At 40.1% G+C, this 72,089-nt stretch overlaps 1 protein-coding gene, 3 long non-coding RNA genes and 1 pseudogene across 4 annotated transcripts; 3 read left to right on the top strand and 2 right to left on the bottom strand.

Annotated features, from left to right (window-relative positions):
- The first annotated feature begins 13,028 nt into the window (after positions 1-13,028).
- LOC122341213 lies at positions 13,029-13,675 on the top strand. Its single transcript, XR_006250452.1, has 3 exons — positions 13,029-13,136; positions 13,416-13,473; positions 13,585-13,675. It is a non-coding gene; the product is annotated as an uncharacterized LOC122341213 (long non-coding RNA).
- Positions 13,676-28,000: 14,325 nt separating this feature from the next.
- On the top strand, positions 28,001-28,757 carry LOC122341207. Its single transcript, XR_006250449.1, has 3 exons — positions 28,001-28,108; positions 28,398-28,455; positions 28,569-28,757. It is a non-coding gene; the product is annotated as an uncharacterized LOC122341207 (long non-coding RNA).
- Positions 28,758-37,087: 8,330 nt separating this feature from the next.
- On the bottom strand, positions 37,088-38,833 carry LOC122341195 (annotated as a pseudogene).
- Positions 38,834-44,194: 5,361 nt separating this feature from the next.
- On the bottom strand, positions 44,195-45,609 carry LOC122341194 (serine/threonine-protein kinase pim-1-like; the record flags this gene model as incomplete). Its single annotated transcript, XM_043234546.1, has 6 exons — positions 44,195-44,245; positions 44,347-44,435; positions 44,553-44,729; positions 44,815-45,193; positions 45,281-45,331; positions 45,445-45,609. Coding segments are annotated over 6 exons (912 nt in total), but the record flags the coding sequence as incomplete, so codon positions are not given.
- Positions 45,610-50,005: 4,396 nt separating this feature from the next.
- LOC122341200 lies at positions 50,006-50,929 on the top strand. Its single transcript, XR_006250446.1, has 3 exons — positions 50,006-50,113; positions 50,398-50,455; positions 50,570-50,929. It is a non-coding gene; the product is annotated as an uncharacterized LOC122341200 (long non-coding RNA).
- Positions 50,930-72,089: the final 21,160 nt, after the last annotated feature.

The following is a 72,089-nucleotide window of genomic DNA, read 5'->3' as shown; positions in this document are numbered from 1 at the left end:
AACGTAACTGGAAGAGAAGCCACATATAAAAAGCACTCTCATGTTTTTTTTTTTTTCATCTTAAAGAGAGGGGTGGGACCAAAAAAGAAGCCAAACATGTAAGCCATTATAAAGAGCATAAGAGATGGGCACTATAAACCAGATCATGCCCTCAAACAGCTTCCGAATCATTAACTGGGATAGAGTCGCCAAAATCATAAGAGTCCAGCCGAGCATGTAGAACTGCAGGAGACGGCGTCTCTTCACCAGACTGAGAGCGAACATGCAGAACCCAGCAAGGTACAGGGCAAAGGGAATGAAGCCATCTGATTGGCTGAGCAGGCTTATAGGCTCCTTCCTCTGCACCAGAGTGAAGAAGTTGTCCTTGAGCGTTTCCCCAGAGAGGAAGTAGTCCATGTACATCGGGAAGTACCAGCTTAGCGTGGTGAACCATGGCAGGTGTTGCCAGGGATAGCCGATTCTCATCATCTCATGGAAGCCCTTCATCTGGACGAACAGCACAATCGTCATCAGAGCCGTGGGACTGAGGTAAATGCTGCAGAAGAATCCAAAGCTCATAGCCAGGGTGAGGATCCCCTTCACCCAGTCAGTCCTCCATCGCTGGGAAAGGCCTGAGAGGACAGTGTCGAGACCCTCTGGGGTGTCGTCGGGAGGGACAGGAACTTCAGGAACCTCAGAGTCTGATTTAGTCTCAGTGTCCGAGGCTTCATACGTCTCCTCGTCCTCTTGCAGCTCTGATGGAAGGGCATCTGAATAATCCTTTTAGAAAAGAGTCAATTCAAATAATGGTTAGATCATTTCACAAATAAGACTTTAGAGCAGGTCTTGATAATCAGTTGACATTTGCAGTTTGCTAGTCTTTGTTTGTGATTGTTAATAAAAGATGTTTGAAACTGAAAGACAGACAGAGCCAAGGCTACTTACAAGGTATATATACTTGATTTCCGTTTCAGCAGGAATAGACATGGGAACTTGGTCATTCATGCAAATCTCTGAATGAGTGGTTAGCAAGCCTCCATCACTCAGCTCAATGCCGATTTCATCGCTGCAGGAATGCACGCCTGGTAAAAGAAAAAGAAGAGGTGTTACGAAATATGACGCACGATTTATTGGATTTATATATACGTAGATGCTACATGGAATATGTATGCTTTTAGAAATTTTGTCAGTGCTGCGGGATTGTGAAATGTCACAATCCCAATTTAACCGCATACATACGTGCATATTTAAATCAAATCATGTAAAATAAGGAGCACATTTCCATGTTATCTGTCTATTACCTTTACAGAGAGTGCATACTTAAGCCGTTTTAAGGCAGAAACCAACAAACTGCTCATTTCTTTGCCTCGTACAAAACAGATCTTGTATAAAATAGGTGTTTTTCTTGCGTTCCCGTATCTATCTGACCCATAGCTGTTGTCTCATTATCCTCCAGCTGGCAGGACCAGGGTGCTTCGGGAATGTTGACTAAATCGACTTCAGGGTCAACAGTGATAGGGTCCTCTGTAGTCAGGATGTCAACAACCAATTCGCGTATAGCTTGGAGCGAGTCGATGTCATATTTGCACAAGACAGGACCGTGACCATCGACACTCCATTCGGACAAATCCTGGACCGAATCCTGCACCGGCGCCACGTCAGTCTGGTCTTCATGGACTTCAGGGTGACAGGTCACTGGTTCCTCTGCAGCAGAGAGGACTGCAGAGTCAATGCTGACATGCTGAGAAGTCTGACCTATAGAGGTCAATGAAATAAACATAGCTTCATAAGCCATTACTGCCATTGAGCTTGCTGCAAATTCAAAGTTTTTCCTCGCTTTGGCATTTAGTAGTTTGTTTTCAAACAGCTTGAGCACTAAAAGGAGCGACATGTTCTCAAGACATGGACAGTTGATTTACCATCGGGAGGAACATCACTCGGTTCCACGTTTTCGTCTTCACCTGTCTTGACTTTTCTCCTTTCATTCAGCACTAAAGAAATTACTCCGAGTAAAGTAAATAGCATTGTGAATAACTAATTATATTAGACTGCAATAAGAGCAAAGTCACAAACACCAAAGTGAGCAACTAGTCATGTGACAGCGAGTGGGCAAAAGGAGCGCTATAAAGACGAGCGTACAGTGTGACGTACAGTGTGAGTCTAATTAGCATATTCCACCGTTGCTATAGAACCCTTGGTTGGCTGCTACGCGATTGGTCCATAGCCCTAATAGTTTTAGCAGGAGCAGAAATAAAGCTGTTATTTATGAAATTACCAGAACATGCTGTTTGGCGAATAACTGCATTGTCATTGACACAATAAAAGGACCGTTTTTGATTCTACAAAGAACCGTTCTGTCAAAGGTTCTTCAAAAACGTATCTTTCTTTCCATGAAGAACCTTTTGAACGGTTCTTCAGACGTTAATGCTTTTTACGGAACCATTTAGGCGAGATGGTTCTTCTGTGGCATCATGAAGCACCTTTATTTTTAGGAGTGTAATATAGATACGCAATTGCCATTTGACTTTTAGCACTGCTTTTAAAAAAGAAGAAAAACGAAGGGGAAACAACGTGTAACGGGTATATTACTTGGACACGATGTTTTAGAGACTTTTATTTTGAGTTGTTTACTTTCTGCGCGCGTGCCGTGCGTGCAGTAGAAGGGAACCAAGAAGAGCGCGGGTTTGAGTGTGTCGCACACACAAGTGAGTGCAGTGTCGCGATCGAGAAACTCGTTCGATTAAGTTGCTTCAGCGGAATTTTATCGAGGCTTTAGTCGAGTAAAGGACGACAGCACAAAGGGAAAGTGTGGATAGCGACCCGTGTTTTGTACTGAGAAGAGTTTTTAATCTGGTCTCGCGATGTGCGTTAATTGACAGCATGACGCAGTAACATATGTGAGAGAGCACGGACACTGAGTACATTTTAAAGTGTAAACCCCGCTTGATTTTCGTCACCGAGGGACTCTTTTCATTACTTTTTGCACTTGCGTTTTTATTGAAAAGCTAACATTTCTGTGTTACTGTTCAAGTGTTTTCCAGATCCTTTCGTTATCCAAACGTCCAGGGAAGTCGCAATTTATTTCCCCTACGACGACCAGTTAAATACCCTCGTTACAAATGTAGCATTTTAACATGAATTGCAAATACCAAAAAAAAAAAAAAAAAGCAGGACTAAATGACCTAAGCATAAATGAATGACAATAAACAAATGTGCTCACAAACAGCTACTGATTATATATTTATGTATGAAACATGTTTCATACATGATTATATATTTATGTATGAAACATGTTTGTTGAAACATTATACATTACATTTTGTATGATATAAAATATAATCTGTTTTAAATGATTTTAACATCACAAAAACACTTGCATGTCATTATCTCTGTAATTTACGTAATTATATCAATAATTAGTGTTTTCTTAGTGAAGTATAAATATATATATATATATATATATATATATATATATATATATATATATATATATATATATATATATATATATAAAACAGGGAACAAAAGTGTTAGGGACCATGCATTTAAACTCAACCAGACACAAATCAGTGGTAATCATCAGTTTTATTTAAACGTAACTGGAAGAGAAGCCACATATAAAGCACTCTCATGTTTTTTTTTTTTTTTTTTTTTTTAGGAGACATCTTAAAGAGAGGGGTGGGACCAAAAAAGAAGCCAAACATGTGAGCCATTATAAAGAGCATAAGAGATGGGCACTATAAACCAGATCATGCCCTCAAACAGCTTCCGAATCATTAACTGGGATAGAGTCGCCAAAATCATAAGAGTCCAGCCGAGCATGTAGAACTGCAGGAGACGGCGTCTCTTCACCAGACTGAGAGCGAACATGCAGAACCCAGCAAGGTACAGGGCAAAGGGAATGAAGCCATCTGATTGGCTGAGCAGGCTTATAGGCTCCTTCCTCTGCACCAGAGTGAAGAAGTTGTCCTTGAGCGTTTCCCCAGAGAGGAAGTAGTCCATGTACATCGGGAAGTACCAGCTTAGCGTGGTGAACCATGGCAGGTGTTGCCAGGGATAGCCGATTCTCATCATCTCATGGAAGCCCTTCATCTGGACTTCATCCCTCCATCTTTCTGTCCAACGCCTGTTCACTCTACAATAAGATGGACTACATTCGACTTCACCGAGCAACACGGCGTGAGTATTGTTGGGAAAATCTTTGTTGTTTCCCTCCCAGGTTCAGGTCTGTCAATGATAAGATTTACTTTTACATTTACTATCTTAATTAGTTTAATAAAGTCAGAATAATTGAGACTGAGCTCAGGATACAGAACAACAGCATTAAAGGCATGCAGGGCAGTCCTGTATGCTCACACTACATTTCACACAGTATTTATATTCTTGTGCTTGCGTCTTCCTCCCACTCAGGGTGTCCTTCACAGAACCAGGTGCAGTTGTTTCTTCTCGACCAGTAGATGGGCTCAGCAGTCTCCACATCCTGTTTCTGCAGATAAGACATTTTGCACAGCACATACACATAATATCAAGTAGAAAAACTCAGAGCCTTTATGAGGCCTGGGCACAGTGCTTCTATTGAGTAAAACCTGTAAAACATAAATCCTTTAAAACATAAATTCCACAGTATAGGGATTGCTGCGTCTTTGTCCTTACGGAAACGTGGCTCAACGACAGAGTTCCGGACACCGCCATTCAGCTAACCGGGCTAACCGCATTTCGTGCCGACAGGAATGCCGCACTGTGTGGAAAGACTCGCGGTGGTGGCGTGTGCGTTTACATCAACACGGAATGGTGCAAGGACTCTGTGCTTATATCGAACTATTGCTCATCGCTAGTGGAGTTCATTGTTGTCAAATGCAGACCCTTTTATCTACCCCGGGAATTCACCACCGTCTACACCATCAGAGTTTACATTCACCCCGATGGACTGTTTATCATCGCCGGAGATAGTAATTTAAAAATAGTAATTTTTTTTTTCATGTAAATATATTTGTAAAAATATATATAAAATTTCGAAATATTTGGTGAGCAGAAGAGACATCTTCTAAACTAAATTATCTACTGAATGCTAAGTAAAGTTTCTATGTTCTGGTTTTTTTAATATGCAAACACACTGCCTGTAAACTGATTTGCATGAGTTTTGATTGAATGCAACCAAAGAGTGTTCATTTTTTCCAGCGATATAAAAGAGGCTGCGGTTATTCCTAGTTAAGCATTTTGTGTAAATGGCTATCACATAATTTCAGGCATACGCTAAGCAGAAGTTTCAGGACCGTTCAAAGGATTAGGCGTTCTTCTTTCATGTGGTCGCAAATGTGGTAAGTTATTTACTTTGACAGTTTTGCAATATGTAAAGAAAATGTGGGGTAATTGTAATGCTAAATTGCTAAATTAGTCCCAAAAAGGTTGCGCCTCTCATTTACAATAACAAAGTCGATAACATCTGATGTACTTGTTACATCTTAAGAAGCATGGCATCTTTGCTAATATTAGTCTGTTTTCTTCTTATTCCAAAGTCACTGGATCAAGTCTGTATCCGGATCAGATGGTGGAGAGCTGAATGTCAGCAGAGACCATGTCAACTAGATGAGCCCCAAAGACAGATCCCCAGTGAAGACCTCATTAACGATACAGCCATTGACACGAAACCTCAGCAAAGACCACAATGACAAACACCATGTTGGTTCATCTGGACAGGTTTTTCTCCATTCTTGGCTTGCTTAATTTGGGACAATTCATTTTTGGGTGTATTAACGACTTAATTGCCGAGACACTGAAGGGAAGTGAACTGAGCTGGATGATTATGACATCACTGAATCAGCGATGATCTGTATTGTGTGAAGTGAGATATATATATATAAACTAGGGTGAGTTGATTTTGACAATGCTTCATAGAAATGTTTCTTCTGTCTGTTTTGAACAATTTTGTGGTTTTGAGAATTGTATCGTTAGTTCAGTGTGAGAACAATGAGTAAGATTACATCAAATCTATCTCAAGTGAAATGTAATTACAAGTTGTGGTTACTCGAATTTGATCAAGGCAACGGTTTTCCTCAATTTAATGAAGTAGACAGAACTCAGATTAACTTGTTAGTTTTAAGTAGATTCGCACTTTTAATTAATCTCAATTGAATGAATTTAGGTTAGTTCAACTTCAAATAAAAAGTGACCAACACATTTTGATATTTTATTTATGTAACTCAGAATTGTCGTTTTCACTTAACACTTTTCTTTTAATTTTGCATTAGTTTCCTTTTATCTAATAATTTCAAGGTTTGCATGTCATTGTTGGTGGAACGTTCTAAAAACATTTTTAATACCATTCTTCACAACCAAACAATAACGTTAATAAAACTTCTAAAAAAATTACATTTTGAACGTTCTAAGAACAACAGGAACATTACTGTAAACTACTATAAATAACTTAAAGTTATAAATAGAACCCGATTCAGAGTTTTATGTCAGATTTATGTCAATACAAAACATCAAAAAGATAAAAAAAACAAAAAGAGGCAATCAGAAGTATGTCCATTTAATTAATTTACTTAAGTAGACAGAACTTGTTAGTTTTAAGTAGATTTGAACTTATTAATCACAATTTAATGAATTTGAGTTAGTTCAACTTAAAATAAAAAGTGACCACAGCACATTTTTAAATTTTATTAATGAGAACTTTTAAATTCTTTTAATTTTGCACGAGTTTCCTTTATTTAATAATTTCAAGGTTTCCTCAATTTAATTCAACTGATAGCTTTTTACAGTGTATACAAAACATTGTCATTGTATTGTTAATGGAATGTTCTAAAAACATTTTTAATAACATTCTTTATAACCAAGCAATAACGTTAATAAAACTTCTAAAAAATTAACATTTTGAATGTTCTAAGAACAACAGAAACATTACTGGAATGTTTAAAATCTTGAAGGAGAGATGACACGAACAAAGTTAAATATGCAATCTCAAATATAACAATTTATTATTATTATTCAAATAAACCGATATCATACCAATTACAAAAACATTTAGAAGCCAATTCAGAGTTACATTTGTCAATACAAAACATAACATTTTCAAAGATAAACTTGTGAAAAAAACTAAAAGTAGCAACCAAAAGAAGTATGTACACATATATACAATATATACAATATGTACACATCCCTCCGGAAGCAGTACCGCCAGACGCAAATACTGCTTCCTCAAGCCGGGGCGCAAGACGCTACACGAGGCTCGCAAAGGCGAGAGGAGGGATGAAGAGGCGCCAACTGGAGCGGTCCTACAAGAGGGCCTGAAACAAAACGGAAAGAGAACGGGTCGGACCTTTTGGTTCCTTCCCACCAGTAATTAATTCTTTATAGCTGATCTCAGGTTCCCTACCATAAACCAGCTGTGGAACACGATTTGCCCCAAACCAAGTCTCCGGATGGGCTTTTCGTGGAGGAGAGAGCCCCGAGGAGGTCACAGCATTCTGTGCAGGAAGACGGCAAATGCGTTACTTTCTTACCTTAAACTTCACAGCTGTTCTATTTCATCATGTTATTCTAAGCTGTAAGATGTTTCAGTGTATGATTCTGAATTAAGATCTCACCTTTTGACAGGCCAGGTTTGGACCAGCGCTTCTTCTGAAGCAGCAACAGGTCATGGTCGCTAGGGAAGTGTCCACACAACAGTGCGAACATCACGACCCCTAGTGACCAGACCGTCGCTGGCCAGCCGTGGTACTCTCCCCTGCGGTGGTACTCTGGAGGGGAGTACTTTGCTGTGCCTGGACCAGAGTGGAGTTTAAGTTTGCTTTAGCGCAGCATGATTGTTCTTTATCTATCAGAAGAAGGGAATCATATGAAACCTACCGTGGTATGACTTGTAGGGTGAAGTCCCCAGAATGTCCCCGCATCCGAAGTCAATCAGCTTGACTTCGGATGTCTCGATGTTGATCAGTAGGTTCTCCAGTTTGACGTCACGGTGGAAGACTCTGCGGAGGCAGCACTTGTGTGCAGCGTGAGTCGCCTGCCACATGATGTGGCGCTGGCGTTTTCTTCATCGATTCTTCCACCGTGGCGCCTCACGAACTCTACCAGGTTCTCGCAGGAGAGGGACATTCCAGGACCAGGACGAAGTGGTCAGGGTGGTCCGTCCAGTCCAGCAGCCTGATTATCTCCGGCACTCGGTGACCTTTGTTGGCCAGGATGGTGAGGGCGATCTCTTTCGGAAGAGGGTTTGGATGATCGGGCTAGAAGAAGACAAATAGGTACTTGTGCTAATGTTAACGTGAGATGATGTTATATTTTATATTGTTTGTACAGTGCCATGTACTTACGATGAAAATACACTCCGTGTGCTGAGTCTTTGTGACATATTTCACAGCCACCTGATGAACAAAACCAAAAATGAACTTAAGAAACACAAAGAGGGCTGAGAGTAAAGGGTGAGGATGAGACAAACCGTTGCTGGCTAGTTTATGTCTTATTTATATTAACTTACTTTAAGATCGTCATCCAAACGTCTCCTTCATACACCACGCCAAAACCGCCTTTCCCAGCTGATCACCAATGGCGTAGCGGCTGAAGATGTAGTCTGTTAAAAGACAGAATAACGCAATAGGTTTTGGTGTAATGTGTGCCGATGTACATTTGTATATTGTGTTTTATGGTATTTGTTTTTATATGATCAAAGTAGAGCTGTTTAAAAACAAAACGCATTCTCATGGTTGTGCCGTGTACCATCACTACTTCTTCCTGCCCATGCCACCTTCCTCTTCTCTCCCTCATCTTGCTCCTGCTGTTCTCCCTGACCTGAGCTGTGAGCTGGAGGCTGTTTTTTGGCAGCTCTGAAGAAAGAGCGCAGCCTCTGCCACCACTTCTTGCTCTTCCTCTCCTTCTTAACTCTCTCTGCCTCCTTCCTCTCATCCTCCTCTCTCTCCTGCTTTTCCTCCTTCCTCTCCTCCTACTCTCTTCCTTCCTCTCCTACTCCTCCCCTCCTTCCTGTCCTACTCCTTCCCCTCCTTCCTGTCCTCCTCCTCCTCCTCCTCCTCCTCCTACTTCCCTCCTCCTTCTCCTCCTCCTCCTCCTTCCTGTCCTACTCTTTCTCTCCTCCCCTTCTCCTCCTCCTTCCTGTCCTATTCCAGCACCAACAGGGTCTCATCATCGGGAGAGGGGGATGTTGAAGCTCGTGTTGGTGCTGGGTTTTGGGGGTGTACTAAGATGTTGATCGTACACCTCTCCAACAGTCATCGGACTCACTTTCGTATTTCGCTGTCCCATCGCTTTGTGAGGTCACTGATCACTACAACAAATCCACAATGAATGTAAGAATGTCAAGGTTTTTGTAAACCTGTGAGTTCTATTCGAATGCGTGCTATGGCGTCATGAGACATGATGTTTTCTGTTTTTGATTCATTTAATAAAAGTTGTAAATCAAATGTGTCCCTTTTATTATTGCCTGTACAAAAGGCTGCACATTTTTTGTGAAATTAAAATCTACACTATAATAATGTAACAAACAGCTGTCAAGCTGAAGGAGACGTTGATTCAGCCTTAAAGCGTTTCCTTGTTTTTCTCTGTAATCAAAACAGCGCTGCACTTATGAACCTATGCGTTATACAGAGGCAAGATGAAAAGGAAAATATCATCTGCACTTTTCTAAAGACGGTAAGTTCCCGGCTCAGACATACATTCGTATAAACTCCGCCCCCTATTTGAATCCCGATTTGTTTCGCCTCTCAACCGATTTGAACTAAAGCATATTGCATCGATTTAATATAATAATGCCTGGACAATTTTCAGTCTGGTTTCCACAGTCCTCAAAACATTTTATCTTACCACTAAGAGTTCTCCTAGACAGCAGTAAAACAGTTTTCGCTCAAAACCTGTTCACAAAGAAGCTGAGACAAACTTTTACTAAGAAATAAAAGTCTTACCGTAAGAGTATGGGCGGCGTTGGCCTTGTTGCTATGGATGACGTCAGCACGCTTACTCACTATGCGCACGGTGATTGGCTGATAGGAGAGGAGTCTCTGTCAGAGGTTTATTCCTAAAAATATTGCAGATATTACGTTGCTGGCATATGAAAAGCAAATTACATTTACATTGTAGTAATACTTATATTTTTAAATGAGATCGGAGAGCAGGAGATTGTGACAGAGCTTCACGACAGAGAAAGCCAGGGTCCAAAAACATACATCTCTGTTGCCTATATATTTTTCAAGCTTGGGAGAGCTAGGATAAATCTTTAAACAACTCAGACTGTGTTCGTCTGAAAAAGAAAGTGATGACACCGAGGACGGCTTCAGGGTGAGTAAAACCATTTTAATTTTTGGCTGAACTATTCCTTTAACATTCTGTCCGAAACAAATTCGCCATGATGCCGAACTCCTAGCGGAAGAAGAAAGCGTTCGTGTTTTCAACTGTGACGACAAGTGTTTATTAGGATCAACTAAACGCTGGATTTTCACAAGTGTATCACCAAATCTTTCAAATGGGTCCAAGGGGTCCAAAACACGATGTCGAATCAAACGATTTTGATTTGTTGTTATTATATTATATTGTAGCCAGATTGGGCAGGTTTCCGAAGTTTTGAATTTAATTGTGTGGGTAAATACGGAAGGCTGCATCCTCTGGAGGTTGTTTAACCCTGTACTATAAAATACATTAATTCTACTTAAATAAACAGGGTTCAAGAAATTTGACTGAATAGTCTTTTAAAAAACAATCTATAAAAAGTATGTTAATTGTATGTCAAGTAAATTGATTGACATAGCAGTCATCATCCAATCGCGTTAGATTGGATCAGAAGCCCCGCCCATCACGTTAGCCGCTAATGGTAGTCGCCATTTTAGTTTTTCTCCGTGAGATTCACGAAACGAGCAGCAAAATAACAGAAGCAGATATAAGTTAAAAAGTTTATTTCTTTGGATTTTGTTGAGTTCACATTTTCTAATGTGTATGAATGGCTGTGTATGAGCAACCTCCAGTTCCTTATTCTTAAATGTCATATCTCACGAGTTAAGAGAAGCCTGTTGTTTAATAGTAATGCATATGTTAGTTCTAAAAGTTCATATTGTGTAACGATAATTATGATGTGCTTGTGTGAACGTATTGTTGCCTGCATTGACTTGAGATAATTTAATCTCAGAACGGGGTAGGAGAGTTAAATTTTTCTTTTCTTCAAGCGATTGCTCAAAGCAATATATATTTTTTGTGGAGACGGAGCTATTTCTCTACTTTTTGATGTTGAACTGAACCGAACCATTCTTCTGAATTGACTTATTGAACCGAACTATTTGAACTGAATAGTTATAACTGAATCGAATGAATCAAGTTTACCAAACTGAATCTTTGAACCGAAAGGACTATAAGAGTCAAAACAATTTTATAATGATTCTTTTCTAATGAATCTTTCATTCCTGTTGTATTTGAAAGGTTTATTTTTGTATATTATTTGTTATTTGATGGTCTGATGTCCTTGTCACTATTTCATTGTGTGACTTTATTCTAAAACCTGTAGTTACCGGGTGCAACCCCGATTAGCGCATAATATTGTACATGGAATTGAATGTTATTGAATTTCTCTTTTATTGAGAGGTAATATCTAAGTGCTCTTGTGAATTCTGTCAATATTCCTACTTTATTTTTTCTGAAAAACATTCTTCCAAATATATCTTTATTATTTTTCCGCCTCCCGAGTCACTTAACCATTTCTCTTGTGTTTTTTTTTCTTCTTCTCTAGAACAATAACCACCTGAAGACACCCTGTAATGAGAGATCACCCTCACAATGACAAGTTTGACAAGTCGTTCCTTGTTTGTCGTGAAAAGTGAGTTCCCATGTTTGATTACATCACATTTTGATGTAACCTATAGATTGCTCCTGCTGACTGTATCCAGTCTCTTATGAAGACTTCAGATGATGCCAGCCCTTGAGAGGACTTCAGATGAGGCGGACTCTGAATGGACATAGAAAACTGCTAAATTTGCCTTGCATTGTAACGAACTTGATCACATCATGTAACCATACAAAACATACAAGATGTATATCTATCTCAACAGGCTTAAGTTACCTTGGTAAAAGACGTTATATAACAAACATGGAATTTACCATGGTAACCTCAGCCTAAAATATGTTAAAGCAGGTAAGAATACCTCTCTCTCTCTCTCTCTCTCTCTCTCTCTATATATATATATATATATATATATATATATATATATATATATATACACATACATACAGTAATGTGCAAAAGTTTTATGCAGATGCTTTCAGAAATATAAATAAGGATTGTTTGTTTTTGAGTGAACAAAGAAAAATCTACTTCAAATCAATATTTGGTGTTACTACCTTTTTTGCCTTCAAACCAGCATAATTTCTTAGAAGTACACAGTCAGGGATTTTGTAGGTTCTATAAACCTACAAAATTCCTGACTGTGTATAATTGGTTATATTGGGTATAATTGGTTGATCATACACCTGACTATATCAGGTATATGATCAACCAATTATACCAAACAAGTGCTAATGATCATCAATGTCACACAAAGATTGAAACTGAACTGAAGTCATGAACTGAAACAGAAACAGCTTTGTAGGAGGCTTAAAACTGGGTGAGGAACAGCCCAACTCTGCTACCAAGGTTGTGAAAGACAGTTTCAAGTCATGACAAGATTGAGCACAGCAACACGACACAAGGTTTATTTACAAAGTGAATGAAAGGATGAAGTGGGTGCGTCGAGTGGGTGCTCCATCCTTTTCCCTCTGTGTTGCAGTGAATCCGTGGGTGCTCTGTGGGCCGATCGGTCACACGCGGCTATCTGAGACACAATGAGTCGATGCTCATCTTCTGCTATGCCACGTGTGGCTTTATAGCCAGGCCGGGATGAGCTGCAGATGTGACCGATCAGCCGGTGATGGGTGCAGCCAGGTCCACGGCGTTGGTTGCCAGGCGCGACGCCGATTGATCCTCGGGGCGCTTCGTCACAGTAGTTCTACTGCATCAACGAGGTCTCTCCCAGACAAAAATTTCAATGCAGACTGGGGTTTCAACAACTCGACAAAAACACACTCGACACTAACATGTAAAAACATGTAGGATCATGTCATGTTAGGATCATTTTTATGTTGTTTCTAATTTTACAGAAGCATTGTAGTGACATCATTCCACATAGAAGGTCAGTCACTAACGGTGTGTGTGTGTATATGTATGTATGTATGTATGTGTGTGTGTGTGTGTATATATATATATATATATATATATATATATATATATATATATATATATATATTATATATTTGTAATATACGTAAACTTAACTCGTTTAATTTCCTTCACTTCATTTAAAGTGTTCATCTTTTCTCTCTTTTGACATTTAGTTATGCAAGTATACAAAAGGTTGCAAAGTTGTGATTTCATTAAAAACTCAAATCATATGTCATCTTTACTATTTCAGAGACCTCATCATTGTGACTTTCCACATGTCTCCAGTTTGGGGCACTCACTTCATTACAGTAAGTGTTGTTTTATTTAACTAAATATAGTGTGTTCATACACAAAAGTGTACTTGTTCACTTACTTGGTAAAAGTGTTAATGTTCTCACATTCTTTTTTTTTACTTTTAGGTATGTGAGTCTTGGGAATGTGGCGATTGTAAAGTGTGTGGCACAGAAGTATCCAGTAGGTATGAGTTATTGAAACTAATTCTAAGCTCAAACATGGACATTTTGGGGCTAGGTTCAGGCATCCTATGCAGCATACCCTCTGCTGTGAGTAAGACATAAATGCTGAAATGTGAAAACCTGTTGTATGTATAAAAAAGTGTTTAATACCTGATGTATTTGAAGTAAAAGAACTGCTTTTCTTTTTTCTCTTATATTTTATTTCATTGCATTTTCTCTAAGGGTCCTTGTTGTTTCAATTGTTTTAAACAAATATTTAGGAGGAGAAGGACCATTTACATTTGTGTTTTGTGTTATAGATCAGGAGAAAGCACATCATACTATGTAATGATATTACAGTGTTACCTTGAAAATGTGAAATTAATGTTTGATGTTTAAGTATGGTTCCTTGCTGATCCCTGTAACTTGTATGCACAGAAAAATGTAAAGTAAAAAACTAAAAACATAACCATTGGAACACTGTGTTTTGAAGGATTCATAAAACTTTAGAAACCGGTTGGCTTTATTTGTTAAGCACTGCAGTATGTCTTCTATTTTTTGGTCAGATTGTATGTTACTTTTGACTGATGGAGCGATTACAATAAATGTTTGAAAATGCAACTTGTTTTGACTTCATTTAATACAAGTGTAAGGTGACTATATAAACCAAGTAACAATAACTTATTGAAAATAAATAAAGTTTAAGTATTAAACAAGCATAAATCCCAGTTCATCGGTTATCATAAAATTGATTTAATTCATTTACATTAACTGAACATGAACGGGTGAAGCTTAAACAATTGTTAATTTTGCATTAACTTTATGTGATTTAAATGGATGGAAAATTGACATCCAATTGAATTACATAAGTTTTAACTTTTGGGGTTGAATATTTTTTGAGTGCAGCTTGGAGCTTAGTCGATGTCAAATTGAAAATTTTTATTGAAAAGCTAACATTTCTGTGTTACTGTTCAAGTGTTTTCCAGATCCAATTTATTTCCCCTACACGACCAGTTAAATACCCTCGTTACAAATGTAGCATTTTAACATGAATTGCAAATACCAAAAAAAGCAGGACTAAATGACCTAAGCATAAATGAATGACAATAAACAAATGTGCTCACAAACAGCTACTGATTATATATTTATGTATATAATATATAATATAATCCGTTTTAAATGATTTTAACACCACAAAAACACTTGCATGTCATCATCTCTGTAATTTACGTAATTATATCAATAATTAGTGTTTTCTTAGTGAAGTATAAATCCATATATATATATATATATATATATATATATATATATATATATATATATATATATATAAACAGGGAACAAAAAGTGTTAGGGACCATGCATTTAAACTCAACCAGACACAAATCAGTGGTAATCATCAGTTTTATTTAAACGTAACTGGAAGAGAAGCCACATATAAAAAGCACTCTCATGTTTTTTTTTTTTTCATCTTAAAGAGAGGTGGGACCAAAAAGAAGCCAAACATGTAAGCCATTATAAAGAGCATAAGAGATGGGCACTATAAACCAGATCATGCCCTCAAACAGCTTCCGAATCATTAACTGGGATAGAGTCGCCAAAATCATAAGAGTCCAGCCGAGCATGTAGAACTGCAGGAGACGCGGCGTCTCTTCACCAGACTGAGAGCGAACATGCAGAACCCAGCAAGGTACAGGGCAAAGGGAATGAAGCCATCTGATTGGCTGAGCAGGCTTATAGGCTCCTTCCTCTGCACCAGAGTGAAGAAGTTGTCCTTGAGCGTTTCCCCAGAGAGGAAGTAGTCCATGTACATCGGGAAGTACCAGCTTAGCGTGGTGAACCATGGCAGGTGTTGCCAGGGATAGCCGATTCTCATCATCTCATGGAAGCCCTTCATCTGGACGAACAGCACAATCGTCATCAGAGCCGTGGGACTGAGGTAAATGCTGCAGAAGAATCCAAAGCTCATAGCCAGGGTGAGGATCCCCTTCACCCAGCAGTCCCTCCATCGCTGGGAAAGGCCTGAGAGGACAGTGTCGAGACCCTCTGGGGTGTCGTCGGGAGGACAGGAACTTCAGGAACCTCAGAGTCTGATTTAGTCTCAGTGTCCGAGGCTTCATACGCCTCTCCTCGTCCTCTTGCAGCTCTGATGGAAGGGCATCTGAATAATCCTTTTAGAAAAGAGTCAATTCAAATAATGGTTAGATCATTTCACAAATAAGACTTTAGAGCAGGTCTTGATAATCAGTTGACATTTGCAGTTTGCTAGTCTTTGTTTGTGATTGTTAATAAAAGATGTTTGAAACTGAAAGACAGACAGAGCCAAGGCTACTTACAAGGTATATATACTTGATTTCCGTTTCAGCAGGAATAGACATGGGAACTTGGTCATTCATGCAAATCTCTGAATGAGTGGTTAGCAAGCCTCCATCACTCAGCTCAATGCCGATTTCATCGCTGCAGGAATGCACGCCTGGTAAAAGAAAAGAAGAGGTGTTACGAAAATATGACGCACGATTTATTGGATTTATATATACGTAGATGCTACATGGAATATGTATGCTTTTAGAAATTTTGTCAGTGCTGCGGGATTGTGAAATGTCACAATCCCAATTTAACCGCATACATACGTGCATATTTAAATCAAATCATGTAAAATAAGGAGCACATTTCCATGTTATCTGTCTATTACCTTTACAGAGAGTGCATACTTAAGCCGTTTTAAGGCAGAAACCAACAAACTGCTCATTTCTTTGCCTCGTACAAAACAGATCTTGTATAAAATAGGTGTTTTTCTTGCGTTCCCGTATCTATCTGACCCATAGCTGTTGTCTCATTATCCTCCAGCTGGCAGGACCAGGGTGCTTCGGGAATGTTGACTAAATCGACTTCAGGGTCAACAGTGATAGGGTCCTCTGTAGTCAGGATGTCAACAACCAATTCGCGTATAGCTTGGAGCGAGTCGATGTCATATTTGCACAAGACAGGACCGTGACCATCGACACTCCATTCGGACAAATCCTGGACCGAATCCTGCACCGGCGCCACGTCAGTCTGGTCTTCATGGACTTCAGGGTGACAGGTCACTGGTTCCTCTGCAGCAGAGAGGACTGCAGAGTCAATGCTGACATGCTGAGAAGTCTGACCTATAGAGGCCAATGAAATAAACATAGCTTCATAAGCCATTACTGCCATTGAGCTTGCTGCAAATTCAAAGTTTTTCCTCGCTTTGGCATTTAGTAGTTTGTTTTCAAACAGCTTGAGCACTAAAAGGAGCGACATGTTCTCAAGACATGGACAGTTGATTTACCATCGGGAGGAACATCACTCGGTTCCACGTTTTCGTCTTCACCTGTCTTGACTTTTCTCCTTTCATTCAGCACTAAAGAAATTACTCCGAGTAAAGTAAATAGCATTGTGAATAACTAATTATATTAGACTGCAATAAGAGCAAAGTCACAAACACCAAAGTGAGCAACTAGTCATGTGACAGCGAGTGGCAAAAGGAGCGCTATAAAGACGAGCGTACAGTGTGACGTACAGTGTGAGTCTAATTAGCATATTCCACCGTTGCTATAGAACCCTTGGTTGGCTGCTACGCGATTGGTCCATAGCCCTAATAGTTTTAGCAGGAGCAGAAATAAAGCTGTTATTTATGAAATTACCAGAACATGCTGTTTGGCGAATAACTGCATTGTCATTGACACAATAAAAGGACCGTTTTTGATTCTACAAAGAACCGTTCTGTCAAAGGTTCTTCAAAAAACGTATCTTTCTTTCCATGAAGAACCTTTTGAACGGTTCTTCAGACGTTAATGCTTTTTTACGGAACCATTTAGGCGAGATGGTTCTTCTGTGGCATCATGAAGCACCTTTATTTTTAGGAGTGTAATATAGATACGCAATTGCCATTTGACTTTTAGCACTGCTTTTAAAAAAGAAGAAAAACGAAGGGGGAAACAACGTGTAACGGGTATATTACTTGGACACGATGTTTTAGAGACTTTTATTTTGAGTTGTTTACTTTCTGCGCGTGCCGTGCGTGCAGTAGAAGGGAACCAAGAAGAGCGCGGGGTTTGAGTGTGTCGCACACACAAGTGAGTGCAGTGTCGCGATCGAGAAACTCGTTCGATTAAGTTGCTTCAGCGGAATTTTATCGAGGCTTTAGTCGAGTAAAGGACGACAGCACAAAGGGAAAGTGTGGATAGCGACCCGTGTTTTGTACTGAGAAGAGTTTTTAATCTGGTCTCGCGATGTGCGTTAATTGACAGCATGACGCAGTAACATATGTGAGGAGCACGGACACTGAGTACATTTTAAAGTGTAAACCCCGCTTGATTTTCGTCACCGAGGGACTCTTTTCATTACTTTTTGCACTTGCGTTTTTATTGAAAAGCTAACATTTCTGTGTTACTGTTCAAGTGTTTTCCAGATCCTTTCGTTGTCCAAACGTCCAGGGAAGTCGCAATTTATTTCCCCTACACGACCAGTTAAATACCCTCGTTACAAATGTAGCATTTTAACATGAATTGCAAATACCAAAAAAAAAAAGCAGGACTAAATGACCTAAGCATAAATGAATGACAATAAACAAATGTGCTCACAAACAGCTACTGATTATATATTTATGTATGAAACATGTTTCATACATGATTATATATTTATGTATGAAACATGTTTGTTGAAACATTATACATTACATTTTGTATGATATAAAATATAATCTGTTTTAAATGATTTTAACATCACAAAAACACTTGCATGTCATTATCTCTGTAATTTACATAATTATATCAATAATTAGTGTTTTCTTAGTGAAGTATAAATCCATATATATATATATATATATATATATATATATATATATATATATATATATATATATATATAAAACAGGGAACAAAAGTGTTAGGGACCATGCATTTAAACTCAACCAGACACAAATCAGTGGTAATCATCAGTTTTATTTAAACGTAACTGGAAGAGAAGCCACATATAAAGCACTCTCATGTTTTTTTTTTTTGTTTTTTTAGGAGACATCTTAAAGAGAGGGTGGGACCAAAAAGAAGCCAAACATGTGAGCCATTATAAAGAGCATAAGAGATGGGCACTATAAACCAGATCATGCCCTCAAACAGCTTCCGAATCATTAACTGGGATAGAGTCGCCAAAATCATAAGAGTCCAGCCGAGCATGTAGAACTGCAGGAGACGGCGTCTCTTCACCAGACTGAGAGCGAACATGCAGAACCCAGCAAGGTACAGGGCAAAGGGAATGAAGCCATCTGATTGGCTGAGCAGGCTTATAGGCTCCTTCCTCTGCACCAGAGTGAAGAAGTTGTCCTTGAGCGTTTCCCCAGAGAGGAAGTAGTCCATGTACATCGGGAAGTACCAGCTTAGCGTGGTGAACCATGGCAGGTGTTGCCAGGGATAGCCGATTCTCATCATCTCATGGAAGCCCTTCATCTGGACTTCATCCCTCCATCTTTCTGTCCAACGTCTGTTCACTCTACAATAAGATGGACTACATTCGACTTCACCGAGCAACACGGCGTGAGTATTGTTGGGAAAATCTTTGTTGTTTCCCTCCCAGGTTCAGGTCTGTCAATGATAAGATTTACTTTTACATTTACTATCTTAATTAGTTTAATAAAGTCAGAATAATTGAGACTGAGCTCAGGATACAGAACAACAGCATTAAAGGCATGCAGGGCAGTCCTGTATGCTCACACTACATTTCACACAGTATTTATATTCTTGTGCTTGCGTCTTCCTCCCACTCAGGGTGTCCTTCACAGAACCAGGTGCAGTTGTTTCTTCTCTCGACCAGTAGATGGGCTCAGCAGTCTCCACATCCTGTTTCTGCAGATAAGACATTTTGCACAGCACATACACATAATATCAAGTAGAAAAACTCAGAGCCTTTATGAGGCCTGGGCACAGTGCTTCTATTGAGTAAAACCTGTAAAACATAAATCCTTTAAAACATAAATTCCACAGTATAGGGATTGCTGCGTCTTTGTCCTTACGGAAACGTGGCTCAACGACAGAGTTCCGGACACCGCCATTCAGCTAACCGGGCTAACCGCATTTCGTGCGACAGGAATGCCGCACTGTGTGGAAAGACTCGCGGTGGTGGCGTGTGCGCTTACATCAACACGGAATGGTGCAAGGACTCTGTGCTTATATCGAACTATTGCTCATCGCTAGTGGAGTTCATTGTTGTCAAATGCAGACCCTTTATCTACCCCGGAATTCACCACCGTCTACACCATCAGAGTTTACATTCACCCCGATGGACTGTTTATCATCGCCGGAGATAGTAATTTAAAAATAGTAATTTTTTTTCATGTAAATATATTTGTAAAAATATATATAAAATTTCGAAATATTTGGTGAGCAGAAGAGACATCTTCTAAACTAAATTATCTACTGAATGCTAAGTAAAGTTTCTATGTTCTGGGTTTTTTTTAATATGCAAACACACTGCCTGTAAACTGATTTGCATGAGTTTTGATTGAATGCAACCAAAGAGTGTTCATTTTTTCCAGCGATATAAAAGAGGCTGCGGTTATTCCTAGTTAAGCATTTTGTGTAAATGGCTATCACATAATTTCAGGCATACGCTAAGCAGAAGTTTCAGGACCGTTCAAAGGATTAGGCGTTCTTCTTTCATGTGGTTGCAATGTGGTAAGTTATTTACTTTGACAGTTTTGCAATATGTAAAGAAAATGTGGGGTAATTGTAATGCTAAATTGCTAAATTAGTCCCAAAAAGGTTGCGTCTCATTTACAATAACAAAGTCGATAACATCTGATGTACTTGTTACATCTTAAGAAGCATGGCATCTTTGCTAATATTAGTCTGTTTTCTTCTTATTCCAAAGTCACTGGATCAAGTCTGTATCCGGATCAGATGGTGGAGAGCTGAATGTCAGCAGAGACCATGTCAACTAGATGAGCCCCAAAGACAGATCCCCAGTGAAGACCTCATTAACGATACAGCCATTGACACGAAACCTCAGCAAAGACCACAATGACAAACACCATGTTGGTTCATCTGGACAGGTTTTTCTCCATTCTTGGCTTGCTTAATTTGGGACAATTCATTTTTGGGTGTATTAACGACTTAATTGCCGAGACACTGAAGGGAAGTGAACTGAGCTGGATGATTATGACATCACTGAATCAGCGATGATCTGTATTGTGTGAAGTGAGATATATATATATAAACTAGGGTGAGTTGATTTTGACAATGCTTCATAGAAATGTTTCTTCTGTCTGTTTTGAACAATTTTGTGGTTTTGAGAATTGTATCGTTAGTTCAGTGTGAGAACAATGAGTAAGATTACATCAAATCTATCTCAAGTGAAATGTAATTACAAGTTGTGGTTACTCGAATTTGATCAAGGCAACGGTTTTCCTCAATTTAATGAAGTAGACAGAACTCAGATTAACTTGTTAGTTTTAAGTAGATTCGCACTTTTAATTAATCTCAATTGAATGAATTTAGGTTAGTTCAACTTCAAATAAAAAGTGACCAACACATTTTGATATTTTATTTATGTAACTCAGAATTGTCGTTTTCACTTAACACTTTTCTTTTAATTTTGCATTAGTTTCCTTTTATCTAATAATTTCAAGGTTTGCATGTCATTGTTGGTGGAACGTTCTAAAAACATTTTTAATACCATTCTTCACAACCAAACAATAACGTTAATAAAACTTCTAAAAAAAATTACATTTTGAACGTTCTAAGAACAACAGGAACATTACTGTAAACTACTATAAATAACTTAAAGTTATAAATAGAACCCGATTCAGAGTTTTATGTCAGATTTATGTCAATACAAAACATCAAAAAGATAAAAAAAACAAAAAGAGGCAATCAGAAGTATGTCCATTTAATTAATTTACTTAAGTAGACAGAACTTGTTAGTTTTAAGTAGATTTGAACTTATTAATCACAATTTAATGAATTTGAGTTAGTTCAACTTAAAATAAAAAGTGACCACAGCACATTTTTAAATTTTATTAATGAGAACTTTTAAATTCTTTTAATTTTGCACGAGTTTCCTTTATTTAATAATTTCAAGGTTTCCTCAATTTAATTCAACTGATAGCTTTTTACAGTGTATACAAAACATTGTCATTGTATTGTTAATGGAATGTTCTAAAAACATTTTTAATAACATTCTTTATAACCAAGCAATAACGTTAATAAAACTTCTAAAAATTAACATTTTGAATGTTCTAAGAACAACAGAAACATTACTGGAATGTTTAAAATCTTGAAGGAGAGATGACACGAACAAAGTTAAATATGCAATCTCAAATATAACAATTTATTATTATTATTCAAATAAACCGATATCATACCAATTACAAAAACATTTAGAAGCCAATTCAGAGTTACATTTGTCAATACAAAACATAACATTTTCAAAGATAAACTTGTGAAAAAAACTAAAAGTAGCAACCAAAAGAAGTATGTACACATATATACAATATATACAATATGTACACATCCCTCCGGAAGCAGTACCGCCAGACGCAAATACTGCTTCCTCAAGCCGGGCGCAAGACGCTACGAGGCTCTCGCCCAAGCGCAAGAGGAGGAGGGATGAAGAGGCGCCAACTGGAGCGGTCCTACAAGAGGGCCTGAAACAAAACGGAAAGAGAACGGGTCGGACCTTTTGGTTCCTTCCCACCAGTAATTAATTCTTTATAGCTGATCTCAGGTTCCCTACCATAAACCAGCTGTGGAACACGATTTGCCCCAAACCAAGTCTCCGGATGGGCTTTTCGTGGAGGAGAGCCCCGAGGAGGTCACAGCATTCTGTGCAGGAAGACGGCAAATGCGTTACTTTCTTACCTTAAACTTCACAGCTGTTCTATTTCATCATGTTATTCTAAGCTGTAAGATGTTTCGTATGATTCTGAATTAAGATCTCACCTTTGACAGGCCAGGTTTGGACCAGCGCTTCTTCTGAAGCAGCAACAGGTCATGGTCGCTAGGGAAGTGTCCACACAACAGTGCGAACATCACGACCCCTAGTGACCAGACCGTCGCTGGCCAGCCGTGGTACTCTCCCCTGCGGTGGTACTCTGGAGGGGAGTACTTTGCTGTGCCTGGACCAGAGTGGAGTTTAAGTTTGCTTTAGCGCAGCATGATTGTTCTTTATCTATCAGAAGAAGGGAATCATATGAAACCTACCGTGGTATGACTTGTAGGGTGAAGTCCCCAGAATGTCCCCGCATCCGAAGTCAATCAGCTTGACTTCGGATGTCTCGATGTTGATCAGTAGGTTCTCCAGTTTGACGTCACGGTGGAAGACTCTGCGGAGGCAGCACTTGTGTGCAGCGTGAGTCGCCTGCCACATGATGTGGCGCGTCGTTTCTTCATCGATTCTTCCACCGTGGCGCCTCACGAACTCTACCAGGTTCTCGCAGGAGAGGGACATTCCAGGACCAGGACGAAGTGGTCAGGGTGGTCCGTCCAGTCCAGCAGCCTGATTATCTCCGGCACTCGGTGACCTTTGTTGGCCAGGATGGTGAGGGCGATCTCTTTCGGAAGAGGGTTTGGATGATCGGGCTAGAAGAAGACAAATAGGTACTTGTGCTAATGTTAACGTGAGATGATGTTATATTTTATATTGTTTGTACAGTGCCATGTACTTACGATGAAAATACACTCCGTGTGCTGAGTCTTTGTGACATATTTCACAGCCACCTGATGAACAAAACCAAAAATGAACTTAAGAAACACAAAGAGGGCTGAGAGTAAAGGGGTGAGGATGAGACAAACCGTTGCTGGCTAGTTTATGTCTTATTTATATTAACTTACTTTAAGATCGTCATCCAAACGTCTCCTTCATACACCACGCCAAAACCGCCTTTCCCCAGCTGATCACCAATGGCGTAGCGGCTGAAGATGTAGTCTGTTAAAAGACAGAATAACGCAATAGGTTTTGGTGTAATGTGTGCCGATGTACATTTGTATATTGTGTTTTATGGTATTTGTTTTTATATGATCAAAGTAGAGCTGTTTAAAAACAAAACGCATTCTCATGGTTGTGCCGTGTACCATCACTACTTCTTCCTGCCCATGCCACCTTCCTCTTCTCTCCCTCATCTTGCTCCTGCTGTTCTCCCTGACCTGAGCTGTGAGCTGGAGGCTGTTTTTTGGCAGCTCTGAAGAAAGAGCGCAGCCTCTGCCACCACTTCTTGCTCTTCCTCTCCTTCTTAACTCTCTCTGCCTCCTTCCTCTCCTCCTTCTCTCCTGCTTTTCCTCCTTCCTCTCCTCCTACTCTTCCTTCCTCTCCTACTCCTCCCCCTCCTTCCTGTCCTACTCCTTCCCCTCCTTCCTGTCCTCCTCCTCCTCCTACTTCCCCTCCTCCTTCTCCTCCTCCTCCTCCTTCCTGTCCTACTCTTTCTCCTCCTCCTTCTCCTCCTCCTTCCTGTCCTATTCCAGCACCAACAGGGTCTCATCGCGAGAGGGGATGTTGAAGCTTCGTGTTGGTGCTGGGTTTTGGGGGTGTACTAAGATGTTGATCGTACACCTCTCCAACAGTCATCGGACTCACTTTCGTATTTCGCTGTCCCATCGCTTTGTGAGGTCACTGATCACTACAACAAATCCACAATGAATGTAAGAATGTCAAGGTTTTTGTAAACCTGTGAGTTCTATTCGAATGCGTGCTATGGCGTCATGAGACATGATGTTTTCTGTTTTTGATTCATTTAATAAAAGTTGTAAATCAAATGTGTCCCTTTTATTATTGCCTGTACAAAAGGCTGCACATTTTTTTGTGAAATTAAAATCTACACTATAATAATGTAACAAACAGCTGTCAAGCTGAAGGAGACGTTGATTCAGCCTTAAAGCGTTTCCTTGTTTTTCTCTGTAATCAAAACAGCGCTGCACTTATGAACCTATGTCGTTATACAGAGGCAAGATGAAAAGGAAAATATCATCTGCACTTTTCTAAAGACGGTAAGTTCCCGGCTCAGACATACATTCGTATAAACTCCGCCCCCTATTTGAATCCCGATTTGTTTCGCCTCTCAACCGATTTGAACTAAAGCATATTGCATCGATTTAATATAATAATGCCTGGACAATTTTCAGTCTGGTTTCCACAGTCCTCAAAACATTTTATCTTACCACTAAGAGTTCTCCTAGACAGCAGTAAAACAGTTTTCGCTCAAAACCTGTTCACAAAGAAGCTGAGACAAACTTTTACTAAGAAATAAAAAGTCTTACCGTAAGAGTATGGGCGGCGTTGGCCTTGTTGCTATGGATGACGTCAGCACGCTTACTCACTATGCGCACGGTGATTGGCTGATAGGAGAGGAGTCTCTGTCAGAGGTTTATTCCTAAAAATATTGCAGATATTACGTTGCTGGCATATGAAAAGCAAATTACATTTACATTGTAGTAATACTTATATTTTTAAATGAGATCGGAGAGCAGGAGATTGTGACAGAGCTTCACGACAGAGAAGCCAGGGTCCAAAACATACATCTCTGTTGCCTATATATTTTCAAGCTTGGGAGAGCTAGGATAAATCTTTAAACAACTCAGACTGTGTTCGTCTGAAAAAGAAAGTGATGACACGAGAGGACGGCTTCAGGGTGAGTAAAACCATTTTAATTTTTGGCTGAACTATTCCTTTAACATTCTGTCCGAAACAAATTCGCCATGATGCCGAACTCCTAGCGGAAGAAGAAAGCGTTGATGTTTTCAACTGTGACGACAAGTGTTTATTAGGATCAACTAAACGCTGGATTTTCACAAGTGTATCACCAAATCTTTCAAATAGGTCCAAGGGGTCCAAAACACGATGTCGAATCAAACGATTTTGATTTGTTGTTATTATATTATATTGTAGCCAGATTGGGCAGGTTTCCAAGTTTTGAATTTAATTGTGTGGGTAAATACGGAAGGCTGCATCCTCTGGAGGTTGTTTAACCCTGTACTATAAAATACATTAATTCTACTTAAATAAACAAGGTTCAAGAAATTTGACTGAATAGTCTTTTAAAAAACAATCTATAAAAAGTATGTTAATTGTATGTCAAGTAAATTGATTGACATAGCAGTCATCATCCAATCGCGTTAGATTGGATCAGAAGCCCCGCCCATCACGTTAGCCGCTAATGGTAGTCGCCATTTTAGTTTTTCTCCGTGAGATTCACGAAACGAGCAGCAAAATAACAGAAGCAGATATAAGTTAAAAGTTTATTTCTTTGGATTTTGTTGAGTTCACATTTTCTAATGTGTATGAATGGCTGTGTATGAGCAACCTCCAGTTCCTTATTCTTAAATGTCATATCTCACGAGTTAAGAGAAGCCTGTTGTTTAATGCATATGTTAGTTCTAAAAGTTCATATTGTGTAACGATAATTATGATGTGCTTGTGTGAACGTATTGTTGCCTGCATTGACTTGAGATAATTTAATCTCAGAACGGGGTAGGAGAGTTAAATTTTTCTTTTCTTCAAGCGATTGCTCAAAGCAATATATATTTTTTGTGGAGACGGAGCTATTTCTCTACTTTTTGATGTTGAACTGAACCGAACCATTCTTCTGAATTGACTTATTGAACCGAACTATTTGAACTGAATAGTTATAACTGAATCGAATGAATCAAGTTTACCAAACTGAATCTTTGAACCGAAAGGACTATAAGAGTCAAAACAATTTTATAATGATTCTTTTCTAATGAATCTTTCATTCCTGTTGTATTTGAAAGGTTTATTTTTGTATATTATTTGTTATTTGATGGTCTGATGTCCTTGTCACTATTTCATTGTGTGACTTTATTCTAAAACCTGTAGTTACCGGGTGCAACCCCGATTAGCGCATAATATTGTACATGGAATTGAATGTTATTGAATTTCTCTTTTATTGAGAGGTAATATCTAAGTGCTCTTGTGAATTCTGTCAATATTCCTACTTTATTTTTTCTGAAAAACATTCTTCCAAATATATCTTTATTATTTTTCCGCCTCCCGAGTCACTTAACCATTTCTCTTGTGTTTTTTTCTTCTTCTCTAGAACAATAACCACCTGAAGACACCCTGTAATGAGAGATCACCCTCACAATGACAAGTTTGACAAGTCGTTCCTTGTTTGTCGTGAAAAAGTGAGTTCCATGTTTGATTACATCACATTTTGATGTAACCTATAGATTGCTCCTGCTGACTGTATCCAGTCTCTTATGAAGACTTCAGATGATGCCAGCCCTTGAGAGGACTTCAGATGAGGCGGACTCTGAATGGACATAGAAAACTGCTAAATTTGCCTTGCATTGTAACGAAACTTGATCACATCATGTAACCATACAAAACATACAAGATGTATATCTATCTCAACAGGCTTAAGTTACCTTGGTAAAAGACGTTATATAACAAACATGGAATTTACCATGGTAACCTCAGCCTAAAATATGTTAAAGCAGGTAAGAATACCTCTCTCTCTCTCTCTCTCTCTCTCTCTCTATATATATATATATATATATATATATATATATATATATACACATACATACAGTAATGTGCAAAAGTTTTATGCAGATGCTTTCAGAAATATAAATAAGGATTGTTTGTTTTTGAGTGAACAAAGAAAAATCTACTTCAAATCAATATTTGGTGTTACTACCTTTTTGCCTTCAAACCAGCATAATTTCTTAGAAGTACACAGTCAGGGATTTTTGTAGGTTCTATAAACCTACAAAATTCCTGACTGTATATAATTAATTATATTAGGTATAATTGGTTGATCATACACCTGACTATATCAGGTATATGATCAACCAATTATACTAAACAAGTGCTAATGATCATCAATGTCACACAAAGATTGAAACTGAACTGAAGTTATGAACTGAAACAGAAACAGCTTTGTAGGAGGCTTAAAACTGGGTGAGGAACAGCCCAACTCTGCTACCAAGGTTGTGAAAGACAGTTTCAAGTCATGACAAGATTGAGCACAGCAACACGACACAAGGTTTATTTACAAAGTGAATGAAAGGATGAAGTGGGTGCGCTCAGTGGGTGCTCCATCCTTTTCCTCTGTGTTGCAGTGAATCCGTGGGTGCTCTGTGGGCGATCGGTCACATCGCGCGCTATCTGAGACACAATGAGTCGATGCTCATCTTCTGCTATGCCACGTGTGGCTTTATAGCCAGGCCGGGATGAGCTGCAGATGTGACCGATCAGCCGGTGATGGGTGCAGCCAGGTCCACGGCGTTGGTTGCCAGGGCGACGCCGATTGATCCTCGGGACGCTCGTCACAGTAGTTCTACTGCATCAACGAGGTCTCTCCCAGACAAAAATTTCAATGCAGACTGGGGTTTCAACAACTCGACAAAAACACACTCGACACTAACATGTAAAAACATGTAGGATCATGTCATGTTAGGATCATTTTTATGTTGTTTCTAATTTTACAGAAGCATTGTAGTGACATCATTCCACATAGAAGGTCAGTCACTAACGGTGTGTGTGTGTGTGTATATGTATGTATGTATGTGTGTGTGTGTGTGTGTGTATATATATATATATATATATATATATATATATATATATATATATATATATATATATTTGTATATTTGTAATATACGTAAACTTAACTCGTTTAATTTCCTTCACTTCATTTAAAGTGTTCATCTTTTCTCTCTTTGACATTTAGTTATGCAAGTATACAAAAGGTTGCAAAGTTGTGATTTCATTAAAAAAACTCAAATCATATGTCATCTTTACTATTTCAGAGACCTCATCATTGTGACTTTCCACATGTCTCCAGTTTGGGGCACTCACTTCATTACAGTAAGTGTTGTTTTATTTAACTAAATATAGTGTGTTCATACACAAAAGTGTACTTGTTCACTTACTTGGTAAAAGTGTTAATGTTCTCACATTCTTTTTTTTTTTACTTTTAGGTATGTGAGTCTTGGGAATGTGGCGATTGTAAAGTGTGTGGCACAGAAGTATCCAGTAGGTATGAGTTATTGAAACTAATTCTAAGCTCAAACATGGACATTTTGGGGCTAGGTTCAGGCATCCTATGCAGCATACCCCTCTGCTGTGAGTAAGACATAAATGCTGAAATGTGAAAACCTGTTGTATGTATAAAAAAGTGTTTAATACCTGATGTATTTGAAGTAAAAGAACTGCTTTTCTTTTTTCTCTTATATTTTATTTCATTGCATTTTCTAAGGGTCCTTGTTGTTTCAATTGTTTTAAACAAATATTTAGGAGGAGAAGGGACCATTTACATTTGTGTTTTGTGTTATAGATCAGGAGAAAGCACATCATACTATGTAATGATATTACAGTGTTACCTTGAAAATGTGAAATTAATGTTTGATGTTTAAGTATGGTTCCTTGCTGATCCCTGTAACTTGTATGCACAGAAAAATGTAAAGTAAAAAACTAAAAACATAACCATTGGAACACTGTGTTTTGAAGGATTCATAAAACTTTAGAAACCGGTTGGCTTTATTTGTTAAGCACTGCAGTATGTCTTCTATTTTTTGGTCAGATTGTATGTTACTTTTGACTGATGGAGCGATTACAATAAATGTTTGAAAATGCAACTTGTTTTGACTTCATTTAATACAAGTGTAAGGTGACTATATAAACCAAGTAACAATAACTTATTGAAAATAAATAAAGTTTAAGTATTAAACAAGCATAAATCCCAGTTCATCGGTTATCATAAAATTGATTTAATTCATTTACATTAACTGAACATGAACGGGTGAAGCTTAAACAATTGTTAATTTTTGCATTAACTTTATGTGATTTAAATGGATGGAAAATTGACATCCAATTGAATTACATAAGTTTTAACTTTTGGGGTTGAATATTTTTTTGAGTGCAGCTTGGAGCGAGTCGATGTCAAATTGAAAATTTTTATTGAAAAGCTAACATTTCTGTGTTACTGTTCAAGTGTTTTCCAGATCAATTTATTTCCCCTACACGACCAGTTAAATACCCTCGTTATACAAATGTAGCATTTTAACATGAATTGCAAATACCAAAAAAGCAGGACTAAATGACCTAAGCATAAATGAATGACAATAAACAAATGTGCTCACAAACAGCTACTGATTATATATTTATGTATATAATATATAATATAATCCGTTTTAAATGATTTTAACACCACAAAAAACACTTGCATGTCATCATCTCTGTAATTTACGTAATTATATCAATAATTAGTGTTTTCTTAGTGAAGTATAAATCCATATATATATATATATATATATATATATACAGGAACAAAAGTGTTAGGGACCATGCATTTAAACTCAACCAGACACAAATCAGTGGTAATCATCAGTTTTATTTAAACGTAACTGGAAGAGAAGCCACATATAAAAAGCACTCTCATGTTTTTTTTCATCTTAAAGAGAGGGTGGGACCAAAAAGAAGCCAAACATGTAAGCCATTATAAAGAGCATAAGAGATGGGCACTATAAACCAGATCATGCCCTCAAACAGCTTCCGATCATTAACTGGGATAGAGTCGCCAAAATCATAAGAGTCCAGCCGAGCATGTAGAACTGCAGGAGGCGGCGTCTCTTCACCAGACTGAGAGCGAACATGCAGAACCCAGCAAGGTACAGGGCAAAGGGAATGAAGCCATCTGATTGGCTGAGCAGGCTTATAGGCTCCTTCCTCTGCACCAGAGTGAAGAAGTTGTCCTTGAGCGTTTCCCCAGAGAGGAAGTAGTCCATGTACATCGGGAAGTACCAGCTTAGCGTGGTGAACCATGGCAGGTGTTGCCAGGGATAGCCGATTCTCATCATCTCATGGAAGCCCTTCATCTGGACGAACAGCACAATCGTCATCAGAGCCGTGGGACTGAGGTAAATGCTGCAGAAGAATCCAAAGCTCATAGCCAGGGTGAGGATCCCCTTCACCCAGCAGTCCCTCCATCGCTGGGAAAGGCCTGAGAGGACAGTGTCGAGACCCTCTGGGGTGTCGTCGCCGGGAGGACAGGAACTTCAGGAACCTCAGAGTCTGATTTAGTCTCAGTGTCCGAGGCTTCATGCGTCTCCTCGTCCTCTTGCAGCTCTGATGGAAGGGCATCTGAATAATCCTTTTAGAAAAGAGAGTCAATTCAAATAATGGTTAGATCATTTCACAAATAAGACTTTAGAGCAGGTCTTGATAATCAGTTGACATTTGCAGTTTGCTAGTCTTTGTTTGTGATTGTTAATAAAAGATGTTTGAAACTGAAAGACAGACAGAGCCAAGGCTACTTACAAGGTATATATACTTGATTTCCGTTTCAGCAGGAATAGACATGGGAACTTGGTCATTCATGCAAATCTCTGAATGAGTGGTTAGCAAGCCTCCATCACTCAGCTCAATGCGATTTCATCGCTGCAGGAATGCACGCCTGGTAAAAGAAAAAGAAGAGGTGTTACGAAATATGACGCACGATTTATTGGATTTATATATACGTAGATGCTACATGGAATATGTATGCTTTTAGAAATTTTGTCAGTGCTGCGGGATTGTGAAATGTCACAATCCCAATTTAACCGCATACATACATACGTGCATATTTAAATCAAATCATGTAAAATAAGGAGCACATTTCCATGTTATCTGTCTATTACCTTTACAGAGAGTGCATACTTAAGCCGTTTTAAAGGCAGAAACCAACAAACTGCTCATTTCTTTGCCTGCGTACAAAACAGATCTTGTATAAAATAGGTGTTTTTCTTGCGTTCCGTATCTATCTGACCCATAGCTGTTGTCTCATTATCCTCCAGCTGGCAGGACCAGGGTGCTTCGGGAATGTTGACTAAATCGACTTCAGGGTCAACAGTGATAGGGTCCTCTGTAGTCAGGATGTCAACAACCAATTCGCGTATAGCTTGGGCGAGTCGATGTCATATTTGCACAAGACAGGACCGTGACCATCGACACTCCATTCGGACAAATCCTGGACCGAATCCTGCACGGCGCCACGTCAGTCTGGTCTTCATGGACTTCAGGGTGACAGGTCACTGGTTCCTCTGCAGCAGAGAGGACTGCAGAGTCAATGCTGACATGCTGAGAAGTCTGACCTATAGAGGCCAATGAAATAAACATAGCTTCATAAGCCATTACTGCCATTGAGCTTGCTGCAAATTCAAAGTTTTTCCTCGCTTTGGCATTTAGTAGTTTGTTTTCAAACAGCTTGAGCACTAAAAGGAGCGACATGTTCTCAAGACATGGACAGTTGATTTACCATCGGGAGGAACATCACTCGGTTCCACGTTTTTAAATCTTCACCTGTCTTGACTTTTCTCCTTTCATTCAGCACTAAAGAAATTACTCCGAGTAAAGTAAATAGCATTGTGAATAACTAATTATATTAGACTGCAATAAGAGCAAAGTCACAAACACCAAAGTGAGCAACTAGTCATGTGACAGCGAGTGGCAAAAGGAGCGCTATAAAGACGAGCGTACAGTGTGACGTACAGTGTGAGTCTAATTAGCATATTCCACCGTTGCTATAGAACCCTTGGTTGGCTGCTCGCGATTGGTCCATAGCCCTAATAGTTTTAGCAGGAGCAGAAATAAAGCTGTTATTTATGAAATTACCAGAACATGCTGTTTGGCGAATAACTGCATTGTCATTGACACAATAAAAGGACCGTTTTGATTCTACAAAGAACCGTTCTGTCAAAGGTTCTTCAAAAACGTATCTTTCTTTCCATGAAGAACCTTTTGAACGGTTCTTCAGACGTTATATTTTTTTTACGGAACCATTTAGGCGAGATGGTTCTTCTGTGGCATCATGAAGCACCTTTATTTTTAGGAGTGTAATATAGATACGCAATTGCCATTTGACTTTTAGCACTGCTTTTAAAAAAAAGAAAAAAAAACGAAGGGGGAAACAACGTGTAACAGGTATATTACTTGGACACGATGTTTTAGAGACTTTTATTTTGAGTTGTTTACTTTCTGCGCGTGCCGTGCGTGCAGTAGAAGGAACCAAGAAGAGCGCGGGGTTTGAGTGTGTCGCACACACAAGTGAGTGCAGTGTCGCGATCGAGAAACTCGTTCGATTAAGTTGCTTCAGCGGAATTTTATCGAGGCTTTAGTCGAGTAAAGGGCGACGACAGCACAAAGGGAAAGTGTGGATAGCGACCCGTGTTTTGTACTGAGAAGAGTTTTTAATCTGGTCTCGCGATGTGCGTTAATTGACAGCATGACGCAGTAACATATGTGAGAGCACGGACACTGAGTACATTTTAAAGTGTAAACCCGGCTTGATTTTTCGTCACGAGGACTCTTTTCATTACTTTTTGCACTTGCGTTTTTATTGAAAAGCTAACATTTCTGTGTTACTGTTCAAGTGTTTTCCAGATCCTTTCGTTGTCCAAGCGTCCAGGAAGTCGCAATTTATTTCCCTACCACGACCAGTTAAATACCCTCGTTACAAATGTAGCATTTTAACATGAATTGCAAATACCAAAAAAAAAAAAAAAGCAGGACTAAATGACCTAAGCATAAATGAATGACAATAAACAAATGTGCTCACAAACAGCTACTGATTATATATTTATGTATGAAACATGTTTCATACATGATTATATATTTATGTATGAAACATGTTTGTTGAAACATTATACATTACATTTTGTATGATATAAAATATAATCTGTTTTAAATGATTTTAACATCACAAAAACACTTGCATGTCATTATCTCTGTAATTTACGTAATTATATCAATAATTAGTGTTTTCTTAGTGAAGTATAAATCCATATATATATATATATATATATATATATATATATATATATATATATATATATATATATATATAAAACAGGGAACAAAAGTGTTAGGGACCATGCATTTAAACTCAACCAGACACAAATCAGTGGTAATCATCAGTTTTATTTAAACGTAACTGGAAGAGAAGCCACATGTAAAAAGCACTCTCATGTTTTTTTTTTTTTTTAGGAGACATCTTAAAGAGAGGGTGGGACCAAAAAGAAGCCAAACATGTAAGCCATTATAAAGAGCATAAGAGATGGGCACTATAAACCAGATCATGCCCTCAAACAGCTTCGAATCATTAACTGGGATAGAGTCGCCAAAATCATAAGAGTCCAGCCGAGCATGTAGAACTGCAGGAGGCGGCGTCTCTTCACCAGACTGAGAGCGAACATGCAGAACCCAGCAAGGTACAGGGCAAAGGGAATGAAGCCATCTGATTGGCTGAGCAGGCTTATAGGCTCCTTCCTCTGCACCAGAGTGAAGAAGTTGTCCTTGAGCGTTTCCCCAGAGAGGAAGTAGTCCATGTACATCGGGAAGTACCAGCTTAGCGTGGTGAACCATGGCAGGTGTTGCCAGGGATAGCCGATTCTCATCATCTCATGGAAGCCCTTCATCTGGACGAACAGCACAATCGTCATCAGAGCCGTGGGACTGAGGTAAATGCTGCAGAAGAATCCAAAGCTCATAGCCAGGGTGAGGATCCCCTTCACCCAGCAGTCCCTCCATCGCTGGGAAAGGCCTGAGAGGACAGTGTCGAGACCCTCTGGGGTGTCGTCGGGAGGACAGGAACTTCAGGAACCTCAGAGTCTGATTTAGTCTCAGTGTCCGAGGCTTCATCACGCGTCTCCTCGTCCTCTTGCAGCTCTGATGGAAGGGCATCTGAATAATCCTTTTAGAAAAAGTCAATTCAAATAATGGTTAGATCATTTCACAAATAAGACTTTAGAGCAGGTCTTGATAATCAGTTGACATTTGCAGTTTGCTAGTCTTTGTTTGTGATTGTTAATAAAAGATGTTTGAAACTGAAAGACAGACAGAGCCAAGGCTACTTACAAGGTATATATACTTGATTTCCGTTTCAGCAGGAATAGACATGGGAACTTGGTCATTCATGCAAATCTCTGAATGAGTGGTTAGCAAGCCTCCATCACTCAGCTCAATGCCGATTTCATCGCTGCAGGAATGCACGCCTGGTAAAAGAAAAAGAAGAGGTGTTCTGAAATATGACGCACGATTTATTGGATTTATATATACGTAGATGCTACATGGAATATGTATGCTTTTAGAAATTTTGTCAGTGCTGCGGATTGTGAAATGTCACAATCCCAATTTAACTAACATATACACATCGTGCATATTTAAATCAAATCATGTAAAATAAGGAGCACATTTCCATGTTATCTGTCTATTACCTTTACAGAGAGTGCATACTTAAGCCGTTTTAAGGCAGAAACCAACAAACTGCTCATTTCTTTGCCTCGTACAAAACAGATCTTGTATAAAATAGGTGTTTTTCTTGCGTTCCCGTATCTATCTGACCCATAGCTGTTGTCTCATTATCCTCCAGCTGGCAGGACCAGGGTGCTTCGGGAATGTTGACTAAATCGACTTCAGGGTCAACAGTGATAGGGTCCTCTGTAGTCAGGATGTCAACAACCAATTCGGCGTATAGCTTGGAGCGAGTCGATGTCATATTTGCACAAGACAGGACCGTGACCATCGACACTCCATTCGGACAAATCCTGGACCGAATCCTGCACGGCGCCACGTCAGTCTGGTCTTCATGGACTTCAGGGTGACAGGTCACTGGTTCCTCTGCAGCAGAGAGGACTGCAGAGTCAATGCTGACATGCTGAGAAGTCTGACCTATAGAGGCCAATGAAATAAACATAGCTTCATAAGCCATTACTGCCATTGAGCTTGCTGCAAATTCAAAGTTTTTCCTCGCTTTGGCATTTAGTAGTTTGTTTTCAAACAGCTTGAGCACTAAAAGGAGCGACATGTTCTCAAGACATGGACAGTTGATTTACCATCGGGAGGAACATCACTCGGTTCCACGTTTTCGTCTTCACCTGTCTTGACTTTTCTCCTTTCATTCAGCACTAAAGAAATTACTCCGAGTAAAGTAAATAGCATTGTGAATAACTAATTATATTAGACTGCAATAAGAGCAAAGTCACAAACACCAAAGTGAGCAACTAGTCATGTGACAGCGAGTGGCAAAGGAGCGCTATAAAGGCGAGCGTACAGTGTGACGTACAGTGTGAGTCTAATTAGCATATTCCACCGTTGCTATAGAACCCTTGGTTGGCTGCTCACGCGATTGGTCCATAGCCCTAATAGTTTTAGCAGGAGCAGAAATAAAGCTGTTATTTATGAAATTACCAGAACATGCTGTTTGGCGAATAACTGCATTGTCATTGACACAATAAAAGGACCGTTTTGATTCTACAAAGAACCGTTCTGTCAAAGGTTCTTCAAAAAACGTATCTTTCTTTCCATGAAGAACCTTTTTGAACGGTTCTTCAGACGTTAATCTTTTACGGAACCATTTAGGCGAGATGGTTCTTCTGTGGCATCATGAAGCACCTTTATTTTTAGGAGTGTAATATAGATACGCAATTGCCATTTGACTTTTAGCACTGCTTTTAAAAAAGAAGAAAAACGAAGGGGAAACAACGTGTAACAGGTATATTACTTGGACACGATGTTTTAGAGACTTTTATTTTGAGTTGTTTACTTTCTGCGCGTGCGTGCGTGCAGTAGAAGGAACCAAGAAGAGCGCGGGGTTTGAGTGTGTCGCACACACAAGTGAGTGCAGTGTCGCGATCGAGAAACTCGTTCGATTAAGTTGCTTCAGCGGAATTTTATCGAGGCTTTAGTCGAGTAAAGGACGACAGCACAAAGGGAAAGTGTGGATAGCGACCCGTGTTTTGTACTGAGAAGAGTTTTTAATCTGGTCTCGCGATGTGCGTTAATTGACAGCATGGCGCAGTAACATATGTGAGAGCACGGACACTGAGTACATTTTAAAGTGTAAACCCCGCTTGATTTTCGTCACCGAGGGACTCTTTTCATTACTTTTTGCACTTGCGTTTTTATTGAAAAGCTAACATTTCTGTGTTACTGTTCAAGTGTTTTCCAGATCCTTTCGTTATCAAACGTCCAGGAAGTCGCAATTTATTTCCCCTACACGACCAGTTAAATACCCTCGTTACAAATGTAGCATTTTAACATGAATTGCAAATACCAAAAAAAAAAGGACTAAATGACCTAAGCATAAATGAATGACAATAAACAAATGTGCTCACAAACAGCTACTGATTATATATTTATGTATGAAACATGTTTCATACATGATTATATATTTATGTATGAAACATGTTTGTTGAAACATTATACATTACATTTTGTATGATATAAAATATAATCTGTTTTAAATGATTTTAACATCACAAAAACACTTGCATGTCATTATCTCTGTAATTTACGTAATTATATCAATAATTAGTGTTTTCTTAGTGAAGTATAAATCCATATATATAAAACAGGGAACAAAAGTGTTAGGGACCATGCATTTAAACTCAACCAGACACAAATCAGTGGTAATCATCAGTTTTATTTAAACATAACTGGAAGAGAAGCCACATATAAAGCACTCTCATGTTTTTTTTTTTGTTTTTTTAGGAGACATCTTAAAGAGAGGGGTGGGACCAAAAAAGAAGCCAAACATGTGAGCCATTATAAAGAGCATAAGAGATGGGCACTATAAACCAGATCATGCCCTCAAACAGCTTCCGAATCATTAACTGGGATAGAGTCGCCAAAATCATAAGAGTCCAGCCGAGCATGTAGAACTGCAGGAGACGGCGTCTCTTCACCAGACTGAGAGCGAACATGCAGAACCCAGCAAGGTACAGGGCAAAGGGAATGAAGCCATCTGATTGGCTGAGCAGGCTTATAGGCTCCTTCCTCTGCACCAGAGTGAAGAAGTTGTCCTTGAGCGTTTCCCCAGAGAGAAGTAGTCCATGTACATCGGGAAGTACCAGCTTAGCGTGGTGAACCATGGCAGGTGTTGCCAGGGATAGCCGATTCTCATCATCTCATGGAAGCCCTTCATCTGGACGAACAGCACAATCGTCATCAGAGCCGTGGGACTGAGGTAAATGCTGCAGAAGAATCCAAAGCTCATAGCCAGGGTGAGGATCCCCTTCACCCAGCAGTCCCTCCATCGCTGGGAAAGGCCTGAGAGGACAGTGTCGAGACCCTCTGGGGTGTCGTCGGGAGGACAGGAACTTCAGGAACCTCAGAGTCTGATTTAGTCTCAGTGTCCGAGGCTTCATACGTCTCCTCGTCCTCTTGCAGCTCTGATGGAAGGGCATCTGAATAATCCTTTTAGAAAAAGAGTCAATTCAAATAATGGTTAGATCATTTCACAAATAAGACTTTAGAGCAGGTCTTGATAATCAGTTGACATTTGCAGTTTGCTAGTCTTTGTTTGTGATTGTTAATAAAAGATGTTTGAAACTGAAAGACAGACAGAGCCAAGGCTACTTACAAGGTATATATACTTGATTTCCGTTTCAGCAGGAATAGACATGGGAACTTGGTCATTCATGCAAATCTCTGAATGAGTGGTTAGCAAGCCTCCATCACTCAGCTCAATGCCGATTTCATCGCTGCAGGAATGCACGCCTGGTAAAAGAAAAAGAAGAGGTGTTACGAAATATGACGCACGATTTATTGGATTTATATATACGTAGATGCTACATGGAATATGTATGCTTTTAGAAATTTTGTCAGTGCTGCGGGATTGTGAAATGTCACAATCCCAATTTAACCACATACATACGTGCATATTTAAATCAAATCATGTAAAATAAGGAGCACATTTCCATGTTATCTGTCTATTACCTTTACAGAGAGTGCATATTAAGCCGTTTTAAGGCAGAAACCAACAAACTGCTCATTTCTTTGCCTCGTACAAAACAGATCTTGTATAAAATAGGTGTTTTTCTTGCGTTCCCAATATCTATCTGACCCATAGCTGTTGTCTCATTATCCTCCAGCTGGCAGGACCAGGGTGCTTGGGAATGTTGACTAAATCGACTTCAGGGTCAACAGTGATAGGGTCCTCTGTAGTCAGGATGTCAACAACCAATTCGCGTATAGCTTGGAGCGAGTCGATGTCATATTTGCACAAGACAGGACCGTGACCATCGACACTCCATTCGGACAAATCCTGGACCAGATCCTGCACCGGCGCCACGTCAGTCTGGTCTTCATGGACTTCAGGGTGACAGGTCACTGGTTCCTCTGCAGCAGAGAGGACTGCAGAGTCAATGCTGACATGCTGAGAAGTCTGACCTATAGAGGCCAATGAAATAAACATAGCTTCATAAGCCATTACTGCCATTGAGCTTGCTGCAAATTCAAAGTTTTCCTCGCTTTGGCATTTAGTAGTTTGTTTTCAAACAGCTTGAGCACTAAAAGGAAGCGACATGTTCTCAAGACATGGACAGTTGATTTACCATCGGGAGGAACATCACTCGGTTCCACGTTTTTCGTCTTCACCTGTCTTGACTTTTCTCCTTTCATTCAGCACTAAAGAAATTACTCCGAGTAAAGTAAATAGCATTGTGAATAACTAATTATATTAGACTGCAATAAGAGCAAAGTCACAAACACCAAAGTGAGCAACTAGTCATGTGACAGCGAGTGGCAAAAGGAGCGCTATAAAGACGAGCGTACAGTGTGACGTACAGTGTGAGTCTAATTAGCATATTCCACCGTTGCTATAGAACCCTTGGTTGGCTGCTACGCGATTGGTCCATAGCCTAATAGTTTTAGCAGGAGCAGAAATAAAGCTGTTATTTATGAAATTACCAGAACATGCTGTTTGGCGAATAACTGCATTGTCATTGACACAATAAAAGGACCGTTTTTGATTCTACAAAGAACCGTTCTGTCAAAGGTTCTTCAAAAAACGTATCTTTCTTTCCATGAAGAACCTTTTGAACGGTTCTTCAGACGCGTTGCTTTTTACGGAACCATTTAGGCGAGATGGTTCTTCTGTGGCATCATGAAGCACCTTTATTTTTAGGAGTGTAATATAGATACGCAATTGCCATTTGACTTTTAGCACTGCTTTTAAAAAGAAGAAAAAAACGAAGGGGAAACAACGTGTAACGGGTATATTACTTGGACACGATGTTTTAGAGACTTTTATTTTGAGTTGTTTACTTTCTGCGCATTACCGTGCGTGCAGTAGAAGGGAACCAAGAAGAGCGCGAGGTTTGAGTGTGTCGCACACACAAGTGAGTGCAGTGTCGCGATCGAGAAACTCGTTCGATTAAGTTGCTTCAGCGGAATTTTATCGAGGCTTTAGTCGAGTAAAGGACGACAGCACAAAGGGAAAGTGTGGATAGCGACCCGTGTTTTGTACTGAGAAGAGTTTTTAATCTGGTCTCGCGATGTGCGTTAATTGACAGCATGACGCAGTAACATATGTGAGGAGCACGGACACTGAGTACATTTTAAAGTGTAAACCCCGCTTGATTTTCGTCACGAGGACTTTTCATTACTTTTTGCACTTGCGTTTTTATTGAAAAGCTAACATTTCTGTGTTACTGTTCAAGTGTTTTCCAGATCCTTTCGTTATCCAAACGTCCAGGGAAGTCGCAATTTATTTCCCCTACACGACCAGTTAAATACCCTCGTTACAAATGTAGCATTTTAACATGAATTGCAAATACCAAAAAAAAAAAGCAGGACTAAATGACCTAAGCATAAATGAATGACAATAAACAAATGTGCTCTACAAACAGCTACTGATTATATATTTATATATGAAACATGTTTCATACATGATTATATATTTATGTATGAAACATGTTTGTTGAAACATTATACATTACATTTTGTATGATATAAAATATAATCTGTTTTAAATGATTTTAACATCACAAAAACACTTGCATGTCATTATCTCTGTAATTTACGTAATTATATCAATAATTAGTGTTTTCTTAGTGAAGTATAAATCCATATATATAAAACAGGGAACAAAAGTGTTAGGGACCATGCATTTAAACTCAACCAGACACAAATCAGTGGTAATCATCAGTTTTATTTAAACGTAACTGGAAGAGAAGCCACATATAAAGCACTCTCATGTTTTTTTTTTTTTTTTTTTTTTAGAGACATCTTAAAGAGAGGGTGGGACCAAAAAGAAGCCAAACATGTGAGCCATTATAAAGAGCATAAGAGATGGGCACTATAAACCAGATCATGCCCTCAAACAGCTTCGAATCATTAACTGGGATAGAGTCGCCAAAATCATAAAGTCCAGCCGAGCATGTAGAACTGCAGGAGACGGCGTCTCTTCACCAGACTGAGCGCGAACATGCAGAACCCAGCAAGGTACAGGGCAAAGGGAATGAAGCCATCTGATTGGCTGAGCAGGCTTATAGGCTCCTTCCTCTGCACCAGAGTGAAGAAGTTGTCCTTGAGCGTTTCCCCAGAGAGGAAGTAGTCCATGTACATCGGGAAGTACCAGCTTAGCGTGGTGAACCATGGCAGGTGTTGCCAGGGATAGCCGATTCTCATCATCTCATGGAAGCCCTTCATCTGGACTTCATCCTCCATCTTTCTGTCCAACGTCTGTTCACTCTACAATAAGATGGACTACATTCGACTTCACCGAGCAACACGGCGTGAGTATTGTTGGGAAAATCTTTGTTGTTTCCCTCCCAGGTTCAGGTCTGTCAATGATAAGATTTACTTTTACATTTACTATCTTAATTAGTTTAATAAAGTCAGAATAATTGAGACTGAGCTCAGGATACAGAACAACAGCATTAAAGGCATGCAGGGCAGTCCTGTATGCTCACACTACATTTCACACAGTATTTATATTCTTGTGCTTGCGTCTTCCTCCCACTCAGGGTGTCCTTCACAGAACCAGGTGCAGTTGTTTCTTCTCGACCAGTAGATGGGCTCAGCAGTCTCCACATCCTGTTTCTGCAGATAAGACATTTTGCACAGCACATACACATAATATCAAGTAGAAAAACTCAGAGCCTTTATGAGGCCTGGGCACAGTGCTTCTATTGAGTAAAACCTGTAAAACATAAATCCTTTAAAACATAAATTCCACAGTATAGGGATTGCTGCGTCTTTGTCCTTACGGAAACGTGGCTCAACGACAGAGTTCCGGACACCGCCATTCAGCTAACCGGGCTAACCGCATTTCGTGCGACAGGAATGCCGCACTGTGTGGAAAGACTCGCGGTGGTGGCGTGTGCGTTTACATCAACACGGAATGGTGCAAGGACTCTGTGCTTATATCGAACTATTGCTCATCGCTAGTGGAGTTCATTGTTGTCAAATGCAGACCCTTTTATCTACCCCGAATTCACCACCGTCTACACCATCAGAGTTTACATTCACCCCGATGGACTGTTTATCATCGCCGGAGATAGTAATTTAAAAATAGTAATTTTTTTTTTTCATGTAAATATATTTGTAAAAATATATATAAAATTTCGAAATATTTGGTAGAGCAGAAGAGACATCTTCTAAACTAAATTATCTACTGAATGCTAAGTAAAGTTTCTATGTTCTGGGTTTTTTTAATATGCAAACACACTGCCTGTAAACTGATTTGCATGAGTTTTGATTGAATACAACCAAAGAGTGTTCATTTTTTCCAGCGATATAAAAGAGGCTGCGGTTATTCCTAGTTAAGCATTTTGTGTAAATGGCTATCACATAATTTCAGGCATACGCTAAGCAGAAGTTTCAGGACCGTTCAAAGGATTAGGCGTTCTTCTTTCATGTAATCGCAATGTGGTAAGTTATTTACTTTGACAGTTTTGCAATATGTAAAGAAAATGTGGGGTAATTGTAATGCTAAATTGCTAAATTAGTCCCAAAAGGTTAAATCTCATTTACAATAACAAAGTCGATAACATCTGATGTACTTGTTACATCTTAAGAAGCATGGCATCTTTGCTAATATTAGTCTGTTTTCTTCTTATTCCAAAGTCACTGGATCAAGTCTGTATCCGGATCAGATGGTGGAGAGCTGAATGTCAGCAGAGACCATGTCAACTAGATGAGCCCCAAAGACAGATCCCCAGTGAAGACCTCATTAACGATACAGCCATTGACACGAAACCTCAGCAAAGACCACAATGACAAACACCATGTTGGTTCATCTGGACAGGTTTTTCTCCATTCTTGGCTTGCTTAATTTGGGACAATTCATTTTTGGGTGTATTAACGACTTAATTGCCGAGACACTGAAGGGAAGTGAACTGAGCTGGATGATTATGACATCACTGAATCAGCGATGATCTGTATTGTGTGAAGTGAGATATATATATATAAACTAGGGTGAGTTGATTTTGACAATGCTTCATAGAAATGTTTCTTCTGTCTGTTTTGAACAATTTTGTGGTTTTGAGAATTGTATCGTTAGTTCAGTGTGAGAACAATGAGTAAGATTACATCAAATCTATCTCAAGTGAAATGTAATTACAAGTTGTGGTTACTCGAATTTGATCAAGGCAACGGTTTTCCTCAATTTAATGAAGTAGACAGAACTCAGATTAACTTGTTAGTTTTAAGTAGATTCGCACTTTTAATTAATCTCAATTGAATGAATTTAGGTTAGTTCAACTTCAAATAAAAAGTGACCAACACATTTTGATATTTTATTTATGTAACTCAGAATTGTCGTTTTCACTTAACACTTTTCTTTTAATTTTGCATTAGTTTCCTTTTATCTAATAATTTCAAGGTTTGCATGTCATTGTTGGTGGAACGTTCTAAAAACATTTTTAATACCATTCTTCACAACCAAACAATAACGTTAATAAAACTTCTAAAAAAATTACATTTTGAACGTTCTAAGAACAACAGGAACATTACTGTAAACTACTATAAATAACTTAAAGTTATAAATAGAACCCGATTCAGAGTTTTATGTCAGATTTATGTCAATACAAAACATCAAAAGATATAAAAAAAAAAAAAGAGGCAATCAGAAGTATGTCCATTTAATTAATTTACTTAAGTAGACAGAACTTGTTAGTTTTAAGTAGATTTGAACTTATTAATCACAATTTAATGAATTTGAGTTAGTTCAACTTAAAATAAAAAGTGACCACAGCACATTTTAAATTTTATTAATGAGAACTTTTAAATTCTTTTAATTTTGCACGAGTTTCCTTTATTTAATAATTTCAAGGTTTCCTCAATTTAATTCAACTGATAGCTTTTTACAGTGTATACAAAACATTGTCATTGTATTGTTAATGGAATGTTCTAAAAACATTTTTAATAACATTCTTTATAACCAAGCAATAACGTTAATAAAACTTCTAAAAATTAACATTTTGAATGTTCTAAGAACAACAGAAACATTACTGGAATGTTTAAAATCTTGAAGGAGAGATGACACGAACAAAGTTAAATATGCAATCTCAAATATAACAATTTATTATTATTATTCAAATAAACCGATATCATACCAATTACAAAAACATTTAGAAGCCAATTCAGAGTTACATTTGTCAATACAAAACATAACATTTTCAAAGATAAACTTGTGAAAAAACTAAAAGTAGCAACCAAAAGAAGTATGTACACATATATACAATATATACAATATGTACACATCCCTCCGGAAGCAGTACCGCCAGACGCAAATACTGCTTCCTCAAGCCGGGGCGCAAGACGCTACACGAGGCTTGCTCGCCCCTCAAGACGCAAAGGCGAGAGGAGGGATGAAGAGGCGCCAACTGGAGCGGTCCTACAAGAGGGCCTGAAACAAAACGGAAAGAGAACGGGTCGGACCTTTTGGTTCCTTCCCACCAGTAATTAATTCTTTATAGCTGATCTCAGGTTCCCTACCATAAACCAGCTGTGGAACACGATTTGCCCCAAACCAAGTCTCCGGATGGGCTTTTCGTGGAGGAGAGCCCCGAGGAGGTCACAGCATTCTGTGCAGGAAGACGGCAAATGCGTTACTTTCTTACCTTAAACTTCACAGCTGTTCTATTTCATCATGTTATTCTAAGCTGTAAGATGTTTCGTATGATTCTGAATTAAGATCTCACCTTTTGACAGGCCAGGTTTGGACCAGCGCTTCTTCTGAAGCAGCAACAGGTCATGGTCGCTAGGGAAGTGTCCACACAACAGTGCGAACATCACGACCCCTAGTGACCAGACCGTCGCTGGCCAGCCGTGGTACTCTCCCCTGCGGTGGTACTCTGGAGGGGAGTACTTTGCTGTGCCTGGACCAGAGTGGAGTTTAAGTTTGCTTTAGCGCAGCATGATTGTTCTTTATCTATCAGAAGAAGGGAATCATATGAAACCTACCGTGGTATGACTTGTAGGGTGAAGTCCCCAGAATGTCCCCGCATCCGAAGTCAATCAGCTTGACTTCGGATGTCTCGATGTTGATCAGTAGGTTCTCCAGTTTGACGTCACGGTGGAAGACTCTGCGGAGGCAGCACTTGTGTGCAGCGTGAGTCGCCTGCCACATGATGTGGCGCGTCGTTTCTTCATCGATTCTTCCACCGTGGCGCCTCACGAACTCTACCAGGTTCTCGCAGGGAGAGGGACATTCCAGGACCAGGACGAAGTGGTCAGGGTGGTCCGTCCAGTCCAGCAGCCTGATTATCTCCGGCACTCGGTGACCTTTGTTGGCCAGGATGGTGAGGGCGATCTCTTTCGGAAGAGGGTTTGGATGATCGGGCTAGAAGAAGACAAATAGGTACTTGTGCTAATGTTAACGTGAGATGATGTTATATTTTATATTGTTTGTACAGTGCCATGTACTTACGATGAAAATACACTCCGTGTGCTGAGTCTTTGTGACATATTTCACAGCCACCTGATGAACAAAACCAAAAATGAACTTAAGAAACACAAAGAGGGCTGAGAGTAAAGGGTGAGGATGAGACAAACCGTTGCTGGCTAGTTTATGTCTTATTTATATTAACTTACTTTAAGATCGTCATCCAAACGTCTCCCTTCATACACCACGCCAAAACCGCCTTTCCCCAGCTGATCACCAATGGCGTAGCGGCTGAAGATGTAGTCTGTTAAAAGACAGAATAACGCAATAGGTTTTGGTGTAATGTGTGCCGATGTACATTTGTATATTGTGTTTTATGGTATTTGTTTTTATATGATCAAAGTAGAGCTGTTTAAAAACAAAACGCATTCTCATGGTTGTGCCGTGTACCATCACTACTTCTTCCTGCCCATGCCACCTTCCTCTTCTCTCCCTCATCTTGCTCCTGCTGTTCTCCCTGACCTGAGCTGTGAGCTGGAGGCTGTTTTTTGGCAGCTCTGAAGAAAGAGCGCAGCCTCTGCCACCACTTCTTGCTCTTCCTCTCCTTCTTAACTCTCTCTGCCTCCTTCCTCTCCTCCTTCTCTCCTGCTTTTCCTCCTTCCTCCTCTCTCCTACTCTTCCTTCCTCTCCTACTCCTCCCCTCCTTCCTGTCCTACTCCTTCCCCTCCTTCCTGTCCTCCTCCTCCTCCTTCCTCTCCTCCTACTTCCTCCTCCTCCTCCTCCTCCTCCTCCTCCTGTCCTACTCTCTTTCTCCTCCTCCTTCTCCTCCTCCTTCCTGTCCTATTCCAGCACCAACAGGGTCTCATCGCGGAGAGGGGATGTTGAAGCTTCGTGTTGGTGCTGGGTTTTGGGGGTGTACTAAGATGTTGATCGTACACCTCTCCAACAGTCATCGGACTCACTTTCGTATTTCGCTGTCCCATCGCTTTGTGAGGTCACTGATCACTACAACAAATCCACAATGAATGTAAGAATGTCAAGGTTTTTGTAAACCTGTGAGTTCTATTCGAATGCGTGCTATGGCGTCATGAGACATGATGTTTTCTGTTTTGATTCATTTAATAAAAGTTGTAAATCAAATGTGTCCCTTTTATTATTGCCTGTACAAAAGGCTGCACATTTTTTGTGAAATTAAAATCTACACTATAATAATGTAACAAACAGCTGTCAAGCTGAAGGAGACGTTGATTCAGCCTTAAAGCGTTTCCTTGTTTTTCTCTGTAATCAAAACAGCGCTGCACTTATGAACCTATGCGTTATACAGAGGCAAGATGAAAAGGAAAATATCATCTGCACTTTTCTAAAGACGGTAAGTTCCCGGCTCAGACATACATTCGTATAAACTCCGCCCCCTATTTGAATCCCGATTTGTTTCGCCTCTCAACCGATTTGAACTAAAGCATATTGCATCGATTTAATATAATAATGCCTGGACAATTTTCAGTCTGGTTTCCACAGTCCTCAAAACATTTTATCTTACCACTAAGAGTTCTCCTAGACAGCAGTAAAACAGTTTTCGCTCAAAACCTGTTCACAAAGAAGCTGAGACAAACTTTTACTAAGAAATAAAAGTCTTACCGTAAGAGTATGGGCGGCGTTGGCCTTGTTGCTATGGATGACGTCAGCACGCTTTACTCACTATGCGCACGGTGATTGGCTGATAGGAGAGGAGTCTCTGTCAGAGGTTTATTCCTAAAAATATTGCAGATATTACGTTGCTGGCATATGAAAAGCAAATTACATTTACATTGTAGTAATACTTATATTTTTTAAATGAGATCGAGAGCAGGAGATTGTGACAGAGCTTCACGACAGAGAAAGCCAGGGTCCAAAAACATACATCTCTGTTGCCTATATATTTTTCAAGCTTGGGAGAGCTAGGATAAATCTTTAAACAACTCAGACTGTGTTCGTCTGAAAAAGAAAGTGATGACACCGAGGACGGCTTCAGGGTGAGTAAAACCATTTTAATTTTTGGCTGAACTATTCCTTTAACATTCTGTCCGAAACAAATTCGCCATGATGCGAACTCCTAGCGGAAGAAGAAAGCGTTCGTGTTTTCAACTGTGACGACAAGTGTTTATTAGGATCAACTAAACGCTGGATTTTCACAAGTGTATCACCAAATCTTTCAAATAGGTCCAAGGGTCCAAAACACGATGTCGAATCAAACGATTTTGATTTGTTGTTATTATATTATATTGTAGCCAGATTGGGCAGGTTTCCGGAAGTTTTGAATTTAATTGTGTGGGTAAATACGGAAGGCTGCATCCTCTGGAGGTTGTTTAACCCTGTACTATAAAATACATTAATTCTACTTAAATAAACAGGGTTCAAGAAATTTGACTGAATAGTCTTTTAAAAAACAATCTATAAAAAGTATGTTAATTGTATGTCAAGTAAATTGATTGACATAGCAGTCATCATCCAATCGCGTTAGATTGGATCAGAAAGCCCCGCCCATCACGTTAGCCGCTAATGGTAGTCGCCATTTTAGTTTTTCTCCGTGAGATTCACGAAACGAGCAGCAAAATAACAGAAGCAGATATAAGTTAAAAAGTTTATTTCTTTGGATTTTGTTGAGTTCACATTTTCTAATGTGTATGAATGGCTGTGTATGAGCAACCTCCAGTTCCTTATTCTTAAATGTCATATCTCACGAGTTAAGAGAAGCCTGTTGTTTAATAGTAATGCATATGTTAGTTCTAAAAGTTCATATTGTGTAACGATAATTATGATGTGCTTGTGTGAACGTATTGTTGCCTGCATTGACTTGAGATAATTTAATCTCAGAACGGGTAGGAGAGTTAAATTTTTCTTTTCTTCAAGCGATTGCTCAAAGCAATATATATTTTTTGTGGAGACGGAGCTATTTCTCTACTTTTTGATGTTGAACTGAACCGAACCATTCTTCTGAATTGACTTATTGAACCGAACTATTTGAACTGAATAGTTATAACTGAATCGAATGAATCAAGTTTACCAAACTGAATCTTTGAACCGAAAGGACTATAAGAGTCAAAACAATTTTATAATGATTCTTTTCTAATGAATCTTTCATTCCTGTTGTATTTGAAAGGTTTATTTTTGTATATTATTTGTTATTTGATGGTCTGATGTCCTTGTCACTATTTCATTGTGTGACTTTATTCTAAAACCTGTAGTTACCGGGTGCAACCCCGATTAGCGCATAATATTGTACATGGAATTGAATGTTATTGAATTTCTCTTTTTTATTGAGAGGTAATATCTAAGTGCTCTTGTGAATTCTGTCAATATTCCTACTTTATTTTTCTGAAAAACATTCTTCCAAATATATCTTTATTATTTTTCCGCCTCCCGAGTCACTTAACCATTTCTCTTGTGTTTTTTTTCTTCTTCTAGAACAATAACCACCTGAAGACACCCTGTAATGAGAGATCACCCTCACAATGACAAGTTTGACAAGTCGTTCCTTGTTTGTCGTGAAAAGTGAGTTCCCATGTTTGATTACATCACATTTTGATGTAACCTATAGATTGCTCCTGCTGACTGTATCCAGTCTCTTATGAAGACTTCAGATGATGCCAGCCCTTGAGAGGACTTCAGATGAGGCGGACTCTGAATGGACATAGAAAACTGCTAAATTTGCCTTGCATTGTAAATGAACTTGATCACATCATGTAACCATACAAAACATACAAGATGTATATCTATCTCAACAGGCTTAAGTTACCTTGGTAAAAGACGTTATATAACAAACATGGAATTTACCATGGTAACCTCAGCCTAAAATATGTTAAAGCAGGTAAGAATACCTCTCTCTCTCTCTCTCTCTCTCTCTATATATATATATATATATATATATATATATATATATATATATATATATACACATACATACAGTAATGTGCAAAAGTTTTATGCAGATGCTTTCAGAAATATAAATAAGGATTGTTTGTTTTGAGTGAACAAAAGAAAATCTACTTCAAATCAATATTTGGTGTTACTACCTTTTTGCCTTCAAACCAGCATAATTTCTTAGAAGTACACAGTCAGGGATTTTGTAGGTTCTATAAACCTACAAAATTCCTGACTGTGTATAATTGATTTATATTAGGTATAATTGGTTGATCATACACCTGACTATATCAGGTATATGATCAACCAATTATACCAAACAAGTGCTAATGATCATCAATGTCACACAAAGATTGAAACTGAACTGAAGTCATGAACTGAAACAGAAACAGCTTTGTAGGAGGCTTAAAACTGGGTGAGGAACAGCCCAACTCTGCTACCAAGGTTGTGAAAGACAGTTTCAAGTCATGACAAGATTGAGCACAGCAACACGACACAAGGTTTATTTACAAAGTGAATGAAAGGATGAAGTGGGTGCGCGTCAGTGGGTGCTCCATCCTTTTCCCTCTGTGTTGCAGTGAATCCGTGGGTGCTCTGTGGGCCGATCGGTCACACGCGGCTATCTGAGACACAATGAGTCGATGCTCATCTTCTGCTATGCCACGTGTGGCTTTATAGCCAGGCCGGGATGAGCTGCAGATGTGACCGATCAGCCGGTGATGGGTGCAGCCAGGTCCACGGCGTTGGTTGCCAGGGCGACGCCGATTGATCCTCGGGACGCTCGTCACAGTAGTTCTACTGCATCAACGAGGTCTCTCCCAGACAAAAATTTCAATGCAGACTGGGGTTTCAACAACTCGACAAAAACACACTCGACACTAACATGTAAAAACATGTAGGATCATGTCATGTTAGGATCATTTTTATGTTGTTTCTAATTTTACAGAAGCATTGTAGTGACATCATTCCACATAGAAGGTCAGTCACTAACGGTGTGTGTGTGTATATGTATGTATGTATGTGTGTGTGTGTATGTATATATATATATATATATATATATATATATATATATATATATATATATATATATATATTTGTATATTTGTAATATACGTAAACTTAACTCGTTTAATTTCCTTCACTTCATTTAAAGTGTTCATCTTTTCTCTCTTTTGACATTTAGTTATGCAAGTATACAAAAGGTTGCAAAGTTGTGATTTCATTAAAAAAACTCAAATCATATGTCATCTTTACTATTTCAGAGACCTCATCATTGTGACTTTCCACATGTCTCCAGTTTGGGGCACTCACTTCATTACAGTAAGTGTTGTTTTATTTAACTAAATATAGTGTGTTCATACACAAAAGTGTACTTGTTCACTTACTTGGTAAAAGTGTTAATGTTCTCACATTCTTTTTTTTTTTTACTTTTAGGTATGTGAGTCTTGGGAATGTGGCGATTGTAAAGTGTGTGGCACAGAAGTATCCAGTAGGTATGAGTTATTGAAACTAATTCTAAGCTCAAACATGGACATTTTGGGGCTAGGTTCAGGCATCCTATGCAGCATACCCCTCTGCTGTGAGTAAGACATAAATGCTGAAATGTGAAAACCTGTTGTATGTATAAAAAAGTGTTTAATACCTGATGTATTTGAAGTAAAAGAACTGCTTTTCTTTTTTCTCTTATATTTTATTTCATTGCATTTTCTCTAAGGGTCCTTGTTGTTTCAATTGTTTTAAACAAATATTTAGGAGGAGAAGGGACCATTTACATTTGTGTTTTGTGTTATAGATCAGGAGAAAGCACATCATACTATGTAATGATATTACAGTGTTACCTTGAAAATGTGAAATTAATGTTTGATGTTTAAGTATGGTTCCTTGCTGATCCCTGTAACTTGTATGCACAGAAAAATGTAAAGTAAAAAACTAAAAACATAACCATTGGAACACTGTGTTTTGAAGGATTCATAAAACTTTAGAAACCGGTTGGCTTTATTTGTTAAGCACTGCAGTATGTCTTCTATTTTTTGGTCAGATTGTATGTTACTTTTTGACTGATGGAGCGATTACAATAAATGTTTGAAAATGCAACTTGTTTTGACTTCATTTAATACAAGTGTAAGGTGACTATATAAACCAAGTAACAATAACTTATTGAAAATAAATAAAGTTTAAGTATTAAACAAGCATAAATCCCAGTTCATCGGTTATCATAAAATTGATTTAATTCATTTACATTAACTGAACATGAACGGGTGAAGCTTAAACAATTGTTAATTTTTGCATTAACTTTATGTGATTTAAATGGATGGAAAATTGACATCCAATTGAATTACATAAGTTTTAACTTTTGGGGTTGAATATTTTTTTGAGTGCAGCTTGGAGCGAGTCGATGTCAAATTGAAAATTTTTATTGAAAAGCTAACATTTCTGTGTTACTGTTCAAGTGTTTTCCAGATCCAATTTATTTCCCCTACACGACCAGTTAAATACCCTCGTTACAAATGTAGCATTTTAACATGAATTGCAAATACCAAAAACCAAAAAGCAGGACTAAATGACCTAAGCATAAATGAATGACAATAAACAAATGTGCTCACAAACAGCTACTGATTATATATTTATGTATATAATATATAATATAATCCGTTTTAAATGATTTTAACACCACAAAAACACTTGCATGTCATCATCTCTGTAATTTACGTAATTATATCAATAATTAGTGTTTGAAGTATAAATCCATATATATATATATATATATATATATATATATATATATATATATATATATATATATATATATATATATACAGGGAACAAAAGTGTTAGGGACCATGCATTTAAACTCAACCAGACACAAATCAGTGGTAATCATCAGTTTTATTTAAACGTAACTGGAAGAGAAGCCACATATAAAAAGCACTCTCATGTTTTTTTTTTTTTTTTTTTTAGGAGACATCTTAAAGAGAGGGTGGGACCAAAAAGAAGCCAAACATGTAAGCCATTATAAAGAGCATAAGAGATGGGCACTATAAACCAGATCATGCCCTCAAACAGCTTCCGAATCATTAACTGGGATAGAGTCGCCAAAATCATAAGAGTCCAGCCGAGCATGTAGAACTGCAGGAGACGGCGTCTCTTCACCAGACTGAGAGCGAACATGCAGAACCCAGCAAGGTACAGGGCAAAGGGAATGAAGCCATCTGATTGGCTGAGCAGGCTTATAGGCTCCTTCCTCTGCACCAGAGTGAAGAAGTTGTCCTTGAGCGTTTCCCCAGAGAGGAAGTAGTCCATGTACATCGGGAAGTACCAGCTTAGCGTGGTGAACCATGGCAGGTGTTGCCAGGGATAGCCGATTCTCATCATCTCATGGAAGCCCTTCATCTGGACGAACAGCACAATCGTCATCAGAGCCGTGGGACTGAGGTAAATGCTGCAGAAGAATCCAAAGCTCATAGCCAGGGTGAGGATCCCCTTCACCCAGCAGTCCCTCCATCGCTGGGAAAGGCCTGAGAGGACAGTGTCGAGACCCTCTGGGGTGTCGTCGGGAGGACAGGAACTTCAGGAACCTCAGAGTCTGATTTAGTCTCAGTGTCCGAGGCTTCATCGTCTCCTCGTCCTCTTGCAGCTCTGATGGAAGGGCATCTGAATAATCCTTTTAGAAAAAGAGTCAATTCAAATAATGGTTAGATCATTTCACAAATAAGACTTTAGAGCAGGTCTTGATAATCAGTTGACATTTGCAGTTTGCTAGTCTTTGTTTGTGATTGTTAATAAAAGATGTTTGAAACTGAAAGACAGACAGAGCCAAGGCTACTTACAAGGTATATATACTTGATTTCCGTTTCAGCAGGAATAGACATGGGAACTTGGTCATTCATGCAAATCTCTGAATGAGTGGTTAGCAAGCCTCCATCACTCAGCTCAATGCCGATTTCATCGCTGCAGGAATGCACGCCTGGTAAAAGAAAAAGAAGAGGTGTTACGAGAAATATGACGCACGATTTATTGGATTTATATATACGTAGATGCTACATGGAATATGTATGCTTTTAGAAATTTTGTCAGTGCTGCGGGATTGTGAAATGTCACAATCCCAATTTAACCGCATATACATACGTGCATATTTAAATCAAATCATGTAAAATAAGGAGCACATTTCCATGTTATCTGTCTATTACCTTTACAGAGAGTGCATACTTAAGCCGTTTTAAGGCAGAAACCAACAAACTGCTCATTTCTTTGCCTCGTACAAAACAGATCTTGTATAAAATGGGTGTTTTTCTTGCGTTCCCGTATCTATCTGACCCATAGCTGTTGTCTCATTATCCTCCAGCTGGCAGGACCAGGGTGCTTCGGGAATGTTGACTAAATCGACTTCAGGGTCAACAGTGATAGGGTCCTCTGTAGTCAGGATGTCAACAACCAATTCGCGTATAGCTTGGAGCGAGTCGATGTCATATTTGCACAAGACAGGACCGTGACCATCGACACTCCATTCGGACAAATCCTGGACCGAATCCTGCACCGCGCGCCACGTCAGTCTGGTCTTCATGGACTTCAGGGTGACAGGTCACTGGTTCCTCTGCAGCAGAGAGGACTGCAGAGTCAATGCTGACATGCTGAGAAGTCTGACCTATAGAGGCCAATGAAATAAACATAGCTTCATAAGCCATTACTGCCATTGAGCTTGCTGCAAATTCAAAGTTTTTTCCTCGCTTTGGCATTTAGTAGTTTGTTTTCAAACAGCTTGAGCACTAAAAGGAGCGACATGTTCTCAAGACATGGACAGTTGATTTACCATCGGGAGGAACATCACTCGGTTCCACGTTTTGCGTTTCACCTGTCTTGACTTTTCTCCTTTCATTCAGCACTAAAGAAATTACTCCGAGTAAAGTAAATAGCATTGTGAATAACTAATTATATTAGACTGCAATAAGAGCAAAGTCACAAACACCAAAGTGAGCAACTAGTCATGTGACAGCGAGTGGCAAAGGAGCGCTATAAAGACGAGCGTACAGTGTGACGTACAGTGTGAGTCTAATTAGCATATTCCACCGTTGCTATAGAACCCTGGGTTGGCTGCTACGCGATTGGTCCATAGCCCTAATAGTTTTAGCAGGAGCAGAAATAAAGCTGTTATTTATGAAATTACCAGAACATGCTGTTTGGCGAATAACTGCATTGTCATTGACACAATAAAAGGACCGTTTTTGATTCTACAAAGAACCGTTCTGTCAAAGGTTCTTCAAAAACGTATCTTTCTTTCCATGAAGAACCTTTTGAACGGTTCTTCAGACGTTAATCTTTTTTACGGAACCATTTAGGCGAGATGGTTCTTCTGTGGCATCATGAAGCACCTTTATTTTTAGGAGTGTAATATAGATACGCAATTGCCATTTGACTTTTAGCACTGCTTTTAAAAAAAGAAAAACGAAGGGGAAACAACGTGTAACGGGTATATTACTTGGACACGATGTTTTAGAGACTTTTATTTTGAGTTGTTTACTTTCTGCGCGTGCCGTGCGTGCAGTAGAAGGAACCAAGAAGAAGCGCGGGGTTTGAGTGTGTCGCACACACAAGTGCAGTGCAGTGTCGCGATCGAGAAACTCGTTCGATTAAGTTGCTTCAGCGGAATTTTATCGAGGCTTTAGTCGAGTAAAGGACGACAGCACAAAGGGAAAGTGTGGATAGCGACCGTGTTTTGTACTGAGAAGAGTTTTTAATCTGGTCTCGCGATGTGCGTTAATTGACAGCATGACGCAGTAACATATGTGAGAGCACGGACACTGAGTACATTTTAAAGTGTAACCCCGCTTGATTTTCGTCACGAGGACTCTTTTTCATTACTTTTTGCACTTGCGTTTTTATTGAAAAGCTAACATTTCTGTGTTACTGTTCAAGTGTTTTCCAGATCCTTTCGTTGTCCAAACGTCCAGGGAAGTCGCAATTTATTTCCCTACACGACCAGTTAAATACCCTCGTTACAAATGTAGCATTTTAACATGAATTGCAAATACCAAAAAAAAAAAAAAGCAGGACTAAATGACCTAAGCATAAATGAATGACAATAAACAAATGTGCTCACAAACAGCTACTGATTATATATTTATGTATGAAACATGTTTCATACATGATTATATATTTATGTATGAAACATGTTTGTTGAAACATTATACATTACATTTTGTATGATATAAAATATAATCTGTTTTAAATGATTTTAACATCACAAAAACACTTGCATGTCATTATCTCTGTAATTTACGTAATTATATCAATAATTAGTGTTTTCTTAGTGAAGTTAAATCTATATATATATATATATATATATATATATATATATATATATATATATATATATATATATATATAAACAGGGAACAAAAGTGTTAGGGACCATGCATTTAAACTCAACCAGACACAAATCAGTGGTAATCATCAGTTTTATTTAAACGTAACTGGAGGAGAAGCCACATATAAAGGCCTCTCATGTTTTTTTTTTTGTTTGTTTTTTTTAGGAGACATCTTAAAGAGAGGGTGGGACCAAAAAGAAGCCAAACATGTAAGCCATTATAAAGAGCATAAGAGATGGGCACTATAAACCAGATCATGCCCTCAAACAGCTTCCGAATCATTAACTGGGATAGAGTCGCCAAAATCATAAGAGTCCAGCCGAGCATGTAGAACTGCAGGAGACGGCGTCTCTTCACCAGACTGAGAGCGAACATGCAGAACCCAGCAAGGTACAGGGCAAAGGGAATGAAGCCATCTGATTGGCCGAGCAGGCTTATAGGGTCCTTCCTCTGCACCAGAGTGAAGAAGTTGTCCTTGAGCGTTTCCCCAGAGAGGAAGTAGTCCATGTACATCGGGAAGTACCAGCTTAGCGTGGTGAACCATGGCAGGTGTTGCCAGGGATAGCCGCTTCTCATCATCTCATGGAAGCCCGTCATCTTGAAGAACAGCACAATCGTCATCAGAGCCGTGGGACTGAGGTAAATGCTGCAGAAGAACCCAAAGCTCATAGCCAGGGCGAGGATCCCCTTCACCCAGCAGTCCCTCCATCGCTGGGAAAGGCCTGAGAGGACAGTGTCGAGACCCTCTGGGGTGTCGTCGGGAGGGACGGGAACTTGAGGAACCTCAGAGTCTGATTTAGTCTCAGTGTCCGAGGCTTCATACGTCTCCTCGTCCTCCAAGGGCTGATCTTGCAGCTCTGATGGAAGGGCTTCTGAATAATCCTTTCAGAAAAAGAGTCAATTCAAATAATGGTTAGATCATTTCACAAATAAGACTTTAGAGCAGGTCTTGAAAATCAGTTGACAGTTGCAGTTTGCTAGTCTTTGTTTGTGATTGTTAATAGAAGATGTTTGAAACTGAAAGACAGACAGAGCCAAGGCTACTTACAAGGTATATATACTTGATTTCCTTTTCAGCAGGAATAGTCATCGGAACCTGGTCATTCATGCAAATATGTATATATATATATATATATATATATATATATATATATATATATATATATATATAGGCAGGTTTGTGTATATATATATATATGCTGGCAAACTACCAAATTGGTGAGATTAGCTCAGATTGTCCACTCAGGAAATACGGCAGGCAGGTTTAGGTGGAACCTTTATTTTGTAACAGGGTGAGGGAGAGGGGTTGGGAGAAAACTATAACTAAAAGCTGTTCCTTCTTTGCTGGCTGGTCTCCTGGCATAATAGGGGAATGCAGAAAAGAGAGTTAGTGAGGGGTATATATATATATATATATATATATATATATATATATATATATATATATATATATGGTGCTGATGCTCAGGCTGCCTGTGGGGGGGACCATGTATATATATATATATATATGTATATATGTGTGTATATATATATATATGTATATATATGTGTATATGTATATATATTTTTATATATATATATGTATATATGTGTATATGTATATATGTATATATGTCATGATTGAAGGGTCTGAGGCGTGCGGATCCATTCGCTGACTTTTATTGGACAAAGGCATGACCAAAGCAGGCAGGCGTCAAAACATAGCAAACAGGAATGCCATGATATTGCAGCCCAAACCATCACTGATCCGCCCCCATGCTTCACTCTGGGCATGCAACTTTCTCCACACTGTAACTTACTCTCGGATGTTTGAAAGACAGTGAAGGTGGACTCATCAGAGAACAATACCATGGGAAAAGAGTCCAAGAAGTAGCACCTTTCACGGCCAAGATTGGCTAGATGAAGTGGCTGGATGTTTGTCATTAAGTTTTGAATTCTTAAAATTTTTCTCCAGGGTGGCAGGCGTCGAGTGGAAAAGAGTCCAAGAAGTAGCACCTATCATGGCCAAGATCGGCTAGATGAAGCGCCTGGCTGTCTGGACTTGGGTTTTAAACGTTTAAAAATTTCATCCTGGATTACCATCGTCGAGGGGGAAAGTGTCCGAGAAATCGCACCAATCCCGGCCAAGATCGGCTGGATGAAGCGCCTGGACATTTGGATTTAGGTTTTGAAAATTTAAAAATTTCCTCTAGGGTGGCAGGGGTTGAGTGGAAAAGAGTCCAAGAGGTAGCACCTTTCACGGCCAAGATCGGCTAGATGAAGCCCCTGGATGTTTGGGCTTAGGTTTTGAAAGCTTAAACATTTCCTCCAGGGTTACCATGGTAGAGGGGGAAAGTGCTTGAGAAATCGCACCTATCCCGGCCAAGATCACCTGAATGAAGCGCCTGGATGTTTGGATTTAGTTTTTGAAAATTAAAAAAATTCCTCCAGGGTTGCAGGGGTCGAGTGGAAAAGAGTCCAAGAAGTAGCACGTTTCACGGCCAAGATCGGCTAGATGAAGCGCCTGGATGTTTGGGCTTAGGTTTTGAAAGCTTAAACCTTTCCTCCAGGGATACCATGGTCGAGGGGGAAAGTGTCCGAGAAATCACACCTATTCCGGCCAAGATCGGCTGGATGAAGCGCCTTGATATCTGGACTCAGGTTTTGAAAATTAAAAAATTTCCTCCAGGGTGGCAGGGATTGAATGGAAAAGAGTCCAAGAAGTAGCACCTTTCACGGCCAAGATTGGCTAGATGAAGCGCCTGGATGTTTGGCATTAAGTTTTGAATTCTTAAAAATTTTCTCCAGGGTTACCATGGTCGAGTGGAAAAGCGTCCAAGAAGTAGCACTTAACCCAGCCAAGATCGGCTGGATGAAGCGCCTGGACATTTGTACTTTCGCTTTGAAAATTAAAAAATTTTCTCCAGGGTGGCAGGGGTTCAGTGGAAAAGAGTCCAAGAAGTAGCACCTTTCACGGCCAAGATTGGCTAGATGAAGCGCCTGGATGTTTGGCATTAAGTTTTGAATTCTTAAAAATTTTCTCCAGGGTTACACTGGTCGAGTGGAAAAGCGTCCGAGAAATCGCACCTATCCATGCCAAGATCGGCTGGCTGAAGCGCCTGGATGTTTGGGCTCAGGTTTTGAAAGCTTAAACATTTCCTCCAGGGTTACCATGGTCGAGGGTAAAGTGTCTGAGAAATCAAACCTATTCTGGCCAAGATCGGCTGGATGAAGCGCCTGGATGGCTGGACTTAGGTTTTGAAAATTAAAAAATTTCCTCCAGGGTGGCAGGGGTTGAATGGAAAAGAGTCCAAGAAGTAGCACTTTTCACGGCCAAGATTGGCTAGATGAAGCGCCTGGATGTTTGGCATTAAGTTTTGAATTCTTAAAAATTTTCTCCAGGGTTACCATGGTAGAGTGGAAAAGCGTCCAAGAAGTAGCACTTAACCCAGCCAAGATCGGCTGGATGAAGCGCCTGGACGTTTGGACTTTCGTTTTGAAAATTTTAAAATTTCCTCCAGGGTGGCAGGGGTTGAATGGAAAAGAGTCCAAAAAGAAGCATCTTTCATGGCCAAGATTGGCTAGATGAAGCGCCTGGATGTTTGGCATTAAGTTTTGAATTCTTAAAAATTTTCTCCAGGGTTACCATGGTCAAGGGGAAAAGCATCCAAGAAGTAGCACTAAATCCAGCCAAGATCGGCTGGATGAAGCGCCTAGATATCTGGACTCAGGTTTTGAAAATTAAAAAATTTCCTCCAGGGTGGCAGGGTTGAATGGAAAAAGAGTCAAGAAGTAGCACCTTTCACGGCCAAGACTGGCTAGATGAAGCGCCTGGATGTTTGGCATTAAGTTTTGAATTCTTAAAAATTTTCTCCAGGGTTACCATGGTCGAGTGGAAAAGCGTCAAGAAGTAGCACTTAACCCAGCCAAGATCGGCTGGATGAAGCGCCTGGACGTTTGGACTTTCGCTTTGAAAATTTAAGAATTTCTCCAGGGTGGCAGGGGTTAAGTGGAAAAGAGTCAAGAAGTATCACCTTTCACGGCCAAGATTGGCTAGATGAAACTTCTGGATATTTAGCATTAAGTTTTGAATTCTTAAAAATTTTCTCCAGGGTTACCATGGTCGAGTGGAAAAGCGTCCAAGAAGTAGCACTTAACCCAGCCAAGATCGGCTGGATGAAGCGCCTGGACGTTTGGACTTTCGCTTTGAAAATTTAAAAATTTCCTCCAGGGTGGCAGGGGTTGAGTGGAAAAGAGTCCAAGAAGTAGCACCTTTCACGGCCAAGATTGGTTAGATGAAGCGCCTGGATTATTGGCATTAAGTTTTGAATTCTTCAAAATTTTCTCCAGGGTTACAATGGTCGAGTGGAAAAGCGTCCAAGAAGTAGCACTTAACCCTGCCAAGATCGGCTGGATGAAGCGCCTGGACGTTTGGACTTTCGCTTTGAAAATGTAAAAATTTCCTCCAGGGTGGCAGGGGTTGAATGGAAAAGAGTCCAAGAGGTAGCACCTTTCACGGCCAAGATCGGCTAGATGAAGCCCCTGGATGTTTGGGCTTAGGTTTTGAAAGCTTAAACATTTCCTCCAGGGTTACCATGGTAGAGGGGGAAAGTGCTTGAGAAATCGCACCTATCCCGCCAAGATCACCTGAATGAAGCGCCTGGATGTTTGGATTTAGTTTTGAAAATTAAAAATTTCCTCCAGGGTTGCAGGGTCGAGTGGAAAAGAGTCCAAGAAGTAGCACGTTTCACGGCCAAGATCGGCTAGATGAAGCGCCTGGATGTTTGGGCTTAGGTTTTGAAAGCTTAAACCTTTCCTCCAGGGATACCATGGTCGAGGGGGAAAGTGTCCGAGAAATCACACCTATTCCGGCCAAGATCGGCTGGATGAAGCGCCTTGATATCTGGACTCAGGTTTTGAAAATTAAAAAATTTCCTCCAGGGTGGCAGGGATTGAATGGAAAAGAGTCCAAGAAGTAGCACCTTTCACGGCCAAGATTGGCTAGATGAAGCGCCTGGATGTTTGGCATTAAGTTTTGAATTCTTAAAAATTTTCTCCAGGGTTACCATGGTCGAGTGGAAAAGCGTCAAGAAGTAGCACTTAACCCAGCCAAGATCGGCTGGATGAAGCGCCTGGACATTTGTACTTTCGCTTTGAAAATTAAAAAATTTTCTCCAGGGTGGCAGGGGTTCAGTGGAAAAGAGTCCAAGAAGTAGCACCTTTCACGGCCAAGATTGGCTAGATGAAGCGCCTGGATGTTTGGCATTAAGTTTTGAATTCTTAAAAATTTTCTCCAGGGTTACACTGGTCGAGTGGAAAAGCGTCCGAGAAATCGCACCTATCCATGCCAAGATCGGCTGGCTGAAGCGCCTGGATGTTTGGGCTCAGGTTTTGAAAGCTTAAACATTTCCTCCAGGGTTACCATGGTCGAGGGGTAAAGTGTCTGAGAAATCAAACCTATTCTGGCCAAGATCGGCTGGATGAAGCGCCTGGATGGCTGGACTTAGGTTTTGAAAATTAAAAATTTCTCCAGGGTGGCAGGGGTTGAATGGAAAAGAGTCCAAGAAGTAGCACTTTTCACGGCCAAGATTGGCTAGATGAAGCGCCTGGATGTTTGGCATTAAGTTTTGAATTCTTAAAAATTTTCTCCAGGGTTACCATGGTAGAGTGGAAAAGCGTCCAAGAAGTAGCACTTAACCCAGCCAAGATCGGCTGGATGAAGCGCCTGGACGTTTGGACTTTCGTTTTGAAAATTTTAAAATTTCCTCCAGGGTGGCAGGGGTTGAATGGAAAAGAGTCCAAAAAGAAGCATCTTTCATGGCCAAGATTGGCTAGATGAAGCGCCTGGATGTTTGGCATTAAGTTTTGAATTCTTAAAAATTTTCTCCAGGGTTACCATGGTCAAGGGGAAAAGCATCCAAGAAGTAGCACTAAATCCAGCCAAGATCGGCTGGATGAAGCGCCTAGATATCTGGACTCAGGTTTTGAAAATTAAAAAATTTCCTCCAGGGTGGCAGGGGTTGAATGGAAAAGAGTCCAAGAAGTAGCACCTTTCACGGCCAAGACTGGCTAGATGAAGCGCCTGGATGTTTGGCATTAAGTTTTGAATTCTTAAAAATTTTCTCCAGGGTTACCATGGTCGAGTGGAAAAGCGTCCAAGAAGTAGCACTTAACCCAGCCAAGATCGGCTGGATGAAACGCCTGGACGTTTGGACTTTCGCTTTGAAAATTTAAGAATTTCCTCCAGGGTGGCAGGGGTTAAGTGGAAAAGAGTCCAAGAAGTATCACCTTTCACGGCCAAGATTGGCTAGATGAAACTTCTGGATATTTAGCATTAAGTTTTGAATTCTTAAAAATTTTCTCCAGGGTTACCATGGTCGAGTGGAAAAGCGTCCAAGAAGTAGCACTTAACCCAGCCAAGATCGGCTGGATGAAGCGCCTGGACGTTTGGACTTTCGCTTTGAAAATTTAAAAATTTCCTCCAGGGTGGCAGGGGTTGAGTGGAAAAGAGTCCAAGAAGTAGCACCTTTCACGGCCAAGATTGGTTAGATGAAGCGCCTGGATTATTGGCATTAAGTTTTGAATTCTTCAAAATTTTCTCCAGGGTTACAATGGTCGAGTGGAAAAGCGTCCAAGAAGTAGCACTTAACCCTGCCAAGATCGGCTGGATGAAGCGCCTGGACGTTTGGACTTTCGCTTTGAAAATGTAAAAATTTCCTCCAGGGTGGCAGGGGTTGAATGGAAAAGAGTCCAAGAAGTAGCACCTTTCACGGCCAAGATTGGCTAGATGAAGCGCCTGGATGTTTGGCATTAAGTTTTGAATTCTTACAAATTTTCTCCAGGGTTACCATGGTCGAGTGGAAAATCGTCCAAGAAGTAGCACTTAACCCAGCCAAGATCGGTGGGAAGAAGCGCCTGGACTTTTGGACTTTCGCTTTGATAATTTAAAAATTTCCTCCAGGGTGGCAGGGGTTGAGTGGAAAAGAGTCCAAGAAGTAGCACCTTTCATGGCCAAGATTGGCTAGATGAAACGCCTGGATGTTTGGCATTAAGTTTTGAATTCTTAAAAATTTTCTCCATTGTTACCATGGTCGAGTGGAAAAAAGTCCAAGAAGTAGCACCTTTCACGGCCAAGATTGGCTAGATGAAGCACATGGATGTTTGGCATTAAGTTTTGAATTCTTAAAAATTTTCTCCAGGGTTACCATGGTTGTGAGGGATCACACCAGGTTTTAGAATTGTAAGGGCTTACACCAGCACAAACAAAGTTTAAAGGGGAAAAAAATACTTTTAATAAAGAGCCAAAAATATATATTAACACACAAAAATTCCCAAATCAATAAGCAGGCCTTATAAAACAAAAATAACAAAAAATACAGAGAACAGAAAACTACTAGCAACTCAAAGACGACACCAACTCCAACCCCACCCCAAAATGACAGAGCACTTATATACAAACGGACTAATCCATTAGAAACAAGGAGGGAAACACAGGAAATCAATATTTTAAATGCTTGCATAAATCTAACAACAACAAATCATTTCATAACAAATAGTTGCTTAGATAAATCATAAACGGAGAAAGAAATATAGCAAAAGGGAAAAAATAAGATTAACAAATTCAAAACAGTTGACCACATCAGCGCTCCCCTACAAGTTCCCAGCTGGATGGAACAAGCCATGGGAACTAAAAAGAGCAGCCGTGGTGGCGGGTCGCCCTTTAAACTGCCGGACCTCACAAAGGAACAGCCGGTACCTCTGCCACTCTCCACACCACCAGCGACATGGTAACTTAACTCAAAGAAATATATATTAAACCAAATAAACACAGTAAACCAACTTGTGTGCACCCAAACGGTTAACTGCTTTAAAATAAATAAACTAACAAACTGTGTACGAGTCTTATTTCAAATAATAATAATGAACCATTTAAACAAAATAAATAAATATAGATTAGTGTATTGGTGTATTGTGTATTTCTCACCCGATCGTTTAATGTGCGTGCCACCACATGGGCGTCACATACTCCCCCCTCAGGAATGTCACTGGCACAACGGGAAAGGTAATCTGCGGTGAGGTTCTCTTTGCCAGGGACATGTCTTATAAAGAATCTGAAGGGTTGAATTGCCAGGTACCAGCGAGTAATTCTACTGTTGGTGTCTTTCATCTTTTGAAGCCACTGTAATGCCTTGTGATCCGTTTCCAGAACAAACTCTGTACCTAAAAGGTAGTACTTTAACGAATCCAGAGCCCACTTCACGGCTAAGCATTCCTTTTCCACAATAGAGTACCGGACTTCTCTAGGAAGAGTTTACGGCTGAGGAAAGCAATAGGACGTCGGGCATCAGGACCACCTTGTAACAACACTGCTCCCAGACCTCGATCTGAAGCGTCAGTCTGTAAGACAAAGGGCTGCTGGAAGTCAGGGTTATGCAATACAGCGTCCTTACTCAGGGCTGTTCTAAGATCCTGGAAGGCGGTCTCAGTCTCTGCCGTCCACTGGAGCTGATTGGGACTCCTAGAGCCCATCATATCAGTCAATGTTGCTGCTCTACTAGAGAAATTAGGGATGAATCGATGGTAGAATCCAGCCATACCCAAGAATGATCTTAACTCTTTGCGAGTTCGTGGCTTTGGACATTCTTTAATGGCACGTACCTTTTCCACTTGGGGCCTGATGACTCCCTTGCCAATGACAAACCCCAGATACTTCGTTTCAGCCTTCGCTATAGCACACTTCTGAGGGTTAACAGTCAGACCCGCTACCTTGAGACATTTTAGGACTTGCTCAATATGCTGAATATGGGTCTCCCATGTCTGGCTGTAAATCACAATGTCATCCAAGTAAGCGGCTGTAAAGTCCAACCCTCTTAGTACAGTATCCATGAGTCTTTGAAACTGGCAGGTGCCCCATGCAGTCCGAATGCCAAGACCTTAAAATGGAATAAGCCCCAGGAGTTTTAAAGGCAGTCAGTTCTCTGGATTGCAAGGTTAAAGGAATTTGCCAATAGCCCTTAGACAGATCAATGGTGGTAAGAAACTTGGAAGTACCCAATCGGTCTGTGAGATCACCAATTAGTGGAGTAGGGTAGGCATCAAACTTGGTGACTGAATTGAGGTAACGAAAGTCAATACAGAATCTTATACCACCATCCTTCTTAGGAACCAGAACCACCGGATGACACCACTCACTGTTAGAGGGCTCTATAACTCCCAGCTTCATCATCAGATCCACTTCCTGTTTCAGTGTGTCTTGCAGGCGTTCAGGAATCCTGTAACTCATTCTTCGTGGTACAGCATCAGGTTTCAAAACAATGTTATGCTCAATCAAGGTAGTGTATCCAGGATATTCTGAAAAGACTTCTGTGGAACAGATGTCCCTCACCTCCTGTTGTTGTTGTGGGGACAAGTGACTCAAGTCCAGGGACCCGCCTTCCAGAGCATGTTGAGGTAAGAACTGCTCAGATTCCTCTTCCTCCTGCACCCGCCTAATCATCAGGCTCTGGACAGAATCATCTGGGCGAGGAAACCACTGCTTAAGCAAGTTGACATGCAGACGTCGTACTGAACGATCTTTATCAGGTAAAGGCAACTTCATAAGTAGTGTGACCCAATCTTCTTTTGACCTCATATGGCCTTTGCCACTTTACCAACAGTTTATTTTCACAACTGGGTAACATCACCAGAACCTTCTGACCAGGTTCAAACTGTCGATCACGAGCAGACTTGTCATACCAAGTTTTCTGACGCTTTTGGGCTTCTGCCAAGTGAGATTGAGCCAAGGCTGACATCTTCTGTAGACGTTTTCTCATTTCAATCACATAAGCCACTACATTCTTTGGTTCACCTCGCTGAGGCTCTTCTTCCCATGTTTCTCTAAGTAAGAGAGGGGCCTCTTACCTCATGGCCATATAACAATTCAAATGGGGAGAATCCGGTGAGGATTGGGGCACTTCTCTGTACGCAAACATCAGGTAAGGCAGCCATCGATCCCAGTCAGTCCCAGCATCACATACAAACTTTCGAATCATTTGTTTTAAAGTTTGATTGAATCTCTCAGTAAGTCCATCTGTTTGAGGGTGGAAAGGAGTGGTTCTCAGACTTTTAATGCCCAGCAGTTGGTATGTTTCTTTCAGCAACTTTGACATAAAGTTAGTTCCCTGGTCAGTTAAGACTTCTCTTGGGAAACCAACTCGAGAAAACAACTGCAACAAGCAAGTTGCCACATATTTTGCCTTGATGGACCTTAAAGGAAACACCTCTGGGTACCTGGTAGCATAATCAGTCACCACCAGCATGAAGCGATTACCTGAACGGCTTCTCTCCAAAGGCCCAACAATATCCATTCCCAGTCTTTCAAAGGGAGTGCCTATGAGTGGAAGTGGTTGAAGAGGAACATGTTTCGGTTTGTAAGGAGAGACTTTCTGACATTCCGGACAGGTCTTGCAATGCTGAGTAACATCTGAAATCAAACCAGGCCAGAAGAAGTATTTTCGGATCCGGGCAATGGTTTTCCGTCTCCCAGGTGGCCAGCCCAGGAATCGAATGACCCAGAGTCAGAATCACTTCACGGACACATTGTGGTACCACCAATTGTGTCTCTTGCCCCAGCTGATGGTATAGTATACCCTGTCGAAAAACAAATCTCTCCTTAGCAAAAGAGTTCACAACATTTTCTTGCTTGGCTCTTTCCAGATACAAGACAAGACTAGCATCCTCCTGTTGTAACTGTCTGATGTTGGTAGGCAGCTGGAACTCTGGAGCAAAGTCTGACAAAGTCTCTCGATCTTGCAGAAGCTTGATACTGGATTTTCTCAATTCTCTTCTGACGTCGTGACTTCTTGGGTTTAACAATATTAACAGACTCCACATCCTCATTGAAAAATGGCAGGGTACTCAACAGTTCTCCTTCCTCCTTCGCCTTTGCTTGTGCTCGAGTTGTCACCAAATTGCAGGCGGAAGCCGGCGGCAACAAGTTCAACAGGACTGGCAGATCAAGACCCAGCACTACCGGGTAGGGTAGGTGGTCCACGACTCCTACATCCATCAAATACGTCTGTCCTCTCACTTTTAAATAAATCACAGCAGTAGGTAGTAGTTTCTCATCTCCATGTACACAGCGCACAGCCTTTCTTGGTGAGTGGTGGATAAGTGCGGAGGGAATGTATTTTCGATGTACTAGAGTTTGCTCACTTCCTGTATCAATCAAAGCATCCATCTCCTTTCCATTCACCACCACAGTAGTCCTTGTTGTTGCTCCTCCAACTGCCTTTGGTATATACCTGTTACTCCTGGGCACAGAACACAGGTGAGTAGCTTTGCTGACATTTTTAGGACACATGGGTTTCGTGTGACCCTCCAGCCCACACAGGTAACAAACAGGCACTTTCCTGAAGTTCTTAGAAGCAGAGACAAAGGCAGGTCCTCCTCCTGGAGGCTTACCAGCATTTGGAAAAATCTTCCGAACTGACTGGGATGGATCCCATCTCTGGTCTTCTCGACGAGACTTCCAACTCCAGGACTGGTTTCCTTTACGGGCAGCCACAAACACATCAGCCAATGCAGCAGCTTGTGAAGCAGTCTGTGGATCATGTTCCCGAATCCAAACCTGAAGCTCAAAGGAAAGCATTCTCAAATATTGCTCAAGTATAATCACTTCTCCAACTTCATCAACTGTCTTACTTCTAGGCTGCATCCACTTCCCATATAACTCTTTTTAGCCTCGCATACAGTTCTTTAGGACTTTCACGAGGATCCACTTCAAGTGATCGGAACTTCTGTCTATACGTTTCTCGATTAATATCATATTTTCTCAAGACAGCCAATTTCAGTTCCTCATAACTCAGAGAATCCTCCACATCCATATGAACATAGGCAGCCCGGGCCTTACCAGTCAGAAGAGGAATCAGATGAAAGACCCACTCCTCCTTTGGCCACCGGCATACTACTGCCATTCGCTCAAAAGTAGTTAGAAAATGTTCAATATCATCAGAATCACATAACTTTTCTAATTTCGGTTCTTTGAATGAAGACCAACCTGTCTCACGAGGTTCAGTCCCTGCTTTCTGCCAGGTGTTAGACTGCAACAATGGCCCGCTCGGACCAACAGTCTCATCGCCAGCGCCCAGTCCATCTGGTGACATTACTACTGACTGAGGAATGGGAGTTGTTCGGGCCTGCACCTCCATTTGCAATAGCCCAAACTGATGTTGGAGAGCTTTGAACCGTCGCTCCTGCTGTGCCATCTCTGCATTCCTTTGCACCTCCTGGGCATCCATACGTGCCATATGTGCTTTAAGCAGACCAACCAAATCAACGGGGGTTGGTTCACTACCTGCCAGCTCTTGATCTCCATCTCTGACATCCTGTACGTCCCCATCTTGCAGTAGTTCAGGTGCTTCTTTAGGTGGCTCTCCTAGAACAGGCTTCGGGAGGCCTTTCCGTCCAACCCGACTCATAGCCAAAAAAAAAAAAACAAATGCACTGGTTACTATGCCTTACTGGCGTTAAACGATCCCACTTCTGACACCACTTGTGAGGGATCACACCAGGTTTTAGAATTGTAAGGGCTTACACCAGCACAAACAAAGTTTAAAGGGGAAAAAAATACTTTTAATAAAGAGCCAAAAATATATATTAACACACAAAAATTCCCAAATCAATAAGCAGGCCTTATAAAACAAAAATAACAAAAATACAGAGAACAGAAAACTACTAGCAACTCAAAGACGACACCAACTCCAACCCCACCCCAAAATGACAGAGCACTTATATACAAACGGACTAATCCATTAGAAACAAGGAGGGAAACACAGGAAATCAATATTTTAAATGCTTGCATAAATCTAACAACAACAAATCATTTCATAACAAATAGTTGCTTAGATAAATCATAAACGGAGAAAGAAATATAGCAAAAGGGAAAAAATAAGATTAACAAATTCAAAACAGTTGACCACATCAGCGCTTCCCTACAAGTTCCCAGCTGGATGGAACAAGCCGGCGGAACTAAAAAGAGCAGCCGTGGTGGCGGGTCGCCCTTTAAACTGCCGGACCTCACAAAGGAACAGCCGGTACCTCTGCCACTCTCCACACCACCCGCGACATGGTAACTTAACTCAAAGAAATATATATTAAACCAAATAAACACAGTAAACCAACTTGTGTGCACCCAAACGGTTAACTGCTTTAAAATAAATAAACTAACAAACTGTGTACGAGTCTTATTTCAAATAATAATAATGAACCATTTAAACAAAATAAATAAATATAGATTAGTGTATTGGTGTATTGTGTATTTCTCACCCGATCGTTTAATGTGCGGCCACCACATGGGCCGTCACAATGGTCGAGTGGAAAAGCGTCCAAGAAGTAGCACTTAACCCAGCCATGATCGGCGGGATGAAGCACCTAGATATCTGGACTCAGGTTTGAAAATTAAAAAAAAAATTATCTCCAGGGTGGCAGTAGTTAAGTGGAAAAAAGTCCAAGAAGTAGCACTTAACCCAGCCAAGATCGGCGGGATGAAGCACTTGGACTTTTGGACTTTCGCTTTGAAAATTTAAAAATTTTCTCCAGGGTGGTAGTAGTTGAGTGGAAAAAAGTCCAAGAAGTAGCACCTTTCATGGCCAAAATTGGCTAGATGAAGCGCCTGGATGTTTGGCATTAAGTTTTGAATTCTTAAAAATTTGCTCCAGGGTTACCATGGTCGAGTGGAAAAGCGTCCAAGAAGTAGAACTTAAACCATCCAAGATCGGCTGGATGAAGCGCCTAGATATCTGGACTCAGGTTTGAAAATTAAAAAAAAATACCTCCAGGGTGGCAGAGGTTGAATGGAAATGAGTCCAAGAAGTAGCACCTTTCACGGCCAAGATTGGCTAGATGAAGCACATGGATGTTTGGCATTAAGTTTTGAATTCTTAAAAATTTTCTCCAGGGTTATCATGGTCGAGTGGAAAAGTGTCCAAGAAGTAGCACTTAACCCAGCCAAGATCGGCGGGATGAAGCGCCTGGACTTTTGGACTTTCGCTTTGAAAATTAAAAAATTTTCTCCAGGGTGGCAGTAATTGAGTGGAAAAAAGTCCAAGAAGTAGCACCTTTCATGGCCAAAATTGGCTAGATGAAGCGCCTCGATGTTTGGCATTAAGTTTTGAATTCTTAAAAATTTGCTCCAGGGTTACCATGGTCGAGTGGAAAAGCGTCCAAGAAGTAGAAATTAAACCATCCAAGATCGGCTGGATGAAGCGCCTAGATATCTGGACTCAGGTTTGAAAATTTAAAAAATACCTCCAGGGTGGCAGAGGTTGAATGGAAATGAGTCCAAGAAGTAGCACCTTTCACGGCCAAGATTGGCTAGATGAAGCACATGGATGTTTGGCATTAAGTTTTGAATTCTTAAAAATTTTCTCCAGGGTTATCATGGTCGAGTGGAAAAGTGTCCAAGAAGTAGCACTTAACCCAGCCAAGATCGGCGGGATGAAGCGCCTGGACTTTTGGACTTTCGCTTTGAAAATTAAAAAATTTCCTCGAGGGTGGCAGTAGTTGAGTGGAAAAAAGTCCAAGAAGTAGCACCTTTCACGGCCAAGATTGGCTAGATGAAGCCTGGATGTTTAGCATTAAGTTTTGAATTCTTAAAAATTTTCTCCAGGATTACCATGGTCGAGTGGAAAAGCGTCCAAGAAGTAACACTTAACCAAGCCAAGATCGGCGGGATGAATCGCCTGGATTTTTGGACTTTCGCTTTGAAAATTTAAAAATATCCTCCAGGGTGGCAGGGGTTGAGTGGAAAAGAGTCCAAGAAGTAGCACCTTTCACTGCCAAGATTGGATAGATGAAGCGCCTGGATGTTTGGCATTAAGTTTTGAATGCTTAAAAATTTTCTCCAGGGTTACCATGGTCGAGTGGAAAAGCGTCCAAGAAGTAGCACTTAACCCAGCCAAGATCGGCGGGATGAAGCGCCTGGACGTTTGGCCTTTCACATTGAAAATTAAAAAATTTCCTCCAGGGTGGCAGGGGTTGAATGGAAAAGAGTCCAAGAAGTAGCACCTTTCACGGCCAAGATTGGCTAGATGAAGCGCCTGGATGTTTGGCATTAAGTTTTGAATTCTTAAAAATTTTCTCCAGGGTTACCATGGTCGAGTGGAAAAGCGTCCAAGAAGTAGCACTTAACCCAGCCAAGATCGGTGGGATGAAGCGCCTGGACGTTTGGCCCTTCGCTTTGAAAATTTAAAAATATCCTCCAGGGTGGCAGGGGTTGAGTGGAAAAGAGTCCAAGAAGTAGCACTTTTCACTGCCAAGATTGGATAGATGAAGCGCCTGGATGTTTGGCATTAAGTTTTGAATTCTTAAAAATTTTCTCCAGGGTTACCATGGTCGAGTGGAAAAGCGTCCAAGAAGTAGCACTTAACCCAGCCAAGGTCGGCTGGATGAAGCGCCTAGATATTTGGACTCAGGTTTTGAAAATTAAAAAAAATTACTTCCAAGGTGGCAGGGGTTGAATGGAAAAGAGTCCAAGAAGTAGCACCTTTCACGGCCAAGATTGGCTAGATGAAGCACATGGATGTTTGGCATTAAGTTTTGAATTCTTAAAAATTTTCTCCAGGGTTACCATGGTCGAGTGAAAAAGCGTCCAAGAAGTAGCACTTAACCCAGCCAAGATCGGCTGGATGAAGCGCCTGGACGTTTGGCCTTTCGCTTTGAAAATTAAAACATTTCCTCGAGGGTGGCAGTAGTTGAGTGGAAAAAAGTCCAAGAAGTAGCACCTTTCACGGCCAAGATTGGCGGGATGAAGTGCCTGGATGTTTGGCATTAAGTTTTGAATTCTTAAAAATTTTCTCCAGGGTTACCATGGTCGAGTGGAAAAGCGTCCAAGAAGTAGCACTTAACCCAGCCAAGATCGGCTGGATGAAGCGCCTGGACGTTTGGCCTTTCGCTTTGAAAATTTAAAAATTTCCTTGAGGGTGGCAGTAGTTGAGTGGAAAAAGAGTCCAAGAAGTAGCACCTTTCACGGCCAAGATTGGCTAGATGAAGCGCCTGGATGTTTGGCATTAAGTTTTGAATTTTTAAAAATTTTCTCCAGGGTTACCATGGTCGAGTGGAAAAGCGTCCAAGAAGTAGCACTTAACCCAGCCAAGGTCGGCTGGATTAAGCGCCTAGATATCTGGACTCAGGTTTTGAAAATTAAAGTTTTCTTCCAGGGTGGCAGGGGTTGAATGGAAAAGAGTCCAAGAAGTAGCACCTTTCACGGCCAAGATTGGCTAGATGAAGCCTGGATGTTTAGCATTAAGTTTTGAATTCTTAAAAATGTTCTCCAGGGTTACCATGGTCGAGTGGAAAAGCGTCCAAGAAGTAACACTTAACCCAGCCAAGATCGGCGGGATGAAGCGCCTGGATTTTTGGACTTTCGCTTTGAAAATTTAAAAATATCCTCCAGGGTGGCAGGGGTTGAGTGGCAAAGAGTCCAAGAAGTAGCACCTTTCACTGCCAAGATTGGATAGATGAAGCGCCTGGATGTTTGGCATTAAGTTTTGAATTCTTAAAAAATTTCTCCAGGGTTACCATGGTCGAGTGGAAAAGCGTCGAAGAAGTAGCACTTAACCCAGCCAAGATCGGCG

The sequence above is a fragment of the Puntigrus tetrazona genome, unplaced genomic scaffold (assembly GCF_018831695.1).
Source record: "Puntigrus tetrazona isolate hp1 unplaced genomic scaffold, ASM1883169v1 S000001170, whole genome shotgun sequence".
NCBI classification, from domain to species: Eukaryota; Metazoa; Chordata; class Actinopteri; order Cypriniformes; family Cyprinidae; genus Puntigrus; species Puntigrus tetrazona.
The sequence above is the reverse complement of the archived record's forward strand: the minus strand, read 5'-3'. Positions and strand labels throughout refer to the sequence as shown.